Here is a 61,560-nt window from a genome sequence, read left to right as displayed (position 1 = left end):
TATTGCATTTTTCACAGTTTATTGATTGTAAATGCAAAATGAAATGGGTCATTGAAGAAGTTTATTGTTTTATTGCTCCAGGACAGCCATTCTCTGTCGTCCAATCAAACAACTTGGTTCCGTTATAACGTCGAACCCAGTGTGTGCACGCTCCGGCGAATCTACAAACGCGGCCTCACGAGGTGGTGGAAAGTCTTTGCAGTTGCACCTCGTGAAGAATCGGCGCTGTAATCACCACCCGCGGCAACAGCAAATAATAGCTAGAATAAAAGACACTTTAAAGTTTATGCTGATGTACTTCGCTGCAGTGCCAGGCAACTTCTGTGGGACAATAACTTACCCAGGGTCTGGTCCCACAGGACTGAGGCCAGCAGCAGGAGAGCAGCCAATCGTAGAGCCATCCTGTCTCACTTCTGTCTCTGTCTGTCTGTGTCTCTGAGTCTGTCTCTGAGTCTGTCTCTGTCTACAAATGTTTCCTGTAAACCACACGCCTCATGTCCCACATTTAGAGGAACTGGCAAAGAAGTCTGGATGGAAGAGTTCCGATCCCTGCTGTCCGTAAATAGTTATTGTGCAGGCATGTGTGTGTGTGTGTGTGTGTCTGTTATGTTAACACTAGAAAAAGAGTCAAGTGTGGCAGAACCCCAGAACAGACGGACACAAGAGGCAAAATAACAATAAAAGGATTTATTAAAATGGACAAAAATAATAAACCTACTCTAACGGGGCCTAAGTGGGGGGAATGTGTGGATGACAGAGAACTAGAAAATGTAAATGAGGTGGGACTGTACTCTATGTGTCTGGGTGTGAGTGTCTAGCGTGCAAAAACTAGTGTGGTGTAGATATGTAGATGAGTGAAGTGTTGAAATATGTACGTGTACTAACCAGTCCAGAGCAGAGAGGGGGAATAGTCGGCAGGCAGGCAGGGGGGGGTTAGGCAGGAGAGGATGTCGGCAGGCAGGCGGGGGATTAGGCAGGAGAAGTAGTCGGCAGGCAGGCAGGGGCATAGGCAGGAGGGGTGGTCGTTAGGCAGGCAGGGACATAGGCAGGAGACGTAGTCGGCAGGCAGGCAGGGGTCTAGGCAGGGGAGGCAGGTTCCTTTGGGGAGCGAGGGGTAAACAAAGAAAACAACTAGAGTTAGCAAAATAACAAACAAACAAAACTCGGAAGTGAAACTACTAGAACTAGAATAGACGAAAGGAGAGCCAAACAACTAACCACATGGGTCAAAATAATCAAGCGTCGGAGGAAGGTTTCTGGGGCTTCTTATAGGGCTGCCTCTTCCTGAGATGATAGCCACCTGCTGTGGAAGGTCCAGCTGTCTCCACTTGAGCCTGATGAGGCTCAACGAGCGCCAACGAGGCAGGAACGAGCGGAGCCGAAGAGGGATTCACAACAGTGTCTATGTATCTGTCCGTGTGTGTGTGTGTGTGTGTGTGTGTGTGTGTGTGTGTGTGAGTGAGTGTGTGTGTGTGTGTGTGTGAGTGTGAGTGTGAGTGTGTGTGTCTGTGTCTATGTTTCTGTCCCCGTCTGTGTGTGTGTGTGAGTGTGTGTGTCTGTGTCTATGTGTCTGTCCCCGTCTCTGTGTGTGTGTGTGTGTGTGTGTGTGTGTGTGTGTGTGTGTGTGTGTGTGTGTGTGTGTGTGTGTGGGTCCTTCCTCCATGGTGCCCCTAGTCTGTTGTTGCTTCATTTCCCAGATAAATGGTCTGGAACCCTCTTAAACGCAATGAAGCAGGAGAATACACTCCTGTGTGTGTGTGTGTGTGTGTGTGTGTGTGTGTGTGTGTGTGTGGTACAGTACATCACCCAGGCCTGTGCAGTCTGCGGTGTGATCTAAGGTGAGCCTATGAAGACAGATGAAGAGCTTAGTGTTTACTTTGATCCTGCATGGAGGAGCTAAATCTGTCTCCCCTTCCAACTCCGCTTATATACCGTCTATCTGTCCTATAATGTCCTATAAAATCAAATAATGACAAATACTTTGCTCAGGCCAGGTTTGAGTTCCAGGCCTATTATGCTCTGTGTGCAATAGCCTGAGACACAAGGTTACTTGGACACAGATTAGCCTAGTCCTGGGGGGTATTCCATCAACGTCGCTAGAGGAAAATCCAGGCAGATTTTTGATAAGTCTCGTGAAATTTCATCAAAATAAGCCTGGATTTTCCTTTAGCAACATTGATGGAATACCCCCTTGGACTAGAACGTGATTTCAATCCTGTCTGTTCTATTTTTCAGGTTTTCTGCTCGAAATGCCCACAGTGAATATAGAATATCTCCACAATCACAAGGGCCTTCATAATGATCTTGGTATCAAATGAAAGCTAACACCTGTGGAGTGACTGTAGAAGTGTCAGAATCAAAACATATGTTACTGTGTCAGAGTAAATAGAGCTAGAACATTATGAAAAATCTCAAATTCAGTCTCCGCCTAAAAAACAGCTTTTAGAGTGAATATCAGCTTGGAAACCTGACTGAATAAGCCCAAATCATCTAGGAATCAGTACTCCAGGGTCTGATGAGTACTTGTGCCAAAGTAGATGCTAGTAATGTGAGCCAGTGCAACTTTGTACCTGTTTTAGTACAGGTATGTTTAGGCGGACACCAAATTTGAATGTGTTTAGTGCCATTTGACCTTTCTCATGTATCAGACTATGAAATTAATTACATATCACTATACAAATTCCATCCAAATACAACTGTTTTTTCACTTGTTTTGAAAATTAACCCATTCACCTCTATACATTTACCCACGCAAAGAAAAACATACATAGAAAATGAAGTTTGACTCAGATTTATTGTCAAATTGAGAATATACACAATTACAATAAAAGCAAACTTTGGAATATGAAACTGAAAATATAATCAAACACACAATAAAACCAAACCTTGAAATCTGCCACTCAGTCATTTGCACTATATACTGTATATATACATATACACGTATATCTCTATAGTCCATCATGCCACAAAGCAAAACAGTTCCTTTTTGCTTGGTTGCACAGAGGGACCTGGCATTTCCTGCAGTATGCACCGTCTGCAATACCTCCTCATCTCACTACCGTCCTCTCCATAGTACGCTGGCATGCAGGTCAGTGGTGGTGGTGCTGCTGCTGCCTGCTGCCCCCTGGTGGTGCTGCTGCCCCTGATGCTTCAGTAAACTCAGCCATTTCTTTGACCAGCTGTAGCCTGAAGGACTTCTGGCTGTGTGGCCTCTTCATGGCAGGGTCCTTCCTCATCTGGAGCAGCTCCTTGTGGAGAAGGAAACTGTTCATCACCACGGCAACGAAAAATGTCTCCATTTCATGGTTTTGTGGTGGACGCTGTAGTAGCCAATCAGGGCATCTGATAAATCCACACCACCCATGCTCCTCCGATTGTAGGCGACTACAGCGTCTGGAACAGGTACAGCCTTACTGTGCCACACACCCGCCTCGTTCACCTTCCTCTGCACAGTCTGTCCACTGAAGGCTTCATACACAGTCTGTCCACTGAAGGCTTCATACACAGTCTGTCAGCTGAAGGCTTCATGCACGGTCTGTCCACTGAAGGCTTCATGCACGGTGGAGCACAGGGTGGCCTCACGGGTGTCCATCCATTTCACAAAAAGGAGTTTGACGCCACCATCCTCTCATCGATTGAGATGTCTTTGTGGGGCTGGGAATGTGCTTGGCAGGCAGTCACCCTTTCTGTGTACAGTCCAGGGGTTTTATTTTGAACAGCCGGTCATGTTCTGAAAGTGTTCTTCTTGCTGGCTGGCGTGAATCTGAAAGGGTTTGGTTTTGTGTCCCTTTCATCTCTGCTGTGCCACCTTTCTTCCTCCTCTTCCTCACTCACTCACTCTTGAAGTGGAAGGTGCACGTCGAACACGGCTCTTTGGAGGTGCTGATTTGCGTGGCGCTCTCTTCCTCTGGTGTGGTCTCTCTTCGGGTGAGTCTGAGTCCGATTCGTTGGATGGTGGCTGAGGAAGAGGCGCAGAATGCCTGCGAGCGGAGCGGCCTTGCTGTGGCGTGGGAGTGGGAGTGGGTGATGGCTGGGCGGTGGCAGGAAGGGGAGGAGCAGGAGGAACATCTTCCTCACTATTGAACCAAAAATAAATATATTCATTCCACACACACACAACTACAGTATATACACTTGACTATGACTCTCTTTACTGTATGATTCACTTGCCTAGTCAAATGTATTGATTGTAAGTCACTTTGGAATAAGGCATCTGCTAAATGCCAAAAATGTAAATGTAAATGTATAAACTCAGGGGAATAGGAATGTTTAAAGGGGTACACCTGTGGAATAGCTGTGAACTGAGAATGTGTAACTCATTCTGCAAATTATTTTTTGTTTTTCTATATATTATGATAAATAAATGCATGATTAGCCTACTATTGTGTATGGAACTTTTCTTTTTGCTTCTGTTTTTTCCCCAAATCTAACATGTAAAAAGAGTAGGTAGGCACTATAAGCTACTCGCTAAGTAAGATGTAATAAAAGTGATTCTGATTCTGATAGTAAGCATTGATAATGTTGATGTAATGTTATAATGATGTAATGTTAATGTTATTAATAAACACTATCACTTGGTGCCTTAATCATTGTATTAAACGTAGAGTATGTATTAGATGTGTGCCTATTGTGGGAACCCGCTCACTTGACCAGGGGGAAGTCCACACACAGAGCTAGAGAGGCCAGGAGACAGTGGTCACTTTTTTACATTTTTGGCATTTAGCAGACGCCTTATTCCAAAGCGACTTACAATCAATACATTTGAATACTAAGCATGTGAATCATCAGTCCACCATTCGTGGCAGGAAGAGTAATCTAGCTCAGGCCCGGGGCCATTGATAGAAGGAAAAACCTTCTCCTATCACCTTCTTCTAAAAACTTTTTTTTAAATGTACACTGGAGAAACAAAGAAACAGTACAAGGGGGGCAATAGAAGTTGTAGAACAAAAAGTCAAACTTTAATGGCAATGGTGAACTCACCCATCCGGCGTCGTGCCATGTCGTGTCCTCTCCTCCCGTCCTCTCCTCCCGTCCTCTCCTCCCGTCCTCTCCTCCTGTCCTCTCCTCCTGTCCTCTCCTCCTGTCCTCTCCTCTCCTCCTGTCCTCTCCTCCTCTCCTCCCGTCCTCTCCTCCCCTCCTCTCCTCCCCTCCTCCCGTCCTCTCCTCCCCTCCTCTCCTCCCCTCCTCCCGTCCTCTCCTCTCCTCCTGTCCTCTCCTCCTCTCCTCCCGTCCTCTCCTCCCGTCCTCCCGTCCTCTCCTCCTCTCCTCCCGTCCTCTCCTCCCCTCCTCTCCTCCCCTCCTCCCGTCCTCTCCTCCCCTCCTCTCCTCCCCTCCTCCCGTCCTCTCCTCCCGTCCTCTCCTCCTGTCCTCTCCTCCGCTGGCACAGCTGTTCCGCATCCGCTTAACGATCCCGCGCTCGCCGCTGTGGTGATTGGCGGATGCGGTTCAGCTGTGCGAGCGGATAGTAGCAATTACTATTACTCTGTCTAGGGGTGCTGTCCATCACTCTGTCTAGGGGTGCTGTCCATCACTCTGTCTAGGGGTGCTGTCCATCACTCTGTCTAGGGGTGCTGTCCATCACTCTGTCTAGGGGTGCTGTCCATCGTACTCTGTCTAGGGGTGCTGTCCATCGTACTCTGTCTAGGGGTGCTGTCTGTCCATCATACTCTGACCCCGGTTTAGGGGCGCTGGTGAACGGGTTGCCACACTATGTTAAACATTATCAGGTGGGTGAGGAGGTGCGCCACCAGGAGGAAGCAGCCAGGTGCGCCAAGGCAGTCTCCCAAGCCCAGCAAGGCCGCTGGATGAAGTGGGAGAGCGTGGAGAGGAGGAAAATCACGTGGAACGAGCTGTGGAGCATGGAGTCTAATAGGCTAAGTTTCATCATCAGAGCCACATATGATGTCCTGCCCTCTCCTACCAACCTACATCTCTGGTATGGAGAGGACCCAGCCTGTCTCCAGTGTGCAGCCCCAGCAACCCTCAAACACATCTTGGTGGGTTGCAAGACCAGTCTAACTCAAGGAAGATACACCTGGCGCCACAACCAAGTGCTAAAGTGCTTGGCTGCCGAACTTGAGCACAAGAGGGTAACCACCAACGCCATGCCTCTAAATGCCCAGACTACCTTTCCACGGAAAACAACCTTCATCCGGGAAGGGGAGAAACAGCGGACCAAGCCATCACCTCCAGACTCAGGCCCACTGAACGCAGCCCGGGATTGGGAAATGCGGGTAGACCTCAGCCAGAGGCTCACCTTCCCACCCGAAATTGCAGCGACCAACCTGCGCCCAGACCTAGTCCTCTGGTCCAAGTCCTGCCGGCGTGTCTTCATCGTAGAACTGACGGTCCCATGGGAGGAGGCCATCGATGAGGCATTCGAACGGAAGAGGCTGCGGTATGCCAACTTAGCAGTCGAAGCAGAGGGGCGGGGCTGGAACGTGAAGGTGTGGCCAGTGGAGGTGGGCTGCAGAGGCTTTGTAGCCAGCTCCACCACAAGGCTCCTGAGTGCAGTAGGGATCAGAGGACAGGCCCAACGGAAGGCAATCAGAGAACTGTCCACTGCAGCAGAACGGAGCAGTCACTGGCTGTGGCTGAAACGTAGGGACCCAACATGGGCTCCCAAATGACCACGTGGTGCCACCGTGCGACACACACCCAGGCCTGATCAGCCTGTGGTGGGCCAACCTCGGCAGAGGGTGTCTTGTGATAACTGGCCGAAACACCCAATGAGGTCGGGGACCACAACTGAAGATGTGTCGTACTGGTGGCACCAGGTGATCATTGCCAAATTCCACTCCACCCAAGAGGACATCTCCAACTCCACTCAATTGTTGTGCTGAATATTTAGGGATTTTAACAACCAGTCCTATTAAGAATCCATGCTGGACCAACTGTTATTAAAAAAATGTATGGTATATACTTAGTGGTGTTCTGTACTATTCATGTAATCTTAAAAAAAAAACATGTCTATTACTTGCTGTGGTAAATCAGAAATCAGAAATTTGGCAACTCCCGCCATTGTAAGTCATTGAATGTCAGTCAGTCACTGTCAGTGAAGCGTTGTTTGTTTGTCCCAGTTTTCAAAGGGGGCGTGGCTTAGCGATAGGTCCATTCCACATTTGTCAAATACATAAGTATGCCTTGATGTATAATGAGCATTATTTACAATGAGCGAGGACACAGGCAATTCTTTCAAAAACTTTATTGGGCACACAAGTTATACACAGCAATTGTGGGTGAAAACACTTTGTAAGATTCGCTAACGAATGTAATGTAATGTAATGAGTCAGCAGTTTTACAACGCCTAATGCCGACCAGGAAAATCCACACAGGTGAAGGGGTCAATACTGGGCCCACCGTCAGTCATATGAGCTAAAGAAGAGCATTTATTGCTTGTTTTAAATCATTCACAACCATTTTAATCCATCCTGAATAGCGACACTACGACCCCGACTACAGACAACACATAGCCCGTTGTGGCCGGGACACTTGCGCAGATCTGACAGGTTCAAGAAATATGGCGGCAGCTCTACCCTACCTATCCAAACCTGGGTGATTTAAGTGTCCAGGGACTATGGGGTGGCATCTAGACAGGGCCCTCCACACATGGAGCTCTGCTAGGGATTACAGAGACTAGGGGTTGCATCTAGACAGGGCCCTCCACACCTAGAGCCCTGCTAGGGATTACAGGGACTAGGGGGTGGCATCTAGACAGGGCCCTCCACACCTAGAGCCCTGCTAGGGACTAGGGGGTGGCATCTAGACAGGGCCCTCCACACCTAGAGCCCTGCTAGGGACTAGGGGGTGGCATCTAGACAGGGCCCTCCACACCTAGAGCCCTGCTAGGGATTACAGGGACTAGGGGTTGCATCTAGACAGGGCCTTTCACACATGAACCACCTCTGGGGATTTCTTAACCACTTGTACAGGAGAAAATGACCACAAAAGTGTAGGCTTTTCTAAAATAAATGTTGTCATCACCTCATTGATCAATCAATCAATCAATCAATCAATCAATCAATCAACACAGACAAAACAACAGCTTTCAAGACAAAATGGTTGAAGTAATTTGAATGAAATGGGATACATTTTATGTCTGTACATGTTTATGGTATGCTATGCTAACATTAGAACTCAAGTCACAAGTTCAAAAAAAATCAAAAAAACATTTAGGACAAACCTACACTCAACATGTCAGAAGTGTGCTTCCTGAAAGAGCAACCCTAAAGAGGAAACCAAGACCATAACAGAAAAGGAGACTAATTCTTTTTTTTCTTTTTTTTAAAGGGAAAACACACAAAAGACAAATCATTTGATATCTATGATACACAGTAGTACATATTTACACACAAAAAATACAATTTTAGAGCTGAGATCTTTATTACAAAAAATATTCTCTGTCCCTCATGCTAATAATCGTAGTTTCTTTTTGGTTTGTCCAAAAGAATTTTCTTGATCAGAAAAACTGAAGAAGAAGAAGAAACCCATCCTGATGCAGACATTGACATCACCAGAGACGGTTTCCTCCTTCGCTTTACAGGGAAACAACTTAAGGCAGCAGAGTGTGTTGACCCCTTTTGAGAGAAAGGACTTTGCAGAACACTTGGGGGTGGTGGGGGGGGTGGTGGGGGTGGGGGTGGGGGACAGGGGTTCCAGAGGTAAAGAACGGGGACTAGGGAGGGAAGCCATTGCTGGTCTGTTATAATCCCCTCAACGACCACAATTGCGTCAACAACTCCAAAAATTGCATAAGAGACAATAGTTTTCGGGTAGATGGCTCAGAGGCAGGGTAAAGATAGAGTAATAAGCGCATCAAAACAAACCAAAAGAGACATGCATCCAGGGGGTGTCATCGTCATCATGATCATCATCATCATCATCATCATCTAAATAAATAAGCAGGAGTGAGAACGCATTATGGTGAGGAAACTTGGGCAGAACCGCGAGAGGACGTTTTTCTCCGGGAAGAAAATCGGTTGATCCTATTTACATATTACGAAAAAAAAGGAAAAAAAAGGCTTTTTATTCCATAACACCCCCCCAACCCCCACCCCCCCCGCCCCCGCCCGCCCACTCTATGAGAAGAACACCGGTGCAAAAGTCTTTATTGAAGAGCGACATTAATTCATCTTCTGTTTGTTTAGAAGCTGAAAGGCAAAAGTAAAAGGAGCACAGTAAAACACCTGATCACACTGCTGTGTGGTTATGTACCAGCTATGTCAAATAAATAAATAATATCATATATATTTTACTTGTTTGAAATGTTTTAGTTTAGTAGTGGGAGACTGAACATAAAGCCGTGTCAGGGTCAGTCTAAATATGTGCTGTGTGCGAATGTCAGAGATGCACATTTCCACCTGAGAAGGGAGGATCTAGGCAGGTACTTACTCTGAGTGGTAGTGGTAAGAGAGAAGTCCTAGTCAAACGCCATCTCCTGACTCTTCCGTACACAGCGAGCCACCTTCCTCTTGAACTCTCCGCAGGGGTCCTCCCTCCACTCTTTCTGCACGACAACACACAACAGCCATATAACGGTCACGTCTCTTCACTACACTCGCTCCCCGCTGGTGGAATGAACTTCCCACGGCTGTCAGAACTGCAGAGTCTTAGTAGTAGAGACATCTACTACCCCCCAGCACTGTGTCTCCTGAGACACCTGCTTCCCCCTATACTGTGTCTCCTAAAATGTCTACTTCCCCACTTGTACTGTTTCTCCATTGTCCACATTAAAACTCTGGACCTCACAACACAAGGACCACCCACTGGGATTAACCCATCTACATCTACACTTACATGTTTGGCATTCAGCAGACGCCTTTATCCAAAGCGACTTACAACAAGTACATTTGTCTAAGTGAGTGAATCATCTATCCATCAGTCATCGCAAAAAAAGTTACCTATGCTAGAACCAGGGGCCATTGGCAGTCATAATGCTAGAAGAAGGAAGAATGTTCTTTTAAAAATATATATATATTTACAGTAGAGAAACTCTACAGGGGGGGTAGAGGGGATGGAAAGGTTTCAGGAGGGACAGTTAACCCTCACAACGAACACCTCTGCCCACCTTTGTGTCCCAATCCTCCACACTGTTCCCATCTCAGTTCCATTTCACTACACCTTACGTTAAGAAAACTATTGGCAAAAAAAGCCCCAGCTGATTGGAATAATTTACCAGTTAGTATTAGATCCATCACATCTTTTGGTAGTTTTAAGCTTGTTCTGTCTTCTTACTTTTTGACTGACTGTTCTTGTTACCTTTGAAGTTGTCACCATTTATACTTAATATATTATATTCAACTGTATTAAGTATATTGTAGAATGTAGTATAATATAGTATGTAGTATCCATCCACCTTCCTTTATTCTATTAGCCATTTTGGCCTTGTTATGGTTGTAATGTTTTCAATGTTTTCAATTAGTAATGTTGTTGTTTGTCTCTTGTCTGTCTGTATTTGGTCATAATTGTACTTTTATTATTTCTGCTGTTATGATTGTAATATTGTGTTAGGACCCTCTCTAAAACGAGATGACGCATCTCAAGGGGTTTATCCTAATAAAGACATTTACAACAAGTGGTTAGGGTTAGGGGGGGTGCAAACAGGGACGTAGCAGTGGCGTCTGGGGTCTTACCGCTGCGTCCACGTTGGCGGGTGAGTCGCCGTTGGGGTCGGCCAGCATGGAGATGACGCTGATCATGATGGTCTCCACGGTGTGGATGGGCAGCCAGCGCTCCTCTGGCTTCTCATAGCCAAACTTGTCCTCCCCAGGCTCGTGCAGGATAGAGATGCACACGTCTCCGTTCTTTGCAACTGGAAAGAGAAGATGGAGGGGGGAGGGTGAGGAGAGGAAGAGGACTCATCGTCACCTGAGCTGGCACACTGGTCATTTGTCATGGAATGTTTTGTGTTTATATATATATATTTATTTATTTATATATGCCATTTAGTTAACGCTTTTAACCAAAGCGACTTACATTGCAGGGTGTGTACATACATTTATGATCCCAGTGTGGAAACGAACCCACAACCTGAGCGTTGATAGTTCCGTGCTCTACCAACTGAACCACAAAGGCTACCTGTTTAATTGTAGATATGGACGGTTTAACAACAGGATGGTCAATCAGCAAAAAGAAAAAAGAAACTAGCATTGTTCAGGCTCCAGCCACATGGCGTTAAAACACACAATGGTCACTATTCACTTTGAAAACACTATACAACTGCCGTGGCGGCCAATCAAGTGTTACCCAAACAAAGGTCTACCGCAGGGTTACAATTTAGTTGGGTTGATGAGGAGACAGACAACAGTGTGTGTGTGTGTGTGTGTGTGTGTGTGTGTGTGTGTGTGTGTGTGTGTGTGTGTAAATCAAATCAAATTGTATTCGTATAGCGCATTTCTCACAAAATGTGACCCAATGCGTTACACAAAGAGCAAAGAAGATAAAGCAACAACTAAGATGGACATTCAAAAGGCGAGATTGAATAAATAGGTTTTGAGGTCTCGCTTCAATGTTTCCAGAGTTTTGGGCAATCTCAGGCTCTCAGGTAGGGTGTTGTGCCATAGTCTGGGAGCATACATATACATATATATATATATATATATATATATATATATATATATAGCAGGGGTCGTTCTCACCATTGGGGTGCCACAGCTCTGTAATGAACTTCATCTTCGGGGGTCTGTGAGGGTAGTCGTGGGGAAAGTTCAGGTACGCTTTGAAGAAACCTCCCTCGCTGCGGAAGGACACAAAGTGTGAAATTGAGCGTCAGACGAGAGGTGGCAAATCAATTACCTCACCGCAAAGCAAGTAAGGAGTGTGTATTAGAGACACTGACACAACAACAATGACAACAAGGCGAACAAAGTGAAATCACTCAGGACTTACAACAGTGTGTCCTGGGGTCCGATGACGACAACCTCCCACTGGTAGATGTCATCATCGTCTATAAGCCCAGCAGAGAAGCCTTCCACCGGGTTCTTGTTGAGCTCTATAATTACAGAGCAGCACTGGGGGTTATGACACGACTGACACTCTCGTCTCTATATAAGGCCCTGACAGATTAGCCAAGGCAAGTTCAAAGGCATATGACTAATATGCTAAATATAAAAAGAGCTCTGATCAATTGTCATTTCTCACACAATCTATAGCTAAAATCCTTCAATTCCGTCAATGTTAACCTAGTTAATTAATTAAGACTTGACAAGAAGATCAGCCTGCGGTGTGTCAGTGTGAACATGATCAGCTGCGACCAGACTTAGCTTGTGCTAGGTTAGGTTAGCATGCTACAACTTCTCTATGCATCACGCTGGCAGCTTGCGCTAGGTTAAGTTAGCATGCTACAGCTTCACTATGCATCACGCTGGCAGCTTGTGCTAGGTTAAGTTAGCATGGTACAACTTCACTATGCATCACGCTGGCAGCTTGTGCTAGGTTAGGTAAGCATGCTACAACGTCACTATGCATCACGCTGGCAGCTTGTGCTAGGTTCAGTTAGCATGCTACAACTTCACTATGTATCAGCGAATACGATTTGATCGTTTAAACTCGCGTTAAGCCAAATAACACAAAGACACCAGAACCGAGTACATAACAAAATGGACCACGATCGGTCCGGATTGGTAACTTTTAACATGTCATTTCTATCAGCGAACTAAACTTCCAGGCGTCTGAATTCCGACTCGAGTCAGTTAGCTTAGCTTAGCTTAGCTTACCTGCCAGTTGTTTCCGAAGCAGCAAGGATGATTGATCACTCATGTTTTATGTAATCTAGACAAGGGCAGAGGTCTAATGACAACAATCAGATATAACCACTAAAGTAAAAAAAAGAAAAACCCGGTAAATAAAGGGGAATATGGGAAGGAGATCTTCTAAGTTTGGACAACAAGGCTGTCAACAACTCCCAGTCTCAGTGTGCTAGCTCACTTAGCTTAGCTAAATCCCAAACGACTGCGCAGGCGCACTGCTTCAACCCCCCCAGGCTGGCCTCGGTCCCTTAGATCTGACAGCATTGGGTAGGCGTAAGCAACATGGACCCTTAGATCTGACAGCATTGGATAGGTGTAAGAAACATGGACCCCTTAGATCTGACAGCATTGGAAAGGTGTAAGCAGCATGGAGGAATCTCAAACCAGCCAATCATATTATGGCAAATTTGACCTATGCTGTTTTTTTCAGATCTACAGAAGCTACAGAACTTGGGACTCACCTCATCCCATTAGGTCCTGCCATGGATGTCAGCTGTATGCCCTGAATGGCAGATGATGAGTATTGTTGTGTGATCCTCATTCATTTAGATTGATGAGGATCATGCATGTTTACATTTCGTGATTAGGTGTCTTTGCTCAGCAAACTTTGTGGGCTTGCATAGTCTTATTTTGGTAGTGGAAAAGGTTAAAAGATGTTTAGATAAGATAGATAGAGAGAGAGAGAGAGAGAGAGAGAGAGAGAGAGAGAGAGAGAGAGAGAGAGAGAGAGAGAGAGAGAGAGAGAGAGAGAGAGAGAGAGAGAGAGAGAGAGAGAGAGAGAGAGAGAGAGAGAGAGAGAGAGAGAGAGAGAGAGAGAGAGAGAGAGAGAGAGAGAGAGAGAGAGAGAGAGAGAGAGAGAGAGAGAGAGAGAGAGAGAGAGATAGAGAGATAGAGAGATAGATAGATAGATAGATAGATAGATAGATAGATAGATAGATAGATAGATAGATAAATACATAAATAGATAGATAAATAGATTTGACACTTCTATTGAAAGCGGGGTTTCCCATTGTCTACCCCTGCTGCCTTCCACCTTCCATCTCCAAGGCTAGCTGGTCGTAAACCCCTATCTCTAAAGTCTGTGATATCATCTAAACCCAGAGCAAGGAGGTGCCTGCCCCAGGTGATACAGTCAAGGACAGGTTTTTATTAAGATTCATAACACCCATGAATTCAAGGTAACAATTGACATCTACCTCATTTTTATTTATTGAAGTATCACATCCAAATCTCTGGAGTAAAGAGCCGACATGTCAACACCGGCTTCACTCTCGATTGTGAGGTGCAGTAAGAAAGACACAAAGAAGGGCGACATACTTTCATGGTTGATTTAATGTATTAAGCACCAGCTTAACATGACAATTGAAACAGTGGGATAAACACCCCATATGTCCATGTTCATATGTCCATGGACATATGTCCATGTTCTTATTCAGTATAAAATCATCTTAGCCACACAAAAGCGGAGGCACAAAAAAGGGGGAGGACAAACATGACAACACACACAAAAAAAAAGAAATGCATCTTTTTTTCCGAATCCTAGAATTAGCTTCAATTCAGCCTCCCTGCTTTAGTAGAACAACTGCCGGTAGTCCTGAGTCATCTACTGTCCGGGGGCAGACAGGCTTTTGTTCATGAACTGTTTCTTGGTGAAACACACCCACCACTGAAAGAGAAAGGAGATCACATCGGAGTTAAACCCTAAGCTCAAATATCCACCCGCCTCCCACAGCCACACTGTCCGACCGCTAGCTTTTCGATAGCGTAGCTGGTTTAACATCGGGTATTTGAGGAGACTGTGACGACGTGTGTTGACGAGGTCAGAGGTCGCAAGTTTCGAGGCTCGGTCGGAGCAAGTCGAATTGCGGAGGCGACTGTTTGCAACAACGTGACGTCTGTTTCACCCTCGCATGAGATCTGACAGATAGGGAGGTGCATCAGTGTGTAACAGGAGGTTTGGTGTTAATGTTGCCAGGTAGGGGGGTGTATCAGTGTGTTACAGGAGGTTTGGTGTTAGAGTTGCCAGGTAGGGGGGTGTATCAGTGTGTTACAGGAGGTTTGGTGTTAGAGTTGCCAGGTAGGGTTAGTGTTGCCAGGTAGGGAGGTGTATCAGTATAGGAGGTTTGGTGTTAATGTTGCCAGGTAGGGTTCGTGTTGCCAGGTAGGGAGGTGTATCAGTGTGTTACAGGAGGTTTGGTGTTAGAGTTGCCAGGTAGGGAGGTGTATCAGTGTGTTACAGGAGGTTTGGTGTTAGAGTTGCCAGGTAGGGAGGTGTATCAGTGTGTTACAGGAGGTTTGGTGTTAGAGTTGCCAGGTAGGGAGGTGTATCAGTGTGTTACAGGAGGTTTGGTGTTAGAGTTGCCAGGTAGGGGGGTGTATCAGTGTGTTACAGGAGGTTTGGTGTTAGAGTTGCCAGGTAGGGAGGTGTATCAGTGTGTTACAGGAGGTTTGGTGTTAGAGTTGCCAGGTAGGGAGGTGTATCAGTATGTTAAAGGAGGTGTGGTGTTAGAGTTGCCAGGTAGGGGGGTGTATCAGTGTGTTACAGGAGGTTTGGTGTTAGAGTTGCCAGGTAGGGAGATGAGGTGTTGCCAGGTAGGGAGGTGTATCAGTGTGTTACAGCAGGTTTGGTGTTAGAGTTGCCAGGTAGGGGGGTGTATCAGTGTGTTACAGGAGGTTTGGTGTTGCCAGGTAGGGAGATGAGGTGTTGCCAGGTAGGGAGGTGTATCAGTGTGTTCCATGAGGTTTAGTGTTAGAGTTGCCAGGTAGGGAGGTGTATCAGTGTGTTACAGGAGGTTTGGTGTTAGAGTTGCCAGGTAGGGGGGTGTATCAGTGTGTTCCAGGAGGTTTGGTGTTAGAGTTGCCAGGTAGGGAGGTGTATCAGTGTGTTACAGGAGGTTTGGTGTTAGAGTTGCCAGGTAGGGAGATGAGGTGTTGCCAGGTAGGGAGGTGTATCAGTGTGTTCCAGGAGGTTTGGTGTTAGAGTTGCCAGGTAGGGAGGTGTATCAGTGTGTTACAGGAGGTTTGGTGTTAGAGTTGCCAGGTTGTTCCAGGCGTTGGTGTCTCACCTTGCTTGGCTTGTCTGTCTGGGGGTCAAACACGCGGTCACACAGCCTCAGACCCGTCTCCTGACGCACCTGCTGCAGGTAGGCCCTCATGGACTCTGACAGGGGAACAACAACATCATCATCAACAACAACAACAACAACAACATCATCATGAACAACAACATCATCATGAACATCAACATCGTCATCAACAACAACATCATCATGAACATCAACATCGTCATCATCATCATTATTATTATTATTATTAACAACAACATTATCAACAACAACATCGTCATCATCATCATTATTATTATTATTAACAACAACATCATCATGAACAACAACAACAACAACAACATCAACAACAACAACATCATCATCATCATCATCATCGTCGTCAACATCATCAGATACATTGTGGTCTTCTGTGGCATATGGCACTTTTCCACTACGTTGCAGACCTGGTGCTGACCTGGTGCTGACCCAGGTCAGCCCGCTTCGGTCCCCTTTTCCATTCGTCGGTCCAGGTCGCTTTAGTCCCAGGTCCCAGGTACCACATCCGAGCAGGGTCTTTTAATTTCCTATCCGGGTGTCTTTGCCAGGCTGCGTGTGACGTGTGACGCTGCACACCGTTGATTGGTCAATGGACAATCGTCATCCCATGTCCCATCCCATATTATTTCTTCACAACCGCCATCTTGAAAATACCACATTCACTAGGAAAATGTCACTACATTTTCTGTAATAGCTTATTAATAAAGATTCGGAAAATTATGCTGACCATCGTATTATCTTAGTTTAATGTCATTTCAATGATTCATATAACTTTTATTTACAACAAGCACAACACAAAAATCGCTATTATGCACCGTGTTTGTCCGTGAATAACACCGGCTGTGGAGGTGGTAAAAAAACACAATACTCCTTTGCTAACTTCACCATCTGTCTACGGTCATTTTGAGCCCTTAACCACCGCGCTGACACCCCGAGAAGTTATGCTTTTAACCGTAAACTCGATGAACCGGGAGTTCGCCCGCAGCCGTCCAGCCATTTTCACCATTCACTCATGAGTCAAATGCCGGTTTTAACAGGGAATTCGCTCCGCGCTATGTCCACGGTGATAGGAGTGGAGGATCGACTCCATTCAAAAACGTTTGAATTCCCTGGCTTCTCCTCTTTCCGGACACGTTTGAATTGTTATCCTAACCCCCGGTAAACCGAAGTTATTAACCCGCAAACGGCACCGTGTTTGTCTGTGAATAACACCGGCTGGGTCATGAGTCAAAATCCGGTAGATTCGCGTCTTGTCGGCGTTTCCCGATGATGATACTACAGTTCATAAAGCAGACAAGTGAAGGCAGTGGTTTTAAGGGTTCAAAAAACATGACTTTATTATGTGTACATAGCTTCCTCTCTCTCTTTCTCTTTCTCTCCAAAAAAATCACTGCTGTTGCTGTGTACACCCGGAAGCTTTTTGCCAGGCTGCGTGTGACGCGTAACTCCGCCTACTATCCTCTACTCCTCCTACTAGTCCGGGTCGGTTTGTGTATAATGGAAACCAGAACAGATCAAAAGTGACCCGACCTGACCCCGAAGTGATGCGTACCGCGCTAAAGCGGGACCCAGATGGAAAAGTGCCATTAGTTGGTAGAGACACTCGCTAGTCAAGCCAAAACATTGCAATGCAACTAACCAGGTAGTAGTGGTGTGGATTACTCACTGAATCTAATACATTGCAATATTTTTGGCTTGACTAGTGAGTGTGTCATTGATTTTCAACAACGTTTTCACCAGCTTGTGAGCTTAGAATTATAAGGTTCTATCTCCGTTTCGGGTCTTTCGGGAGATATTGAGCGTCTGTCTTTTGTTGTTTTGTGAGATGGAACCTTTGTATTTTATTAATTACTAACTAAAACATTTCAACATTTTAAAAATAACACCACACAGGCATTAATAAACACAATGGATCAGATTATGTAAAAAACTCAATTTGGACAAAAATGGAGATAGAACCTTATAATTCTAACGTCACGAGCTGCTGTCACACACATCCCAGGCCTGGTCCTTACCCTCCTCCTGCTTGCTGCTGGGCTTGGCGTACATGGCGTTGAGGGGGAAGCCGGGCTCTCCGGGGATGGGGAAGTTAGTGATGCCCAGGGTGTACATCTCCTTCTCCCCCTGGCCCCTGGAGCTGCACTGCAAACACAACCACCAGACATGCAGGGGTTAACTTAAGTTGACTCAAGATAAGTTTAGTAGCCATACAATACACTCTATGGAGGAGGGAGGGAGGGAGGGAGGGAGGCAGGGAGGGAGGGAGGCAAGGAGGGAGGGAGGGAGGCAGGGAGGGGAGGAGAGAGGCAGGGAGGGAGGGGAGGAGGGAGGGAGGGGAGGGAGGGAGGGGAGGGGGGGAGGGAGGGAGGGGAGGGAGGGAGGGAGGCAGGGGAGGAGGGAGGGAGGGAGGCATTTCTTAAGTATTCCAATCAGGCCCGTTATCACATTACTGAAGGAGCGCCAAACTCGGTCGCCTTTCAGTCATTGTTAACCGTGGAATCAGAGAACGTACGACGTTGGTGATGAATCAGATGCAGTTACCTTCTGTAGCTTCTTTAGGCATTCGGAGATGTACAGGGTGACGTAGATCAACGTCCTGTCTGCCTCGTTCTGAAAACACAAACAAGTACAGTAAGTTGGGATACACCAGGGCCCAGTTGTTCAAAACGTTTATTCTGGATCAGAATGATCCCGATTCTGTTCTCTGATCCAGGATCAGATCTATCAGGCTGATTTGGGGTCGTATAGAGGGAAATCAGCCAGCTCGATCTGATCCTGGATCAGAGAAAATAATCGGGATCATTCTGATACGGGTTAAAGGTTTTGAACAACTGGGCCCAAAACACCAAGGCAGCCTAAATGTCAGTATCAATGGGAGTAGTACTGGTACTATCTGCTGTCTGCTGTCTGGGAGCTCGCACGTATTGTTTCCAGATATGTCTACAGACGTCATCAGATGTGGTCCTCATCCTGTGGCTCAGTAGGTAGAGCACGGCGCTAACAACGCTTAGGTTGTGGGTTTGATTCCCGCTGGGACCATATATATGTAACTGAAATGTATGTATGCACTCACTGCAATGTAAGTCGCTTTGGATAAAAGCGTCAGCTGAATGGTGTGTGTTATGTGCAAGAGCAGAGTCTAGTTCCAGTCAGGGCAGACAGCTGTGAGAGGGAGAACTATGGGAAGACTGTGTGGCCGCGGGGCAAAACCCAGACAAGCAGGCTGAGGCATGTAGGAGAACCAGAGCCAAACCACCAGGAAGAGGTGGGAGGGGGAAGGAGGGGCTGCTCGGGGGCATTCCCTTCCCTGAAATATAGTCTACTTAACAGCACACACATCTAGGGCTACATAGGCAGTGTGGATGTGGTAGATAGATACCTCACAGCAGTTATGCCATGCATTCATTCCCCCTTTTCAATAAACATTGAATTGAATAAACCATATCGTGACAACATATCAAATAATCGAAACATTTTCCATACCTTGATTTCATAATTCTTAAAGAAGACGTTGGCTTTGAAGTAGTAGATGGCCTCGTCAATTATGTCCGTGTCTTTGGCTGGAACGACAAGTAAAGGAACAGAGTCGTATACAATCGGTCATTTTTTTAGAGGATGCTGGCAGGGCAAGTTCCCACAAATTAAGAGAGTGACGACTTCACAGGCTCATGGTAACACCAAATAAGGAAGCAAGGAAGTCAGACGCATTAACCACAGAGGGAGACAGAAATGGACTGAGGACAGAGAATCTGGCTGAAAAAATGCAGGTTAGATAATAGATATATAAATCTAGATATGAGATATCTCTGTCATCTTGTATGCCGTCATCTTGCAGTCTAGGACATTTAGTCAAATCTAGGATGGATGGATGGATGGGTGGGTGGTGGATGGATGGGTAGGGGTGGCTAGGCAAAACTACACTGGGTCTTTATGAAGGCATCCCCCCCCCCTAACATTCACACACACCCTCCAGCTTTGTGACTTACTCTCTTTCGATGCTGGACCCTTGAACTGGGTTCTGAGAGGCAGCATTGCCATGTTCCCCACCATCTTGGTGTCAGGGTCCATCAGGCCTGAGTGATATGCCTGCGGAGAGACAGAACAAGTTGAAGTTGCTTTCACACTGATGATGAACTGTTTTTTTTATCAGACACAATAGTCTTTTCGAACCTTTTTTGGACCAGATACACTAGGAAAAGACCCAGCTGATGGATCAGATGGCCTGTCAGCTGTCATGATCACAACATGAAGCTGCCAGCCAGCAGAAGTGTTAGCTTGTTAGCTAGCTGGCTGGCTAGGCGCGATGGGTTAAAACAGCTTAGACGCTCATTTTGTCAAACAAACGAGCACATTTTAACGTATTCATATTATAGAGGTGAATGCGTTGGGAGGTTGTGACAAAAAGTAGGTTTCACTTACCGGCATTTTGAGCGATAAATACCGATCTTTCAACCCAGCAAAAAGAAAAGATGTAAGCGTTGCAGGACGCTGCTTCCTGCTTCTGCTCGCCCCACCCAACAGAATGACCAGGAAATGGACAGATGTTGTACGTGGTGTTGTCCACCAGGTGGCGACATACAACCACAATTAGATGTTGTACGTAGTGTTGTCCACCAGGTAGCGACATACAACCACACTTAGATGTTGTACGTAGTGTTGTCCACCAGGTGGCGACATACAACCACAATTAGATGTTGTACGTAGTGTTGTCCACCAGGTAGCGACATACAAGCATTTTTCTTTTAACGTTTTTTTTTCTGAGTGGGGCAGTCCTACTCATATTTTTTATTTTATTGGACAGATACAGTGAAGACAGACAGGTAAGTAAGGAGAAGAAGGGAGAGAGGGCATGTCCTGGGCCGGATTCGAACCCATGCCGACATAGGCATACAGGTGCAACTCAACAAATTAGAATATCGTGCAAAAGTCTATTCATTTCAGTAATTCAACTTAAAGGGTTAAACTTAAATATTATATAGACTCATTGCATTGTACATATGCATGATTATACTTTTCAGAGGGCTGACATTTCTGTATTTAAAATCCTTTTCTTATTGATTTCATGTAATATAAAAAATATCTGAGATATTTAATTTGGGGTTTTCGTAAGCTGTAAGCCATAATCATCAAATTTATAACAAATAAAGGCTTTAAATATCTCACTTTGCATGTAATGAGTCTATATAATATCTAAGTTTAACCCTTTAAGTTGAATTACTGAAATAAATGAACTTTTGCACGATATTCAATTTTTTTGAGTTGCACCTGTATGTGTGCACTGTAGACCGTGGTGCTAGACCACTGGACCACCCCAGGCCATGGTGCTAGACCACTGGACCACCCCAGGCCATGGTGCTAGACCACTGGACCACCCCAGACCATGGTGCTAGACCACTGGACCACCCCAGGCCACTAACCGCAATTTTCAGAGCTGACAGCGTGACATTGTTTTACAATAGTTTTATTGACAAAATATTTGTATTTATTTTTATTGACAAAATACGTCTTTAACAGTCTACGATCAATTATGGCAATAGAGTTCTGGTGAAATTAAGTAAAACAAATATTCCGGTTGTCACTGAGTTCACATAACGGAAAAAATGATAAATAATGCATCTTAAAAACATCACAAATGGACAAATAATTTTTTCTAGGATCAGGAATAAATAACATTCAATGTCAAGGCATATTGATATTTGAAATCTGCACAGAGCGTTTCCCTTTGATTCTCAAATGTCCTTGTCAAAATGGGAGTTTCAGATTCTTTTTCTTTCGCCTCTTTTCCAGAGCAACGCTTCCTGTCATTCCTCAGTCATCCCTGGAAGAACTCGTCGTAGTTTGTGTTGCTAGGCTCCGCTTCCTCAACCTCCTGGAGAGAGAGAAGAACAAGGAAAGAGAGTGAGTGGGATGACTATATTATAATATTGAGTTGTGTGAGTGAAGGTCTCTAGTAGGCAGTTCAGTTTCAGTCCACAAGGGGGCAGCGCAGCTTTCACCTTTGGCTCCTTGAACTCCAGGTCTTCTCCGTACTGGATGGAGAAGTCGATGTGCTGCAGGACGATGTTGATGCCTTCCTCGTCGCTGCGGTCGAAGGGCAGGAACCTCACCATGCTGTAGTCATCGATCTGGAGGACAACAACAACATTTTCTATGTGATTTTTTCAGGAATTTTAGTGTTTTTACATTATTCACATGTTTGGCATTTAGCAGATGCTTTTATCCAAAACGACTGACAACAAATACATTTGTCTGAGTTAGTGAATCATTGGAGCACTTTGAGCTGCAACGTTTGCAGGAAAAGCGCTATACAAATAAAAAGTTATTATTATTATCTATCCCACAGTCATTCATTATAAGAAAAAGTAATCTATGCTATGACTGGGGGGTCATTGGCAGTTACAATGCTTTTTGGGGGGGAGGGGTTGTTTTATTTATAGTAGAGAAAACTGTACGGTAACGGGGGGGTAGTGGGGATGAGTGGGTCTTTAGGAGTGTTTTGAGAGGAAACATAACCATAGACTTTGTTTTCCATTGTTGTTGTGTTGGTAACGCTGTGGACCTCTGGAACACATTAGGAGGTTACCCGCACAGACCAGTAAAGACATGAGAGGTCAACAGTCTGGCTTGAGAGGTCAACAGTCTGGCTTGAGAGGTCAACAGGGTCTGAACAGAGCGTGATCTCACCAGCCCAACGATGGCTTCGGTCAGCTTCCTGAACTTCTTGCTCCTTTGGGAGCTGTTGTCCTGCATCAGCGAGTACATGTCTGGGTCCAGGTATCTGTATGGAGAGAGAGAGAGAGAGAGAGCAGGGTTCCTACAAGTTTCAACAAGTAGGGGCGCTTAGGTGGCGTAGCGGACTAAGCGCTGACCATGTAACCGCAGGGTTCCCGGTTCGATTCCTCTCTCTCACCCATCCTTCCTGTCAAATCTCTAGTGTCTCTGTCACAATAAAAATGAAAATATGAGTGGGACTGCCCCACTCAGAAAAAAATACTTTCAACAAGTCAAATTTAAGACCTTTTTAGAAGACCTCTTTGAATATATTTTTTTACCTATTCGCGACACCTGATAGCTTTTTGTCATCCTCGAGGTGATGAAATTAGGGATTTCACTGCCATACAGACAAAAAAGGAAGCGAATTGGCATTTTTTGGGTTCCAGCTTGATTAATTTCCGCGTAGATGTGGTCGGACTGATTTCCTTGCAGGATCTCATCTTTAAGACCTGGCACCTAATTTTTAGACCGAATAGGGACCTTTTTAGGCCTTATAAACTGGATTGCTGGATTTTAGACTTAAAGGCTTTTTAAGACCAGCGTGGGAACCCTGAGAGAGATGCGGCAAGATGCCTCAGCGCCCGCCAACACAGAACCGCTCAGCATGTTTGAGCTGGAGACGAGGCGGTCCAACACACAGGGACCACACGCATCCATCCCTAGGAACACATGCACTCAGACACACATGCAATTACGAGGGCGTGCGCACACGGATCACACACGGACCCACACACACGGCCACACACACACACACACAGACACACCACGGATACACACACACGGTTTCACACTCACACTCACACTCACACGGATTCACACACATGGACACACACACACGGACACACACACACGGACACACACACGGACACACACACATACACACACACAGACACGCACACACACACACACACACGGACACACACACGGACACACACACACAAATAGGAGGGATTATATCCCATCTGAAACATACTTTTCTATTTCCTTCTTGGCCCTGGGACTGAGGAGGTCAATCTTGGTCATGATGTTGACGGAGGGGATCTCCAGGGACACCATGGCACTCAGAGCCGCCATGACACCAGAGATGAACTGGGGAGGGAGAGACACGGAAAGAGAGCTCACCATCACTCAACTGGCACCTGACAATCCCTCAGGTGAGACTTAACCGTTATTACATTCAAATCAATTCAAATTAAGTTTTATTTGTATAGCGCAAGCAGGCAAAGGCACGCAAGCAGGCAAAGGTAAAAAACCTGTACACTGTGCATCCAGGAAAACTCCCTTGCAGCCCTCTACTCATAGAGCGACTACTACCAGTTTGCTTACCAGTGCACAGCAGCGGCCCCCAAACCCCCCCCCCCCCTACATTGTAATGAACTGGTATGGTATCATTATGTAATGGACCTATCGCTAAGCCACGCCCCAAAATAGACATTGTCCAATCATATCACAGCAAAAGTCACGACAGGCAGCAAACAACTCGCTGATATCTGATGGTGAAAAGCTTCTAGACTAAATATTCTTGTCATCTTTCAAAAAAAACACGTCTATTACTTGCTGTGGTAAATCAGAAATCATAAATTAGCCAACTCCCGCCATTGAAAGTCATTGAATGTCATTCAGTCACTGTCGGTCAGTCAGTCACTGTCAGTGAAGCGTTGTTTGTTTGTCCGAGTTTTCAAAGGGGGCGTGGCTTAGCGATAGGTCTATTGTGACAGTGAGTGAAGAGCCGGGTGTGACTGGGACCGAAGGGGGTGAACTGGAGATTGGTTGACAGAATCAGAAAACGGCGGCGGCGGCCATCTTGTCTGTTACCTTGAAGGTCTCCACCATGAACTGAGAGTCCACCAGGAAGACGCCACACACACGGAACTCCCACTGCTGGAGCTGGTCCACCAGCTGACGCATCACGGGGAGGTGTGTGTACAGCTCGATCTGACCTGCGCACGTCACACACACACACACACACACACACACACACACACACACACCATCATCATCATCATCATCATCCTCATTACAGTATGTAATCATTTCACTCACTAGGACCTTACAAAGACAGTCAAACAGAACCTTACCAAGACAGTCAAACAGAACTTTACAGTCAAACAGAACCTTACCAGGACAGTCAAACAGGATGTAGTCATCCTCCACATGACCCAAGCTCTCCTCCAGCCAGTCAAAGTTGTTGGCGAAGTACTCCATGCAGAAGACGAGACCTCCGTTAGGGCCGAAGCGCATGGAGTCATCCTCCATCACGTCATCCACCACGATCAGCTCTCTGATGTCTGAGGACGGGAAAACAGCCCGTCAGGATATTGACATAGAAGCACTTTTATTTTATTTTTTTCTGAGTGGGGCAGTCCCACTCATATTTTTTCATTTTATTGGACAGATACAGTGAAGACAGACAGGAAAGTAAGGAGAAGAAGGGAGAGAGAGAGGGCAGGTCAGCAGGGCATGGGCCGGATTCGAACCCATGCCGACATGGGCATATGTGTGCGCACTGTAGGCCGCGGTGCTGGACCACCCCAGGACACTTCTAATGAACAGACAGAACTGGGTCAGCTGGGTCATACAGGACAGGAGCAACACACAAATCATGATGGGCTTCAGGGAAACAGACAAAAATGAGTCTGACGATGTTCCCTGAACCCGGTCATGATTGCTGCGTTGCTGCTCCCGTGTGACCCGAGCTGATCACGTGTGTCTGGGGTTCCTCACCTGCCATGACGGGGTAATCGAAGTGTTCCGCTGCGGGATCCAGGTTGACCACCTGGACTGAACGGTTAATGGCGTCAAAATGTTTGATCATGGTAGAGCAGTAGGTACTCTGGTATGGGGGGTGGGTAGAGGAAGATACAAGTATTAGCTAGTAAACAAACAGAACCGGTTTGAATACAACTCACAAACCAAGCGTGGATGAGGTCTGTCTGTGCAAGTAATGACAACAAATAGGCTAAAGTGTGAAAAAGTCAAAAATCATATTGAGATAAGAGAAAGTCAAAAATGGACACTTGTGCTGGTCTTTAGCGTGCAAGCTACACTGTGTATAATAAGCCACATTGCATGTGTTAGATGTGCAGGCTAGTCTAGTATTACTACCAACCTTTCCGCTCCCCGCCGGGCCCATCACCAGCTGTGCGTAACGAGGCATCTTAACACTCCTGTCCCAGACGAGACGATCTTTAAACCACAGAGGGGTGAAACTCTCCTAAACTATCAGAAGTTGATCAGCCTGATTGAGAAGATTAGAGAGTCTCTCTGTGCTCCTCATCCCCCGTGTCGCAGCAGCTCTCCGCTAACAACATGCTTGGCAGGGTTGCCAGATGGGATGGACAATTTCCAGCCTAACCACTACAGTCTCAAAACCGCTAAATCCACCCAAAACCTAGATAGTCAGAAAACCGCTGATTACTATTGGGCCAGGTGCCCATCTCCTGCCCCCTAAACTGTATGTCTGTTGCCAATGATGTTTGTAAAATAAAAATAAAAATAAAAAACTGCACATTGTAGGCTATGTAGCTACTAGGGTGTGTGTTTTAACTTTATGCATTTTGTGACTTTCAGGCACTGACATGTTGATGCCGCCTAAATGCTGTTTAGTGTTTATCCAGACCAACTGGCTAAATGCTTATTTTTTTCGGGAAAAGTATGGCCATTCGGCGGTAACCAGCCCCATCTGGCAACCCTGGATGTTGTTTCGCGCACAACCGCAACTACGGATAGCGAATTGAGACAAACAGTTGTCGTTCCTAGAGAAACGCAGTTCTCCAAGGACTTCGATTGATGACTACTGAGGACCCTAGTCTGTGCTGAATGCGACAGGCAGCTTCCAGCGTGTATCTATCTCTGTATAGGCGGTTATAGTCAATGTTATAATTGGTATGCTTAGGTGTTTCTTGCTGTGTCACTGACTTGGGCCATGAAAAAGCATGTGACATTTGTTGGAAATGCCCAAGGCAACAGTGTTCCACCTGGGACGCAACAGGAGGGCGTGCGGGGCTCCTTGCTGTCAAGGTAAAGATGCATCACTCACCTGGACATATTTGAATTTAACGTTTTCTTGTTTGAATTTTTTGAATTTAACGTTTTTTTGTTTGTGCTCCTTATTTTGTTGCAATAACTTTTTTTCCCCACATAATCATGTTGAATAAATTAAAGTGTCTCTAGGTCTTGCTGTAATTAATTGTAAAGTGTAAATATCAACTGTAATTGATTCTAAAGTCATCGTCATGTAATCAAATCATTGAATGTGATTGAGGAGACAATGAAAATGACTTGTTTGATCAGTCAAATAAAAATGAACTGATTTGCATTGCAGGTCTGTACCTCAGTCAAATTGGGGTAAGTTCATACGCGTCAAGATATATAAAAAATGTTTTTGAAAAATTGCAACATTGCTTTCAATGTAGGTTCAGGTTGCAACCTGAGACTAGTTTCCTTAAACAGGGACAGTCAGGAGTGTCTGAATGTGGCCTTAATCAGAGGAAACACTACACCGTAGAGATTAGTCTGGAGACAAGAAGACAGATCTCCTGTGCTGTGTTCTCATTTAGGCTATAAGGGGCTGTTAACTTAACCTACAATCTGTCATGAAATGGCCCAATTTGGCGTTCAACTCATAAATAATCAATAGCCTGCTGAACTGCAAGTATTATGACATTCCCTTTGAGAGATGGTGATGGAAAAGTGATAATTGATAAGGTTGAGTACTGGTCCAGTACTGGTCAACCTCTAACTACAGTACTTGCCATACTGTACCTATCACTATCACTGTCATGTTTTATATCACTATTTGCACTCTGGTTAGATGCTAAACTGCATCTGAATCTAATCTCTTATCTAATCACCTCTTCCCTGGTCACCACCTGTTCAGCCTGTTGTGCTCTGGAGTGAGGTACAGGAGCATAAAGGCTAGAACAAACAGGCTGTCCAACAGTTTCTATCCATGGGCCATCAGAACACTGAACAATAGACATAAGACACAAGACATGTTCATAAATGTTTATCTCCAGGGGAAAAGTGCAATAGAAATGTGCAATAACTCTATTCTAAGTGCCTATTTATACATTTATATATTTTTACAGTATTATTATAGTATTATAACACCACTGACCTCATGTCCTTTAGCTTGCTTTTATAGTTGTTTTTATTTTCTTAAGATTGTTTGTTCCCTTGCAGCCCTCTTTATTTGCACTTGACACCACATACCTCATTGTCTCTTAGCTTGTTTTATAGCATTTTCGCTTTTTAATTGTCTAGTGTGTAATATTTGTGATATGTTATATGTGTATATGTTTGTGAATATGTGAATATGTTTTCTGTTTTTGCACCTTCAGAAGAACCACTACAATTTCATTGTATAAGCAACTGTACAAGGACAATAAAGTCTATTCTATTCTATTCTAATGAATACGTGAAGTCTGAATGGTGATTCCACGTCCTGTCTGCAGCAGTAGACAGAGTGAGCGTTGACAGCGGGAGGAGCCTCCGCAGAGCTGCCTCAGCAGGCCAGACGCAGACCAGACAGACCATCCACATCCCCAGGACCATGGCCAGGGGCCCCTTTCCTAAAGGTACTTCCAGGGGGAAAGATATTAATAATATTAATATTATTAATATTATTATTACTATTTTACTATTACTATTATTACTATTGTGAATACTATATTATTATTACTTATTAATATTATTACTATTATTACTATTATTATTAATTAATTACTCTAATATAATAATAATAATATCATCATGATCATCATTATTAATAATAATATAATATATATATATATATATATTATTATTATTATTATTTATCTAGCACATTTCATACATAGAACGCAGCTCAAATGCTGCACAATACAGCGCAAAAGAAAGAAAAAGGATCACATTCTTTTTTTTTTTACTTTGATAAAACAAATGGATCAATACAATAACAAATTAAAATCTATTTGCATGTTGCATTATGTTCTTGTTAAATCACACCCCCTCATCTCCCTGAGAGCCAAATCTGTTAGATATCAGATGTTCCCCCTCTGGTGCTATAGTGTGATGTCAGATCTAATCCTCCACCCTCTCCTGTGTCCCTGTTCCGTCCCCAGCACGCAGGGCTGACCCCAGGGCAGAGGAGCTACCTGTACACCGTGGCCGACACCTACAGCACGGAGCACATGCGTCAGCTGGTGTATCAGCATTACCTCAACATTCTATACAGGTGCACCAGCACAGGTATTAAAGCCCTCGGACACATAAATACACAAGCACATCATTCAAGGGGTATACTGTTTCACTGGCCCATATGCAGTATACTTCAATTAAGCAATATCACACAAGAGGGAGTGTGTTATCTTGTTATTTCATTATTCTTGTCCAATCAAATCACTCGGAACTATCTGTTGTATAATGCCTGATTTACTGTACATTAATAAGAGGTGTCCATGTGATTTTCATGCTATTTCTGTTTGAAGTCCTCAACTCTGACAAGGACAGTGATCTAGTGATGAGTCCTGAGGGTAGAGCAACACCAGAGGAGAGTAAGAAACAGTCCAACAGACCGAGGAGACAGAGACGCATCAGTGCAAAGCATTCTGGGAAAACCAGTCTACCAAAAATCCCCAGTCAGAAAATGAGGTACAGTGATATTGCTTTTAACTACACAGTGATGATAAAAAGTAAATAATAATAATAATATATATTTTTAAAGATGCTACAAGAGGAAAGAAATATCAGACTTGTTGTGTAACACTGTTCGTCTGTGCTGAATACTATAGGAATTCAACTGGTACCTCCCCATCAAAAGACAAGAAGCAAAGGACCAAAAAACACAGGAAAAAAGTTTCCCACCGCAAAAGAAGTACGTCTCAGAGCTCGGGGTTGTTCTCTGATGGGCCTTTGTTACTTCTCAGCTCATATCTGCACCTTTTGTTGTCAGGGTGTTTTATTATGACTATATTATATTGTATATTATATTGTATGGCTGATTTGTCTATTGAATATCACATACCGGTAATCAGCACTCGAGTTGAGGGGGGATGGCATCCCCCCTGATATAAAAATGGTAAAAATCATCCCCCTTCTAAAACTGCCATCCCCCCTTTCCATCCCTCATGTCATGTTATCAATGAACGTGGTATTACTGCTATTTCAATATTTAGTTTTGAGCATATTGAGTAAAATACTGTGGGCGAGGGAGGGGGCACGCACACATGCAATTACATTTTTAAGTCACTGACACTCAAGCCACTGACGCTGTGGGGATGCTAAAATTGTCCCCATATGATAAAATCCACCATCCCCCGATTTTCTTTTACAGCTTGAGTACTGCACATAATCATCATATAATCATATAATATTGCTGAATGTCTATTACGGCTGTATGCGATGTACACAATGTACATGAAATTGGAGAAAAATAATAATGAGATAAACCGTTTTGGTTCATGTTCAGCTCATATCTACACCTTCTGTTGCCAGGGTCCAAACCCCGGGAGGACGTCCTTGACTTGGAGATGACTGACGACTCTCTGAGCGAATGCATGAGCTCTCTGTCGATGGGGGAGAACCTGTACTGTATGACACCTCCCTAACGGCTGGAAATACTCATTTTCACATTTACATTTTTGGCATTTAGCAGACGCATTTATCCAAAGCGACTTACAACAAGTACATTTTGTCTAAGTAAGTGAATCATCTATCCACCAGTCATCGTAAGAGTAACAAAAAATCTAAAGTAATCTATGGGGGCCAGGGGCCATTGGCAGTTACAATGCTAGAACGACTCCTGGTCCCTTCTCACATCACTGTTAATTAGGAATAGTGACTTGTAATAGGTTATATTGGTCTGCTATACCTTTGCAAACTTTGTATCATTAACAACTGTGATTTATTGTTATGTAATAAGAACAAGTGAGTGAGAGTAAAATAGGATTTTATTGTGGGGAAAATTGGAAAAATGAGTGAAAGAAGAAGATCAACTAATAACATAGTAAAGGCCTGGAGCTACATGGACCGTAAAGAGACATTTACAAGACAATAAGTAAAATAAAAAAAAGAAAGTGGCACCAAATATTTCTTTAATGACATTTTTGCAAATACACGTGACATTATTGCATTCTCTACATACACCCGATGTTAGGTCGATCACAAGCGAATGCTGATGACATATAAACGATATTATACATTTCTTTATAGAGTTAAGTTAGCAAATAGTTATGGTACAGCATTAGCATTGTGGTGACATGTTGGAGCTGCAGGTAGAAAGGAATGAAATGATACACAGAGTGAATGACAGAACCCCTACCTCACCCCTCCCTCCCTCCCTCCCTCCCCTCTAGCACTGGACTGGATTTAGGATTTCTTATATTCGATTCTCTCCACTTTGACGTCGTCTCCGATGAGCTGATAGACGTACGTAACCACCGTGGAAGCTTGGATGTCCATCAATACAAACGACGGGATGATGTTGCTGAAAGGAAACGTCGCGTTATCAAGGTTATATCTCACAATCACGAGTCACGCAACCTATTACACACTAAGGCAGCAGGACACTATGGACCGTTAAATGCCTGAAACGTAGAGGGTAAATATCAAACGAACGACTCCATCTCACCTCCCTCCCTTACCTACTTCCCTCCCTCACCTCCCTTACCTACCTCCCTCCCTCCCTCCCTCCCTTACCTACCTACCTCCCTTCCTCCCTTCCCTACCTCCCTCCCTCCCTCACCTACCTCCCTCCCTCACCTACCTCCCTCCCTTCCTACCTCCCTCCCTCCCTCCCTTCCTCCCTCCCTCCCTCCCTACCTCCCTTCCTCCCTCCCTACCTCCCTTACCTACTTCCCTCCCTCACCTCCCTCCCTTACCTACCTACCTCCCTCCCTCCCTCCCTTACCTACCTACCTCCCTTCCTCCCTTCCCTACCTCCCTCCCTCACCTACCTCCCTCCCTTCCTACCTCCCTCACCTCCCTCCCTCCCTCACCTCCCTCACCTCCCTACCTCCCTACCTCCCTCCCTACCTCACCTCCCTCCCTCCCTCCCTCCCTTCCTACCTCCCTCCCTCCCTCCCTCCCTTCCTCCCTCCCTCCCTCCCTCCCTCCCCCCCTCCCTCCCTACCTCTCCAGGGGGTTATAGGCCCCGGTGGCCGAGCCGGGGTTGATGTAGAACTTGTTCTCGTTCTCGAAGGCCTCAAACTTGTGCGTGTGTCCGGAGATGAGGATGTCCACGTCCAGCTGCCTCTGCAGCAGCGCCAGGCTGGCCATGTCCCCCCAGGGGATCACCTGGTGGCCGTGGATCAGGCCGATCTTAAACTGCCCCACCGTCACCACCTTCTGCTCCGGGTAGTTTAGGTTCTGGAGGACAGAGAGCAGGGTACCGGTATATACAGGAATCTTCAATACCTTTCTAAGACTTTTTAAAGACCTTGTCAATATTTTTCCAGACCTCACCGCCACTTCGAGCTGTAACCGTTTACATCAGTGACACCTTTAACTTAACAGTTTTAGTTTGCAATAGACTAGACCACTATCGTACAACAGAATTTCTGGTTCATCTTTGTTTTTTAATAAAACTAATAAATTCACGAACTTTGACTAAAAGTTTTTAGGACTCTTGAAAACTCTTTGGACAGAGTCTAATTCAGAAAAATACCTACAAAATTCAAGACCTCATAAAATCGTGATAAGACTTTTTAATACTTAATATTAAGGCTACTTCATTCATTGCACCTTTGCACTAGTACTGTAAATGATTGCTGCTACATACACATGACATTGTATTACTATTGTTATTACTAGTAGTAGTAGTAGTAGTCATTACTGCTGCTAGTTGCACAACACCCTTTTGCACTACTACTGTCACTGTTTTATTATTACTATATTATATAGTATTGCTGATGTGTTGATTTGATTTGATTAAAAATAATGTCATAGTTTTGACTGTCATCACGCCCAATGGACCTTCCAATAACCCCTAGGCCTGTTTCTCCTTTTACAGCCACATTTCAGTCGTATTTACGTCTAAGGAGGACTAGTATTTAGTACTGCTAGAATGCATTCAAAGGCCCAGCCAGGAAGCAGAGCTCACTAACTTCCTGGAGGAATAAGAAGGTTAGCCGTTAGCCCCAGATGGTTGTTGGTATTGGTCGACGCTTGGTTGTCACAAGGCCTCAATGGTGAAATAATGACCTGTGTCTAAATCACTTGGTCTGGCATATCAAAAGATGAAATATAGGTAGCGAAGAGACATGTAATAATTCTATAATAAAGAGAGTAGCAAGGTGGATAATGACCTCGTCAAAGTCTCCTCTGACGATGTGGACGTCCCCGGCCAGGGTCTTCAGGTAGTCATAGCTCTCCTTGGTGCAGAGGTTGCCCGTGCAGAGGATGTGCTGGATCTTTCCTGGCACCAGCAGCTTCTTGAACTTGGCCGGGAGGGTGTTGCATCGGTGGGGAATGTGCAGGTCACCTAACACCAGGACCAACTGACAGTTGGACAGTTCACAGAGGCTTGGGTTAGCGATGAATAAAGGATAGGAGCTTGTCTGAGACAGGGTGAACAGTCTAATTGAACCGGCGACGTCCTTGTCGCTAAACACGACTCAGCTGATTGATTGTGGACCGGAACAATGGACCGCTAATTACAGAATTACGTAGACATAGCATATCCTGTAATCTAACCAACATTCAACAACATGCTTCTCTTCTATGTTATAGCCTGAGTTTAAGTTAAACTGGTACATATAGGAGAACAGTGGAGGAGGTGAGAGAACCAAGACTAGACTAGACGTTATCATAGACAACCATAGGAAAATAATCATGTCTATGAGCTATGAAATAATACAACGGTTTTTTTACAAGTCTAAAATTAGAACAATATAAGGGAGATATAGCCTAAATCGATTGGGACACTCAATAACAGGAGACACTAGAAGGGTTAGCCTAATTCACCATCAAACCACCAACACACAGGGTCAGAGTATCCACAACTACAGATCACAAACCAAGACTCATTCAGTAACTAATTTGAACATAACGTGTGCAGTGTCTTTGTGTGCATGTGCGTGTGTGTGTGTGTGTGTGTGTGTGTGTGTGTGTGTGTGTGTGAGAGAGAGAGAGAGAGAGAGAGCTAGTAAATAATGCAGTAAAGAGATACCTTAATTCCTCACAAGTGTGCCAAGCAGACAAACGCACCCTCACTGTGAATCTGCTAGCCCTGAGAGTGCGGTGTTACTATGCCAGCCAACCCTCCCCTATCAGAGTGCAAGACAGGCCTCCACAAGCAGGGGCGAGGAGAACAGGCAGAGGACAGGGTCCAACACGGAGAGCGGGGGGAACTTACCCGGTGACCAGCCTGAACACAACGCAGTGGTTGATTGGAGACGGGAGGGGGGGGGGAAGGAGGGTGGAGGGTGGAGGGAGGGGAGTAGGAGTGTGGGGGTGAGGGAGGTCGGAAGCAGGATGTGTGTGTGAAGAGATCAGGATGAGGAGGCGTGATAAAAAATTGTGGGGGGGGGAGAGGGAGGGGGAGGGAGGGAGGGGGTACAAAAAGAAAAAGAAAGAAAAAAAACAGATGGGACAAGAAAGGAAAACTGAAATTAGAAATTAAAAAAGTGGATGGATTTAGTAATTAGGCATTCCAAACACATAAGAAAACGGTTAGGTGACACAATGACAGGCTTTTAAAAGGGGTGCTGGCTGGGTTAGTTAGTGATCGACACTGTAGGCGTGAGAAGGTGAATCATCATGCCGGTACCGGGTTCGACAGGTGGCAGGACGGTGCCAGGGGCTCAGGTAAGGTCTGGTCTGGTCTGGTAAACATCAACTATGGTGGGGTTATCTATCTCTCCTGTCATGCAACTTGAAGCTACGGTCCCCCCCCCCCCCCCTTTATCACACAGACAGACAGACAGACAACAAAAAAGGCATTGATGATAATGACACAAATAATAACCAGGGGACTGACACTAGGACACCGTGCAGGTGGAGAGGGGAGAGCAGAGCTGCAGCTTGTTGCTTTTTCTTAGTTGTATTGATCCTGATCATGATTCTGGTAGAGGTCTGAACACTCATACAGCTGTCATTAGATAGATAGAGACAGACAGACAGATAGACAGAGACAGACAGACAGATAGACAAAGACAGACAGACAGACAGATAGATAGAGACAGACAGACAGACAGACAGATAGACAGACAGACATTCTACAGCTGTCATGTGACCCATCATCCATCTCGGGCTTAGCTCAACCTAACAGCCTGTACAAAACTACAAACCTACAGGCTTAAAAGAGAGATTTCTCCCTAACAAGGCAGCTTAGCCTCACCACCAACATGCAAGCGAACTTCCCAACACACCCACTTCATAAAGAGAACGCTACAAAACGGAGGATTTCACGGTGTTTTTGGGTTGCTTACCATCTTCTATTTTGCTGTATCTTGCCTGGCTCCAGGAAGTAGCTACTACGCAACGACGCACGGAAACGTAATTCACGTAGGTCACGGCCGTAGCGTGACGCACGTAGTCACAGCGTAGCGTAACGCCCGCACAGCCAATGAACGTCGAGTGATTTCTACGGGTTCCGATGTAGGACAGAAGGAGCGACGCGCTTTCGTTCGATAGGGACTCTTCGCGTCTTCTTCACCTGTTCTGTCGTTTCTTTGTCGACCCAGCCAGGACACAGACAGACCACTTTCACTTTGAGTTTATGCTGCTTGCCTTATCTCTTAAACATGTACCTCGTTCTCAAGCCTCATCTTGTTCATAAGGGTTGTTCATAGCTGTTAGTTAGCACGCAAGCCTACCGTTTCTGCTCAAAGTTAACGGACATACCAGAAACTTGAAGTCACAGTTTCTAAAACATCAAATCATCATGTGAATAATGACAGTATAATAATCATGGTTGATATTCTGGGGGTGTTTCTAGGAAAAGGTTTATTGAAGTACAGCACAATTCATCAAAAAAGCAGAACAGGGAAAATGAAATGATGGGCAGAAGAAAAGTAGAGACGGAGGAAGTGAAAGTGCATGTTCAAGATGAACACAGATGTTGCACATCTACGCAGACGCAGTAGAATACGTGAACAGCAACATATCAGTTTGTTACAACAATCCCATGATATCTGTATCTGTGTATCCAAAACACACACACACACAATGTGAGTCCAGAGGTCTTGGTGGTGTGTGGGTCTCTACTTCAGGGAGAAGTGCAGGGGCAGGAGCCCCCCGGACCCCTGCAGGAGCTCGGTGGCGGGGTCGAACTCCAGAGGCACAGTCCTGGCCTTCACTGCAGGCTTCAGGTCGCGCTCCATCAGCTGAGCACAGACAGACATGGATAGACACACGTCAGTGACACAGGGGATACATGCACACACAAACACAGACACAGTGACACACACACACACACACACACACACAGGCAGACGCAGTGACACACACACACACACAGACAGTGACACAGTGACGCACGCACACATGCCATTTATGGTGACAGACACACACACACACACACACACACACACACACTTTATGATGACAGACACGGAAACAAAAACTCACACACACACACACAGAGACAGATGCAGTGACACACACAGACAGTGACACACACACTAACAGTGATGCACACACACACAATTTATGGTGACAGACACACAAAAACACACACACACACACACACTTTATGATGACAGACACGCAAACAAAAACTCACACACAAACACACACACACACATATATATATATATATATATATGAGTCAATAGGACAGAAGAGTGGGGGGGGGGGCTTCACCTCATAGGTCGATAGCTCCAGCAGGTCGCTGATGTCCACCTCCTGCTGTGACAGGGGCTTGTTAATCGGCATGGCAGCCTTGACCACGTCAGGGTGGTAATGCTTCTGCAGGGTCTATCACCAGGAGGACAGGATGGGAAATAAAGTTTGTTTTTTAAATGTATACTTCCTGTAAAGCGCATTGTACGATTGCATCTGTCTATCAAGTGTGCTATATCGATAAAGTTTGATTTCATTTGAAAGTAGCATGTGAGTGAGTGAGATTGTCTTGTGTGGATCCCTATGGATGACTGATGTCTGGTCTATCCGGAAGGTTCTACACACCTGGAGCTCCCATAGGCTGCTCTCCAGGGCGTGGCAGAGGGCGGGGTCCCGCTCCTCCATCAGGTACGGGTCCTCACAGGGTTCTGTTGGAACAGAACCAACAGCGGTTAAACATCTGTCTCTGTTAACACACATGCAATTACACCAGGGGGGTATTCCATCAACGTCACTAGAAAGGAAAATCCAGGTTTCGTGAGACTTGTCAAAATAAGCCTGTATTTTATGATAAATCTCGTGATGAGACATCAGAATAAGCCTAGATTTTCCTTGAGCGATGTTGATGGAATACCCCCCAGCTATGACACCAGCACGGTGTGTGACACTGATAGATCAGTATTGAATCCATCGTAAAGCACTTTGCATGAGGAAGCAGAACAATTCTGGCATCTGTTATCACCAACATCGTTATCATTTACATTTACATTTTTGGCATTTAGCAGACGCCTTTATTCAAAGCGACTAACACAATTTGTCTAAGTAAAGTGAATCATCTATCTGTCATCAAAAACCCTGACAGGCTGACTGGATCCCGTTCTAATATAATAATAATGATGAGATAGACATGTATGGTTTAGCCAGTTCAGTGTAGGGGGGGGTGAGATAGACATGTATGGTTTAGCCAGTTTAGTGTAAGATAGATGTGGTGAGACACGGGGGGGTGTAGAGGGGGTGAGATAAGGAGGGGCTCCTCACCGTCTACAGCGCTGGGCCGGTGGATCAGGACCCGGAGGGAGGGGTGTCGGCGGATCAGGTTGCAGATGAAGGGCAGTAACATGAGCAGGACAGCAGGGGGCGCTGTGAGGGCCAGCCGGGCCAGGCGCTTGGCAAACGCAGCCACCAAGTAGACAGGCAGGTGACTGAGGGGAGAGGGGGGGGGGAGGGAAGGGGAGAGGGGGAGGGAAGGGGAGAGGGGGAGGGAGAGGGGGAGGGAAGGGGAGAGGGGGAGGGAGGGGGAGGGAGGGGGAGAGAGAGAGTGGGTGAGAGAGTGTGTGAAAGAGAGAGAGAGAGAGTGTGTGAGAGAGAGAGTATGTGAGAGAGAGTGTGTGTGTGTGTGTGAGAGAGAGAGAGTATGTGTGTGAGAGAGAGTATGTGTGAGAGAGAGTGTGTGTGAGAGAGAGTGTGAGAGAGAGAGAGAGTGAGAGAGAGAGAGAGAGAGAGAGAGAGAGAGAGAGAGAGAGAGAGAGAGAGAGAAAGTGTGAGAGAGGGAGAGGGAGAGACGGTTACTTCTCTACAGCAAGACAAACGTTCAAACAAAATGGCTGTCATCGACAGAGGGCCGAGAGAAAATGGAGGAGAGGTCTCACGTGGAGGAGAGGAAGAGGTTGGCCAGGTGGAAGAACCGGGCTCTGTACTTGACATGGAAGACAGACGGCTCCAGCAGATTGTACAGGTTCTTGTAGAAGTCTGGGTAATCTCTGTAGACAGACAGACAGACAGACAACTTTGTCAGAGGGGGAAGAATGACATCACACCGTAGACAAGCAGCTTCATCCTGAATATGCAGAGTGGACCAGGAGGATGTTACTATGGTTGACCAGGTGACATACTCACAGGTTGTGTTGGTGGATGAGCACGAACAGGCCGTTGAGGGCCAGCAGACTGATCGCCCCTCCTGTACACACACACACACACACACACACACACACACACACACACACACACACACAAACACAGGCTTGTTAGGTGACCTACCCTATCCAACAACACATTGCAACGCATTCACACAAACCGTCTCTGCAGACCACTAGGAAGGCAGCAGGGAACCACAGGCCCAACGACTCACCAACTTCATAGGCTGCAGACAGGAAGTCGATCATCAGTGTGGGCTTGCTCATGTGGGGCAGGATGGAGTCGTGGAGGATCACCAGCACCCTCTTGTACATGCTGCTTGGCAACTACAGGGGACGACAGACCGACAGACAGACATACAGACAGACAGATAGAGACAGATAGAGACAGACAGAGAGAGACAGACAGACAGACAGATACATACAGACAGAGACAGACAGACATACAGAGACAGACAGATAGAGACAGACAGACAGACAGAGACAGACACAGACAGACAGAGAGACAGACAGACAGAGACAGACAGACAGACAGACAGAAACAGAGACAGACAGACATGAGAGGGGAACTGGACAAGTGTAAGCCACTGTAACCTGTGTTCATGGCTGTGTGGATAGAAACGCTTGCCAGGAAAAGGTTACTCTGGGCTTGCAGAGACCCCAATGAATGAACACAGTCCCAAGGTGGTGTACATGGTACACAGGTAGGTGGTGAACATGGTACACAGGTAGGTGGTGTACCCATTATACAGGTCAGTGGTGTACAGGTACACAGGGAGGTGGTGTACAGGTATACAGATGTACAAGGTGGTGTACACGATATACAGGGGACAGTGTACCTTGTACTTCAGGAAGCCGAGCCACATCCTCTCAAAGGCACGCTTGTGTTCCTGGAGGCAGAGGAGAGGAGGAGGGCTTTTAATTAAAACCTTTTCTCAGTTCAGACTCCTCACCTGTGTGATAAACTCGGCTGCGTTGTGAGATTATATACTTACTTTCAGTTTGGCTGCTTTCCAGTCCTCATGTTTAGCTGTAATGAAATTAAATAGCTTGAATTGAAAAAAGGTTTGCATATAAGTGTACTGGACAAAATGCTGAAGCAAGGAGTAACCATGCAGCCAACCATTTTCACCCATGAGCCCTTGTGACAACCAAGCATCGACCAATAGCAACAAGCAGCTGGGACTAACCTTCCTGTTTCACCAGGAAGTTGGTGAGCTCTGCTTCCTGGCTGGGCATGTTGATGTTGGAGATCAGGGTGAACACGTTGTTCTGGTAGACGGGCATCACTGCCTGAGGAAAAGCACAACAAGCTTAACACACAAACCAATCACATGGCCATCCATGAGACGGGTGAAGGCAGGATTTTCCTTTAGCGACGTTGATGGAATACCCCCCAGACCTGGCGGAGGCGGAGCTTACCTCTTTGTTTTTGTCCAGGACCTTTGGCACGTTCTCCCGTACGGAGCTCATGACGTAGAAGCGCACGTCCTCCATCTCCAGGAACTCCTGGAACCGGGATATGAGGAGCGCCGTGTCTTCTGTCTGGGAGAGAAGCTTCTCCACCAACGCCTGACGATCACAGAGCAACAGATCAATACAGACAGCAGTAGTCAATCTGACATTTCAGCAGACGCTTTTATCCAAAGCGACTTACAATTAGAGATTACAGGGACAGTCTCCCTGGAGTAACATAGGGCTAAGTGCCTTACTCAAGGGCACACTGGTGGTGGTGTTCCCAGGTCTTACTCAAGGGCACACTAGTGGTGGTGTTCCCAGGTGGGATTTGAACTCACGACCTTCCGATCACCTCATCAACTCACTATCCACTAGGCGGCCACTACCACTATCCCTCACCACCACTACCGTATTTTCCGGACTATAAGTCGCGGTTTTTTTCATAGTTTGGCTGGTCCTGCGACTTATAGTCAGGTGCGACTTATATATCAATATATATATATAATTTCATACTGACTGACATGAACCAAGGAGTAAACATTACCGTCTACATTGTCAGCGTCTTGGAGCCTCGGAAAAGCGCTATATAAATTCAATGTATTATTATTATTACAGCCAACAGAGGGCGCTCTGGGCCGCTCTGGGCTTGTGACAACTATATGCTGCTCCGAAACCCCTGAAGAAGTTATCTAAAACATTAGCTTGTTGAAGCTAAGCAAACGGTAGCTTGGTGAACTTGCTTACTGGTAACTTGCTTGTTGGACTCGCTGGCTTGTTATGTTAATTCAGCCTATTCAGCCTCCCAGGTATGTTCTTTATGCTATTGTTTTGCTGAATAACTGTTAATGTGTTACGTTAACATACCGGACTTATATTCAGCCTGTTGTTCTGTGTGCTATTGTGTAGTTGAATAAACTTGCCTTTCCAGATTAAATGTCTGTTCTTGGTCTTGGATTTTGTGAAATATATTTCTAAATAAATGCGACTTATAGTCCAGTGCGACTTATATGTGTTTTTTTCCTCTTAATGTCACATTTTTTGACTGATGCGATTTATACTCCGAGCGACTTATAGTCCGGAAAATACGGGTACTCCAATCTTAATCTCACACAGGTCCAGATTCACACCTGCTAGTTTGATACAGACACACACACACAGAGTTCATGAACAATTTACCACAAACTCCTCAAACTGCCTCAAAAGTAACAAGGTGCCTATGACTGAGGTATGCGTCCAGTCTCACCTGTATGAGCTCCCTGGGGAAGCTGTAGTGCTCACTCCAGTCCAAGTCCTGCAGGGGGAACTTCCCTTCCACGGAGGCAAACGCCATCAGCGCACACACGGCGCTCTCCTGCAGCACACGAAACACAGCGTCAGCAACCCAAACCCACTCAGCATCCTACCAACACCTTCACAAAGACTGGCTGACCAGCAGTAACAGCGACTCATACATAACCCGTTTGATCATATCCCATTTCTCCCCTGTTTCTTCTAAAGTATGGACTTCTCATCTCTCTGAGACGGACCGATGCGATGCTTACACCAAACCTGTTCTTACAGTGTTGCAGCCACCAGTGACACAGAAATCACAACACATGGGACAATTGCAAAGACCTAACAAAGTACCCAATCGCAAAGTATATGCTTTTTGTACTTTGTTAAGTATGCACTTGTCCTTTGTGTTCCTCTCAGGGATCAATAAAGTATCTATCCTTTTTTTTCTAGTTTTTTTAATATATATATATATATATTGGTGCATTTCTGCATTGTTGGGATAGAGGCAGTAGCGATTAACAAGAAAGAAGAGAGAGAGGAGGGACGACATGCAGGATATGTCCACGGCCGGAATCGAACTGGCGACCCTGCTATCGAGAAGAAGAGAAGGAGAAGGAGAAGGATGTAGCAATAGATAACGCATTAAGAGCAGGATACAGAATCCTTTCCCCTGTAGATGATGATGATGATGATGGCGTCTGTTGTTGAGGGAGAGCGACCTTTGACCTCACCTTGACCTGGAAGGACTCGTGGCTGACGTGCTCCAGCAGCAGCTCCACACAGCTGTTGTAGCGGTGGCGCACGAACATGCTGTACCTCTCCTCACCGCTGCGCTCTCCTGCCGCATGTCAACACAGAGCAGACGCCCGTCACTGACACAACCTCACTGACACAACCTCACTGACACAACCTCACTTGACACAACCTCAGACACAGCCTCACTGACACAACCTCACTGACACAACCTCACTGACACAGCCTCACTTCACACAACCTCACTGACACAACCTCACTGACACAACCTCACTTGACAGCCTCACTGACACAGCCTCACTGACACAGCCTCACTGACACAACCTCACTGACTCAGCCCGAAACATAACAAGACCTGCAACTACTACATCACACACCCATGAAGGGTATCAGATTTGATATGATTCATCATTATCAGTTGTATTATTGTTTCTGTTCATATTTGATCTATTATCCTTGTTACATCCTCTTGTTGTTGCTGATGATGATGATTGATGTTGTAGAGCTGCGATGCCTCGGGTATTTCGTTGCATTGTGTACACACTGTCTTGTATTCAATGTAACGACAAATAAAGGACACTTGGTGTGACCTAAGATCTTGCCACTGACTATGCTCAAGCAATCTTTCAATTCGTGTCTAAGGCCACTCACTACCAGAAGCCTAGATGTGCTTGGTGCCTTTCCAGCAATCCGGCTCTCATACTCATGTAAAAAGCTACAGATGAGAGTTTAAACTCAGGAGCACAGCTTGTGCCACCCATCCCTTCATCTGAGTGTGCACAGTTGCCTTGCTCAGGGCTCACCGGTCGACATGTCCTCCTCCCTGGGCAGCTGTCCCACATACAGGTCGCCCCTCTCCAACAACGTGCAGAACATTTTGCTGCATGAGTTGATGGCACTGACAACGACCTTCTCTTTCTCCGACTGAAGGTAGAAAACGGAGAAAAAGCCATTGGTTGGGTTAATTCATCCCGGGATTCGACTCTTAATCGTCCACATTGATGTAACTGGGGATGTTTATATAAAGTTCCTTACCTGAAGATACTCGAGGACGTCGAATATATCGTTGGCATTTTTTCTACTCTGAATAATAAGCTCTATTTTACTGTCGATGTCGATTTTGGGTGTTTTTCTACGATCTTCTGATGAGCTGTCCGCACTCACGTTGCGCTTCTTGGTCGTCGCCATGTTGAATGTAGTTCAACACAAACAAGGAGAGTGACCGGGGAGTGACACGACGTTATTCCGCCCCCTAGCGGTGGGTGGTGCTGAGGACCTTCACTTCAGTGTAAAAAATAAATGTAGTAAGACCATGATGCTTCCCATTATTTACATGATCATATATCTATATCTCTTTCTTAAGGGTGAGCTGAGTGCAGTGTAGTGGCCCAATGATTACAGTAATGGGTGATTCCATGTTTCCCATCAGTGCTCAACAGCTTATTATGAACAATATACTGTAGCATCAAAGTAAGGAAGGAAATTGTCAATGTTACACGTGAGTGTGTGTGTGCATGTATCTGTAGGCCTACTGGATGTGAGATTTAATGTGTGTGTGTGTGTGTTGTGTGTGTGTGTTGTGTGTTGTGTTGTGTTGTTGTTGTTGTTACGGTAGAGGAAAGGAGAGCTCCGGTGAACTGACAGTTTTGTATGTGGAAGTTTGCAATTAAAATATGTATTTATGGGATGAATCATGAAAACATCTCTTCTTGCCAGGCAAGTTAAGACAGACAATAGCTTTCTTTAGTTATGCATGTTATTCTGGACATATTGAACTGTAATCTTATAGAATGTGACATACGTATGTGTACCAGTTGTTAGAAAGGACTGACAGTAGTTGGTTAAGAAGAACAAATGTTTTATTCCATTATTGAGCAAATAAGTGGCATTAGTGATCATATATTTTCCATAGCAAAAAAAAAAAAAAAAAAAAAGCTTTGTCGTTCTTGGGAGGGACAGAAGAATATAAAGGTTTGTCCTCCATTGTCTTCTTGTCCTGGGAGTCTTAATCTGACCCATTTCCCTCCTCGTCATCGTCCTGGAAACGGAGAAAAGACAGGATGAGTCATCACAACAGAGCACCTGACCCAATACCTACTAGAACTAATACAACATGTACCACTTCTTTTTTGTTTTCTTTTTTTTTGTTGATTTTATCCCTTTTTCACCCAATTTGGTATCCAATTGAACCCAACCTAGCATCCAATTATCCCCTGCCTATTGCGTAGGATCCGCCGCACGACCCCGTGGCTGGCAGCCCCAGAGGAGATCGCCAGGCAGACTAGCTGACTGGCTCCTCGAGCCCAGCACCGTTATTCCGGCACCCCGGGGGCGCTGTTGCGCGACGGATCCTTGTCTGGAAATAGTCCTATACCGCCCTCTGGAGCGGCCGCTCAATATGCCGCTCCCTGTGTGCCTCGGCCATATCCGGGTCTGGCGAGACCGGGATTCGATCCCAGTCCCCGTTGGGCAGCTTGCACTAGTGGCTAGTGCTTAGACCGCTACGCCACCGCGGGGCTTATACTGTACCACTTCTAACTGAACTGAAACAACTAGCTCAGACGCAACACATATAGTAATAATAATAATAATAATAAGCTTTATTTACATATCACCTTTCATGCATAAGAATGCAGCTCAAAGTGCTGTACAATACAGCGCAAAAGAACAGGTCAGAAACGAAAAACAACAGCTAAGACATCAGCAATACAGCGCAAAAGAAAGAAAAAGGAACAGATTCAAAACATACATGATCTGGTCAAGTCAAGACTAACATTCGGTGGTCCACTGCTGCCTTTAACAGTTTGTGACGTTAGAATTATACGGTTCTATCTCCATTTTTGTCAAAATTGAGTTTTTTTACATAATCTGATCCATTAGGTGTGTATTAATGCCTGAGTGGTGTTATTTTTTAAATGTTGAAATTTTTTAGTTAGTAATTCATAAAATACAAAGGTTCCATCTCACAAAACATAATGGAATGTAAAAACTTTGACGCTCAATATCCCTAAATGGAGATAGAACCTTATAATTGGCAAAACAAGCTCACGAGTTGTTTCATGAGATGGAATATCGTGGCTTGAATCCACATACACCCCATCCTCCCCATGAGATTCTCACCGGCCCCACGAAATATCCAAAAGGCTAATTACTGTCATCCAAATTAACTTAATCCCCATCATTACCGGAAGCCACAGTGGAGAACACAGTGGTGGTTGAGCTAATCGCCCTCTGGTTTACATGGATCACACTGTGTGGAAATACTGAGTGCTATGCTTGGAATTTCCCCACCATGGGCTTCGGATAATGAGGGGTATTAAGTTAATTTGTACGGATATTAAAGCATCTTTCAGACAATCTGGAAATCTCTGACTTGAAAATTAAACATTTTTCAAAGTGGTGAAACAGGTATGGGCAGTGTTGAATTAAGACTGAAACAGGTATGGGCAGTGTTGAATTAAGACTGAAACAGGTATGGGCAGTGCTGAATTAAGACTGAAACAGGTATGGGCAGTGCTGAATTAAGACTGAAACAGGTATGGGCAGTGCTGAATTAAGACTGAAACAGGTACGGGCAGTGCTGAATTAAGACTGAAACAGGTATGGGCAGTGCTGAATTAAGACTGAAACAGGTATGGGCAGTGCTGAATTAAGACTGAAACAGGTAAGGGCAGTGCTGAATTAAGACTGAAACAGGTAAGGGCAGTGTTGAATTAAGACTGAAACAGGTAAGGGCAGTGTTGAATTAAGACTTAAACAGTTAACGGCAGTGTTGAATTAAGACTGAAACAGGTATGGGCGGTGTTGATTTAATACTGAAACAGGTACGGGCAGTGTTGATTTCATACTGAAACAGGTATGGGCAGTGTTGAATTAATACTGAAACAGGTAAAGGCAGTGTTGGATTAAGACTATGTTATACGTTAAGTTATAAGTCAACACCACGACATCATCATGATATAGAGTGTCACGTCAGAGCTATGAAACAACAAGCTATGTATTAGTCATCACCACCACCGTTACCATTTAGCAGACGCTTCTAATCCAAAGCGATTTACAATTAGAGATTACAGGGGTCTCCCTGAGGTAACTTGGCTAAGTGCCTTACTCACGGGCACACTAGTGGTGGTGTTGTTGTTGGTGGTGGTGTTCGGTGTTCCTCAGGTGGAATTTGAACTCATGACCTTCCGGAACTTGAACTCATGACCTACCTTTGAACTCATGACCTTCCGAAACTTGAACTCATGATGAACCTACCTTTGAACTCGTGACCTGCGCCCCCGAGGCCGAGGCGTCAAAGTCGTGTATGGGCAGCGTGGCCATCCAGCTGGCCATGGAGCCCTCCCGGCACTCCGTCTCCACGATGCTGGGGTAGATGTGCTGCTCCTTGAAGGCCTGGATGGCCTCCTCCTCCTGGGTCCACTCCAGCTTCTCGTGGAGGCCGTCCCCGCCGAAGCGCTTGTTGTAGCGGTCGAAGTGCACCCGCTCCAGCACCAGGCCCAGCCCGGGCGCCTTGGGCACGTCCACCTTCCCCTCCCCCCAGCTGCGCTCCAGCACCGCCTCCTCGGCGTAGCCCTTCACCACGGCGATCACCAGGCCGATCATCTTCCGGATCTGGTGCATCATGAAGCTCTGGCCGCGTACCGTCACCACGGCGAACTCGGCGTCGCTGCTGTCGTCGCCGGAAACGCCGCGGATGAACGGAGCGCCGCACGACATCTCTGTGATGTAGCGCCGGGCGCTGGGGTCCCGCGCGGCCTTCTGGGAGGTGAAGTTGTGGAAGTTGTGGGTGCCCTTGTAACAGGCGAACAGGCGGTTGGCCCGCTGCAGAGTCTCTGGCGCCAGGCGGAAGGCCGCCGAGGCCTGGGGGTCGTGGTCCTTGGGGGCGAAGGCCACGGTGGGCAGCATGTAGCAGTAGGTGCGGGCGTCGCAGCTGTTCTTGGAGTTGAAGCCCCCCGTGACTCGCTTGAGACCTGGGGGGGGGGGTAACAGACCGGGATAAAGCATTTCTTTAGGTAACGTTACGTTTAAAAATATATATATATATGTTTTTTAGGGCATTTCTGCTTTATTGGGGACGGTAGAGAGACGGTAGAGACTGAGAGGACGGATGGGTGAGAGAGAGGAGGGGTGACATGCAGGATAGGTCGATGGCCGTAATCGAACCAGGGACCTTGCGATAATACGGCTTGCCCCTTACTGGCTTACTGATAGGGCTTTCACACCGGCAGTTCCGAACGCCGGTTCGCGTTCGCGTTCGGAAACCTCCGAACATTGGCGCCGTCTGGCGAACGATACACTGGTATGAACGCGGGCTCGTTCGCCAGACAGCGCCAACGTTCGGAGGTTTCCGAACGCGAATCAGCGTTCGGAACTGCCGATGTGAAAGCCCTATGAGTGTACAACACTTACGCACCGGGTAGGTCTCTGTTGTCTATGGCTGTGCTTTAACACTTGTCTTTGAGCTCTATCTCAAGCGCATACCAAGTAAGCTCTAGATGGAGCGCAAGAACACATTTTGGAACACAGCCTCACCCAGGATTCTGATCTCTGCCGGGAGGTGGGAGTTGATCTTGTCCATCACGTCCTCGATCAGCCAGAGCTTTAGCGACACCACCTGACCGGCTGCAGAGACACCCTGGTGGGAACAAAAACGGAGCCGGTCACAAAGCAACATGACCACCGTGTGTGTCAGAGGGAGCAACACCAGGGTTCGACAGTAACGCTTGCCCGGAGCAAGTAAGAAATTCGCCGGGTTTGTTTGCGTGAGCCCGACGACGCTGCTGGATATCCTGGATATGTTTACCTGTGTGCAGGAAGAACAACAGACGGCGCAGGCGCCAGACCAGACTAGATGATCGTGGAGTGAAGATATTATCGTACGCGATGCGATGGGTGATCGATCGGCAGGTGCATATGCTTTAATAATATCTTCACTCCACGATCATCTAGTCTGGTCTGGCGCCTGCGCCGTCTGTTGTTCTTCCTGCTCGCGCAAACAAACCCGGCGAATGTTTTACTTGCTCCGGGCAAGCGTTACTGTCGAACCCTGAACATGACCAACGTGTGTCAGTGGCCACACGCGGCGTACAGCTGACTGCTGGAGACGGCTGCCAGCCCCGTGTGACGACACACGTTTACATTTTACATTTACAATGTTGACATTTGGCAGACGCCTTTATCCAAAGCGACTTACGTCACACAAGTACATTTGTCTAAAGTAAGTGAATCATCTATACATCATACAGTCATCATAAGAAAAACAAATCTATGCTACAACCAGGGGCCATTGGCAGCTATTATATATTATTATTATATATATTATTTACAGTAGAGAAACTGTACGGGGAGGGGGGGGGGGTAGTGGGGGATGAAGAGGTCTTTAGGAGGGACAGTAGTCAAGATGTAGCCTCAAGAGACCTTCAGGTCTTCAGTCTACGGCGGAAGCTAGGTCGTGTAGCGACGCACCACACAAACCTCCCCCATACCTTGTCTGTTCCTACCGTGTCTGTTCCTACCTTGTCTGTTCCTACCTTGTCTGTTCCTACCTTGTCTGTTCCTACCTTGTCTGTTCCTACCTTGTCTGTTCATACCTTGTCTGTTCATACCTTGTCTGTTCTGGCACATCTCTGGAAGGACATCTTCTTCATGTCGTCCCCGTGGTTCTCAGGGATGCACTCGGCCTTGACCAGCGCCTTGACCAGCTCGTCCTCGATGGTCTTGAACTGGGCCGACCCGGGGTTTCTCTGAACCTCACGGGAAACAAAAGCGGATTGCAAATTCGGAGGAGGAGTACTCTGAGGATGTGTGTGTGTGTGTCTGGGGGGGGGGTGGCAAGCTATTCAAGCCTCCATCACTAGGAGCCGACTGGAGAGAGAGAGGGGGGGGGGGGGGAGAGAGAGAGAGGGGGGAGGAGAGAGAGGGGGAGGAGGGGGGTAGAGAGGGAGAAGAGAGAGAGAGGGGGGAGAAGGGGGTAGAGAGGAGGGAGAGAGAGAGAAGTGAAGAAAGAGAGGGGGGGGGGCAGAGAGAGAGAGAGAGAGGGGGGGGGGGGGGCAGAGAGAGAGAGAGAGGGGGGGGCAGAGAGAGGAAAGAGAGAGAGAGAAAGAGGCGGGGGGGGGCAGAGACCAACCTGCATGCCGTAGTATCCCTTGCCTGAGTAAGCCATGAGTAGGATCACTTTCCTCTTCTGGAGTTTCCTCTCGTCTCCTCCGGTCGGCTCCACCACGTCGTTGTCCGTTTTCAGTTTCTTCCTGACGTTCTCGCGCACGTTCTCGCCCGAGTCTCCGTTCTCCCCGTTCCCCTCTCCTTCCGACCGCTTCAGGGGTTTGGTCTGAGCGTTAACAACCGACGACGCTTCGCTCATGATCACACGTGACCCGCCCTCACACTGGTAACGCCAACCTGATGGAACACAGTTAAAACACCAGACACTGAGGTGAATCCCCAGGGCTGCGTTTCATCCAGGAGAGTGTCTCTGTCTCTCTCTCTCCCAACCCCCCCCCCCCCGCCCCGCCCTGCTGACGGTGTCCAACTCCCCCCTTCACACCATCATCATCATCAAAAGAGGACTGGTGCTGAAAATCCCCCATCAGATGACCTTGGTTCCACCCCGCTTCCTTCCTAAACACTTGTGGAGATCTGAGAGAAGGCTTACTTACTTACTCGATTAGGTGTGACTGTGTCAGCAATTCCACTCCAAGTCTATGGAGGCAAGCTGTTGAAATGAACCAGACAGTTGACTAATCTGTTCTACACAGAGGGGCTTGTCTAGACTAGGGGGGGCATGGAGGGGTACATTACATTTCCACAAAACCTTTCTCCTATCGTCAGATCTGAGAGGAGAGAGAGAGAGAGAGAGAGAGAGAGAGAGAGAGAGAGAGAGAGAGAGAGAGAGAGAGAGAGAGCAAGAGAACACTTTTGCTGGAACGAAATGATCATTCATAGTCCACAGTCCAGTACAGTGATATAACAACTTCACACAGATCTGATGGATCTGGGATGTATTAAGATAAGACAGATAAGACACATTACCAGCCAGCTGGTTTCTCTCGAGGCTTACCGTTGCTTCTTTCGATAGTCAATACTCGTGGTCTCGCTAAGGCACTCAATAACGGTCTAATTCTCAGCATATCTTGTCAAACTGATCGTTATCAGCGTGTTTATCTGCGTCAGACACGAGACGTGACATGAAACAGCTAAACATCACACATCATTGACTGGCTAGCTGGCTAACTAGCCAGTGAAAACAGTGCTAAGCTATAAATTCAAATTCAAATTCCTTTCCAGGAGACTCACAAATTATCCACAAAAAGTCGTCAGTTTGCACGGTTTAGCACTGACATGTATGGACGTGTAGTTATATTGTAATTTGGAGACAGAACAGTGAAGAAGCCAAGGGAGAAAAAACTATAAGCTGTATCCAACAGCAACACACATGGGTGTGATCAACTTTGACCTCGCTGTTATCGCGAGACTAAGGGGAAACGTTGTTGTCAGTCTTATGCAGTTCTATATTTATCCACTAGAGGGCAGCATGTCATTACAAACAAATACAAAGAATTGGGCCCTAAATCAGCATAAAGCAGTGTACATTTAGGCCGACCGTTTTAATTTCCCGTTTGCGATCAAATAAAATCACCAAACACCAACATTAAATACCAGGTCAACATTAAATACCATGTCAACAAGCGTACAGGTGAATTGATCCAGATATCAGATGAGAGGACACTGTATGAACATAGATGTTTGCAAAAAAACGGTTTGTTATGTCCAATGAAGTATAAGTCCTGTCTGCAAGAATGCATACATGAGGCAATACAATACAACTACATGTACATCGTTAGATCAGAGACTGTGGATTGTTCTGCCATCTCTGGTTAGATGTCCCTATCATCACAGAGCACATCTTCTATTCTGTACTTTTCCAGATTCTTTCTCCCACTTTCTCTTAGCACCTTATAAGGTAAGAGGTCTGGCACCGTGCCCAGAGAACAAACATATGCCTCACCATGGGAAGACAACTGGGGGGGATTCCATCAATGTTGCTAAAAAGAAATCCAGGCTTATTCTGATAAATCTCGAGACTTCAGAATAAGCCTGGATTTTCCTTTAGCCACGTTGATGGAACACCCCCCAGGAGCCGCCACCTCCCCCCTCTGAACACAAACAAACAAACAATGTTTAATTTGCCATGAATCAACTGGCAACCTGCTAACTTCTGCACCCCGCCCTGCACCCCACACCCCCAAGACAACATAAATTAATAATAAAAGTAATTTAGCTTGGTAACTAAGAACATTTTAGAGGGTGATAGATATAGCACCTGTTAACAATATGGCAAACAATCAACCTTATATTCTAAATATAAATGAAAATGTAAAAGATAATTGTGTATAGATAAATCATACTATAAATAAATAGCTTGGGAACTAAGAACATTTTAGAGGGTGATGATAGATATAGAATCTGTTAACAATACGGCAAACAATCAACCTTATATTCTAAATATAAATGAAAATGTCAAAAATGATTATAGTATTATCATACTATAAATGTGATTAAATAGCTTGCTAAGCTTCCGTGCCTAATGTGTTCAGGTATCTGCTCCAGTGTGAGTAGCTAGCTACCGTCACTAGTGCAGTCTGGGGCCTCAGGTGATTAGTATTCATACAACATCAACCCAGCGGTCTGTGTGTTCTCTGTGCGTCATATGCGTCAAACCTCTGCTGATCCACTATTCCCAAAAAAATCCACTGTTCAAAAGAAAACTGCCTTTGACACACGACACGTCTCCATAGCAACCCCCCCCCCCCACCACCACCCCCCTCCTCCCTCCCCTCCTCCCACCATCAGCAGAACCGACTGTCCACGTCTTATCTCGTAGGAGCGTGTTGGAAGAACAGTCGCCGGACTCTGTTATTCTGTTATCTTTCTCCCAGCAGGAGTCTTAATATCAGACCCAAGCAGTGTGTCGCCCCCCCACCCCCCGGACTTCCTGGTTGTCGTCGGGGCCAGTGTGTTTGAGGGGGACAGGAGACAGTGGGACACCTTAAACACACAGTGTCTGAAAATAATCACTTTCCCCTGCAGAGACCTGGCAAGCATCAAGAGACAGCGGCTATCTACGGTTCTGCAGTATAATCCACACACACACGCGCACACGCGCACACACACACACACACACACACACACACACACACACACACACACACCCCTCCCAGCAGGCCAGTCTGTCGGGCCTCTGCTGGGAGACTGGACTACCACGTGAGTCCTCCTGACTCATGGTATCAAAGGTATCATTCTCTCTCATTTACATTCACATTTGCATTTCTGGCATTTAGCAGACGCCTTTATCCAAAGCGACTTACAACAAATACATTCGTCTAAGCAAGTCGTAATTCATCTATCCATCAGTCTTCATAAGAAAAAGCATCTATGCTAGGACCAGGGGCCATTGGCAGTGACAAATGTATTTGGGCACTCTCTCACTGAAATACTGGTGTGGCCGATTCAAATGTAAATAACCCTAACCCTAACCCTAAAATTGAATTGTAATGGTCATTTACACAATATACGTATATAGGATACCATGTAATGAAAGGCTTTAAGGTAAGCAATGCATGTCCAGTACAGTACAAGTATAATAAGGAAAATGTGAATAAATGCATCTCATCTCTTATTTCATTCATGATGTGCCCGAAGGAGAATGTTCCTCACTATTTTTAGCTGCGACAACAGATGCTAATGTTTGTCAAGCGATAAGGGGACAGATAACGGACGGTGAGATCAGGTGTGTTGATTCTACTTCGGTCTCCATCACGGCCTGGGACTCTTCTGCCACAGCTGTGGGATGTGTGACTGTAAGTCCTCTGATAGTGGATAGCGAGGCTGAGGTACTACTTTACTACTTTTTTGCCATGGAGCAGTGTAATAAGCAACTGTCTTTCAGTGAGGCTGAGAGTAGTTCCACTACATGTAGTTAAACTCAAATTAACTGCATTTTGCATTAACTCGGTGGTAGGTCAACAAATCCTAGTTTTTTTTATTTTTTATAAGTAGTTAACTACTTTTTGTCATGTCGTGACGTTAGAATTATAAGTTTCTATCTCAATTTTTGTCAAAATTTAGTTTTTTACATAATCTGATCTATTAGGTGTTTATTAATGCCTGTGTGGTGTTATTTTTTTAAATGTTGACATTTTTGAGTTAGTAATTAATAAAATACAAAGGTTCCATCTCACAAAACATAATGGAATGTAAAAACTTTGACGCTCAATATCTCTGAACTGCCCTAAACGGAGGTAGAACCTTAGAATTCTATGCTCACGATGTAGCAGTGTGATAAGCAACTTTTTTCAGCGAGGCTGAGAGTAGTTCCACTACATGTAGTTAAACTCAAATTAACTGTATTTTTGCATTAACTTGATGGTAGGTCAACTTAATTCAAATCCTAGTTGTTGTTTTTTTAAGTACTACTTTGTTTGCCATGTAACAATGTAATAAGCAAAAGAAAAACAAACAAACATTTTAATTAAACTAAATATTAAACTAATATTTCTTGTCTCACTGCCCAATTTGCTGCACCTCACAATTATCCGGGGGTGGTGGTAGCCCATAGGTTATATTGTTATATCTATTATTAGAGAGGCCGGCTAGCAATCGGAAGGTCCCTGGTTCGATCCCCGCCTCAAGAGGGAGCTGCATGTGCCCTTGAGCAAAAGGCACTTAACCCCTCTTTAACCCTACTTGCTGAGCCTAGAGCAAGAAATACTGAATTCCAACATTTGACTCAGAAGTTGGTTGCACAGCAAATAAAACGTTCTTTTCTAAACATTCTTTATTATTTGTTTCCCTCCTGGTGTTTTCAGAGCATTTCATTCACACGCTTTCTGTCACATGCACTTCAGCGACTGTAGTGTAGTGAACTACTCTTTTACAGTAGCTTTAGTTTAACAAACTATATTCCTCTCAAGAAAATGTAGTTCAACTTCTTTCTTTACAAAGTAGCTAACCTAATTTAGCTAACCTAGTTAAATACATTGACAGAGTAGCTTCCCCAACACTGCGTTTCCCCCACAAAGTGTCCCTCGACACGTACGTACGCCTGAGTACTGAGTAGTATTCTTCTGCCACAGTAAACGGTTATGTTTTGAGTTGACAGGTGAAGCTTCATACAGCCACATGTCAGTGCATGTCAGTAATGGTGTTATTAAAGAACTTCCCAAATGCAGGTACCTTTGGGTATCAGTGGGATATGGGGTGAGGCTAGTGGATAGTGAGTTGGATATGTGCAGGACACTGTATGAACATAGATGTTTGCAAAAATATGTTTGTTATGTCCAATGAAGTATATAAGTCCTGTCTGCAAGAATGCATACATGAGGCAATACAATACAATGACATGTACATAGTTAGATCAGAGACTGTGGGTTGTTCTGCCATCTCTGGTTAGATGTCCCTATCACCACAGAGCGCATCTTCTATTTTGTACTTTTCCAGATTCTTGTTGGATAGGTGATCATAAGGTCGTGAGTTCAAATCCCACCTGGGAACACCACCACTAGTGTGCCCTAGAGTAAGGCACTTAGCCCTCAGTTACTCCAGGAACACTGCCCCAGTAATCTCTAATTGTAAGTCGAGTCTGGGAGAGAAAAAACTAAAGACTTCACTCCTCCCCGTCACAGTAACCTGATCCTCTGATGAATCCTTTGAGAACCATTTTGTTGTGGCATATCAGTTACATGTGATCCCAACAGAGTACACAATAGCAACTGCCACTTCAGAGAAGAGACTGTTACCTGTGGTAAAAGGGCAGGCCACCCTAGCTTGGGTTTCCCCTGCCCAGTAGGTTTCCAGCCCCCTTCCCTGCCCTCGTCACTCAGCTGTGACAACCTATTCCACCAATCAGTGCTTTAGAACGCGCCAGCTGCACTTAGCATCAGATTCTACCTTCATTGTCCAGAGAGAAGACGCAACTTTTTGTTGCCACACAAACACTAACCTTTCACCCTTTGTTGTAAAGGATTTGGAGATGGTGTGTGTGTGTGTGTGTGTGTGTGTGTGTGTGTGTGAGTGTGTGTGTGCGTGCGTGATTATGTAAAGTAAAGGAAGTGAAGTTGGTGACAGCATCTATCTCAGTTCCTACCAAACCCCCCTGCAGCATGTCAGTCCCTATAGAAGGGTAGCAGAGCCAACCGTTGTGTACAACCTGTTCAACAACAGTAGGCCTATTGTAATCAATAGGGGCGGCTGTGGCGCAGGAGGTAATAATAATAATAATAATAATAATAATAACTTTATTTCTATAGTACTTTTCCTGCGAATGTTGCAGCTAAAAGTGCACTCCAGGTAGTGCTGCTATCTAATGATCGTACGGTCGTCAGATCGGCGGTTCGAACCCCGGCCAGCCACATGTCGAGGTGTCCTTGGGCAAGACACTGAACCCCTAATTGCTCCCAATGAGCGGAGGAGCCTTGCATGGTAACTTGCCGCCATCGGTGTGTGAATGTGTGTGTGAATGTGTGTGTGAATGGGTGATTTAATCATGCCTGCATACACACTCTGAGATATGCCTCCCTCCACAAAAAGTAGACATGCGCCTACCTAACCTTTGATCTTCTAGGGCTAAGATACCACCGAAAAATCATTAAAATTTGATGCTGCGCGTGCAGATCCGTTGTCTGTCTCTGTGCAGCCTGTATCAGTCCCACTCGATCACCATGACGACCGCCTCACACTCCTGTAACAAACCGCCACGCACGATCTTTGACCTATTGTCCAAAACTCAGCATTCCACAGAAATACGCAAATGGAAAAAATAACAAACAAAACCAGGCTAGCGGTCGGACTCGTCTCAACCAGACAGGCTGAGGGGATGGGGGTTGTGATAGTGTTATTGATTTGTATCTTGCTGACCGGAGGAGAGCGGTGAGGATCGATACTATATAGCTGTCAGCGGTGTACTAAACCAAAGGGTATAGGCCAGGGTATGCTGAATTTAACATCAGGACAGGGTATCAGTTATGAAGTGTGTGGAGGGGGGAGGGGGTGGCAGGGTACTACCACTTCCGGCGCCTATGGTATATAGCCTCTTAAAAGGTGGCAAACTGCCTTTACTTTGACTCCTCCTCCGGCTGGTTCAATAGACATAGAATGTATGTAGATGGACACAGAGTGTATGTAGATAGACACAGAATGTATGTAGATAGACATAGAATGTATGTAGATAGACACAGAATGTGTATGTAAATAGACATAGAATGTATGTAGATAGACATAGGATGTATGTAGATAGACATAGAATGTATGTAGATAGACATAGAATGTATGTAGATAGACACAGAATGTATGTAGATAGACATAGAATGTATGTAAATAGACATGGAATGTATGTAGATAGACATAGGATGTATGTAGATAGACATAGAATGTACTGTATGTAGATAGACACAGAACGTATGTAGATAGACATAGAATGTATGTAGATAGACATACAATGTAATAAATGCATAGAAATAGATCTAATCTATTTATGTCTAGTTTTCATTTTATTTTATTTAAATGTTTCTATTGTATTATTCAATTGTCACTTTATTTTGTTGTTGTTGCTTGGGGTGTGAGCTACTGTAACACCTTAATTTCCCCTCAGGGATCAATAAAGTAACTATCTATCTATCTATCTATCTATCTATCTGTCTATCTATCTATCTATCTATCTATCTATCTGAACCTTTTCAGTATAATGCCGTCATTTCATCATAACATGTAACATGAACCAGGAAAAAGCTTATTTGTTCCAGCACTGAGAGACATGAGGTCATAGCCACAGGTCTTGAATACCTGAGAATTCCTGAATATTTCCTTGAATACCTGACAAGCACACCGAACAGGTGGTGAAAAAGGCACAGAAGGCACACACTCTTTCACCTCAGGCGGCTGAAGAAGTTTGGCATGGGGTCAAAGATCCTGCGGGCCTTCTACAGTACAGAGGCACAACCGAGAGCATTCTGACTGGGTGCATCATCACTGCCTGGCACGGCGACTGCACTGCCCTCAACCGCAGAGCGCTGCAGAGGGTGGTGCGGACAGCCGAGCGCGCCATCAGTGGATGTGAGCTTCCCTCCATCCAGGACATGTACAACAAACGGTGTGTCAGCAAAGCCTGGAGGATCGTCAAAGATCCCAGCCACCCCAACCACAGTCTGTTAGACCCCAGCCACCCCAACCACAGTCTGTTCGAACTTTACTGATGCCAGCCAAAAGACGAAGCCTCTTCTGGAGCCTCAGGGCCAAAACTCAGAGGCTAACTAACAGCTACTAACCAACAGCTACTAACCAACAGCTACTAACCAACAGCTACTAACCAACAGCTACTTCCCCCCAGGCGATCAGGCTCATGAACAAGCCTACAGTAGACAATTGACTATTATCCCCAAGCACACCTCATGTATACAGACTACCTAACCTTAACCACACAGTCCCTTTACTCAATACTACCTCGGGCACCTCTGCCAACGAGTGCAACGAGTGCATTGAGTGCTTCGAGTGCTTGTACTATTTCTTTTTCTTTTTTTACTATTTGTAGGCCTACTGCTAATTGTATCCTGTCTTATTTCTCTCCCACAACTTGTCACTTGTCCAATTGTCTCACACTTATGTCTTGTAACTATTGTCACTTTATTTATCTTATTTGACGTATTATTCCCTATTGCCGTATTGTCTTTGTGCTGTAATGTCAGGAACCGAAGCCTAAGAGTGTTACTCTCTTACACTTGTTCAGATTCAGATTCAGATAACGTTTATTGCTATTATGCATACACACATAGGAATTTGCTTTGGCGTTACAGGAAGTGCGTTTATACGTTTTTCACGTGTATACATGAACAAAAACAAATGCAAAAACCAGGACAACACAGGACAGACAACAGTGCATTGGATAGTGCTACTACATATAAAGTGCAGTGCAGAGTTTTTACAGTGAGTAGTAGTAGTGTAATGTGATGTAACAATAAACTTGACATTTCAGTGTCTGAGATTCAGTATCAGAGATGCTCCGGGCTCATCTCACAGAGCCCCTCATTGAAGAGAGACCACACTCTTAAAATAGCTCTAGTTAGTAGTTAGTACCAAAAAAGGTTTCTTCATGTGGGTGCCCCTACAGGGGGAAAACGAAGAACCCGTTTTTGTTTGTTATAAGAGTGTAGTTGTACACCCATGCCCTTCACCAAGATAGGCAACTACAGCCTAAGGGCATTCATGGTACTACACACACTCTGCTATTTTATTCCTGTTCAAATAAAACAGCAACATTATTCAGATCAGGGGCCACCTATGCTTGCCTCATACATTTCGTCCTGTATCAAAAACGTTACATGATGAAAACCCGAGATTTTTAGGGTTTGGGGGTTATATCTCTCTCTCTCTCCCTCTGTGAAGAGAACCTTTGAAGACTGTCGGATCCCAGGACGAGATAGAAGGATCGGGAAAGAAAGAAAGAAAGAAGGGGGATATCCGGAGTCTCTCCAGCCAATGAGCGCTTTCCACATGCGGACACTGAGCGCAGGGAGCAGGGAAGAGGAGGGGGGAGACAGACGCGTCTGGTGCTGATGAGGACAGGAGTGATTCCACAGCGGCACGGCAGAAGAAATAAGACTGTGGACATCCGAGGAGAACACTTTACTTTCTATAGGCCTACCTACCTTCTGTATATAACAACAGACACTTGTATCGTTAACCAAAACGAGGAGGAACACGTCTTCTTGAAGCTTATTTCTCTGTCAAAATGTGCCGTTTTTTTATGGTAGTAGTATGAATCATCCGTGTTAGCGGTATTATAGGAGGCTTTTTTTTTCTTTTTCTTTTTTTACAAGCCGGCTTGTAGTTTTGACAGCTAAAAGACTACTACTCCGAATAAACGTTTTATTTTTTATTTTTTACAAAGTACACGTTGTGTGAGTAAAACGTTGTGTTTAGTGCGTGACATTTTTGTCCAACAATCTTCTCAGTCGGTCGGTCTAAGGTGGTCGTTTACGGTAAAGTGGTAGTTAAGGTTCCAGGATCAGAGAAGGTATTACGGTAAAGTGGTAGTGAGGTTCCAGGCGCAGAGAAGGTTGACGAGGCAGAGCAGCTACAGAAGGTCCAGCCATGGACAGCGCTCACACCAAGACCGTGGAGGAGGTCTACACAGACTTTAACGTCAACGAAAGCACCGGTCTGGGCTTAGACCAGGTGAAGAGGCAGCGGGAGAGATGGGGACCGAACGGTGAGTTCTTTAACCGTGTTTCGGTTCGGACGTTATCCGTGAGAGAAATGTGATATTCCCCGTAGTCACGTTAGCTAGCATACCGTGCTAATAGGCTAGCGTGTTTAGCTAGCAACCGGCGAGGCTGCTGACGTCACGAGAGGGTGGTGGCGTTCGAAAATACGCTCTGGAAATCTGATCGGCGCTCGCGCGACGCCTCTCGTCCAATCGAACGACTCGGGTCCCCTTTGTGACGTTGGACCCAGTGTGCGCTCCGGCGCTCTCAGAGCGAATTTACGAACGCAGCCGCCTTCAGCAACCGGCGAGGTTGCTGACGTCACGACACGCAGTGTGTCGAAACACTGTACTTTATCCCCAAAGCACGCATGCATTACACACTGCCTGTCTACATAAGATGTCAGCACGTTTATCCCGACTATGTGTACTTTCAGAGGTTTCTCTGAGGCAAATGTTGCCTACAAACACGCAGTGTGTGTCGAAACAAAGACTGTATTTTATTAGATTAGATTGTCATTGCAGAGTACATTGCAAGTACCATCCAACCAGAAGTGCAAATAGTGATATAAGGGCATGTTATCAATAGAACAAGAATGGTAGTGATAGGTAATATACAGTATAGGTATGCGTCCCTAAGCACAGGTATTAGAAATTGCCTGTCTACATAGATGTCAGCAGGTTTAGATGTCATACACCTACTGTATGTACTACTGAGGTTTCTCTGAGGCAAATGTTGCCTACAAACTAGTGTCATATCTAAAGTTTATAGTAAATTAGGCTAGTTATTTCATCCGTTTGCTACTTTGACTGTTCAATTTCCAACACGAGCTGCCAGCTACAGATAGCCTGTTCCGCATGACTTCCAGCAACAGCGTCAAGAAGACAAAACCGAATCATCACGTTTCACGTATTGAGTAAAAAAAAAAAAAACTCAAAAGAACCATTGTTTTGTGTCCCCGGATAACCTAACCTGTCTTATTTTCCTCCCTAAATATCTGGTGTGGTGTGTCCCCTGGATGAACCCCAGAGCTGCCTGCAGAGGAGGGTAAGAGAACAATAGTATACAATGTTTTGTGTAATCGTGATGTGATATGATGATAATGATGATGATATATCCCCTTAACGCAAATTGATTTGAATTGCAATCAAACCTTGCCTGCTGTTATGTATCCGCAGGGAAGTCACTATGGGAACTGGTGGTGGAGCAGTTTGAAGATCTGCTCGTGAGGATTCTGTTACTGGCTGCCTGCATTTCCTTTGTGAGTATATTATATCCAAACGTTGACGACGTACGATATATATATATATAGGCGTCACGGCTGCGAGCTCTGTGTACGTTCAGAATAATGTGATGAAACGTAATTGGAGCGAAAAATAAATCCTCCTCACCGTTGAAAATGCAAGCCCCTGGGTTTCCATTGATGTCTGCTCCCTCAGCCTCATTAAAATGGATTTATTTTTAGTTGCGTATCGTCTGTAGCCCGCAGTACTGGAGTGAGTGAAGGGTAGGAAACCATAGATTTTTAGCAGCAGTGCGTTTTGTAGGTATACATACATACATGTGTATTGAGACTGATGCTAATATTGCAGAAAATGTTACCCTAACACTTTCCACAAAACGGTCCCGGAGTCTTATTATACCTGTGTTTTTAACTCATTTAGTGCCGAGGGTGAATAAAGTTGCCCGATTTGTCAACGTTAGTGTGACTTTATTCACCCAGAATGCATCAATTATGATGCTTCATTTCGTAGCCCAGTCAAAGTGTTGATGCTAGGTAAATACCTCATAAAACACTTGGAACTCTAAGGTGGTGAGTGTTTCGGAGTTCTTTGGCATTTAGTGTGTTTATGCAGTTAATCTATTAACAACATTGTAATGACATGCTGTTACTATGCAATTACCCAAACAAATCATATATAGATACACATATATACACCTGACTTACTGCAACAGGGGAAGACTGAGTGTGTTTGGGTTGCACATTTATGCAAATGCCTGTTGTAGTGATATCAATACAAGGTTGTGGTTTTGATTTTGCATTGCAGCTCTCTGATGGCAGACAGGCCATCTCATAATTTAATTTAGGGGATGAATGAATATCACTCTCACTTGTCTGTGCCATGGAATGTGTGTGTGTGTGTGTGTGTGTGTGTGTGTCTCTCTCTCTCTCTGTGTGTGTGTGTGTGTGTGTGTGTCTCTCTCTCTGTGTGTGTGTGTGTGTGTGTGTGTGTGTGTTAACGAGAGGGAGAGAGATTGAGTGAGTGAGGGACAGCTGAGAAAGCTGTCTGCGATGTTGAGAACAGCACTAACGGCAGATCGAGTTTCTGGCTGTGAGCTGGTCACAGATCAGCCGTTTTTTCAGACGCCGGTCGGCGGTCCAGACATCCTTCAGCTTCCTTCGTTCCTCGCTGCTCCCCAATTATCCCTCATCAACTTCCTGCTGTCCCCCACCTGCCCCCTGCCCCCCCTCTCCCATCCCGCCCGCCAAGCCCTGCCGCAGCACCAGTTAATCCCC

At 45.6% G+C, this 61,560-nt stretch overlaps 7 protein-coding genes across 9 annotated transcripts in view; 1 reads left to right on the top strand and 6 right to left on the bottom strand.

Moving 5' to 3' along the window:
• Positions 1–1,034: 1,034 nt before the first annotated feature.
• Positions 1,035–12,911, bottom strand: ube2g1b (ubiquitin-conjugating enzyme E2G 1b). Of its 2 annotated transcripts, none has more exons than XM_080530329.1 (6): positions 12,714–12,911; positions 11,887–11,989; positions 11,637–11,734; positions 10,632–10,810; positions 9,391–9,505; positions 1,035–1,098 (listed from the first exon to the last, which is right to left on the bottom strand). In XM_080530329.1, the coding sequence occupies exons 1-5, from the start codon at positions 12,754–12,756 to the stop codon at positions 9,419–9,421; spliced, it is 510 nt and encodes a 169-aa protein (XP_080386455.1). In that variant the 5' UTR covers positions 12,757–12,911; the 3' UTR covers positions 1,035–1,098; positions 9,391–9,418. The 2 variants fall into 2 exon arrangements, with proteins under 2 accessions (XP_080386455.1, XP_080386454.1); XM_080530328.1 differs by lacking the exon at positions 1,035–1,098 and adding an exon at positions 7,213–9,149.
• A 1,157-nt stretch (positions 12,912–14,068) lies between these two features.
• arpc3 (actin related protein 2/3 complex, subunit 3) lies at positions 14,069–20,359 on the bottom strand. Its single transcript, XM_080529009.1, has 7 exons — positions 20,270–20,359; positions 19,837–19,936; positions 19,334–19,410; positions 18,392–18,460; positions 17,866–17,992; positions 15,812–15,906; positions 14,069–14,412 (listed from the first exon to the last, which is right to left on the bottom strand). The coding sequence occupies exons 1-7, from the start codon at positions 20,273–20,275 to the stop codon at positions 14,350–14,352; spliced, it is 537 nt and encodes a 178-aa protein (XP_080385135.1). The 5' UTR covers positions 20,276–20,359; the 3' UTR covers positions 14,069–14,349.
• A 990-nt stretch (positions 20,360–21,349) lies between these two features.
• gpn3 (GPN-loop GTPase 3) lies at positions 21,350–25,913 on the bottom strand. The gene is made up of 8 exons (XM_080530139.1): positions 25,734–25,913; positions 25,349–25,457; positions 24,745–24,912; positions 24,440–24,564; positions 23,598–23,713; positions 22,535–22,628; positions 21,847–21,975; positions 21,350–21,719 (listed from the first exon to the last, which is right to left on the bottom strand). Exons 1-8 carry the CDS (start codon positions 25,779–25,781, stop codon positions 21,663–21,665), a joined length of 846 nt encoding a protein of 281 aa, XP_080386265.1. The 5' UTR covers positions 25,782–25,913; the 3' UTR covers positions 21,350–21,662.
• Positions 25,914–30,960: 5,047 nt separating this feature from the next.
• On the bottom strand, positions 30,961–35,081 carry vps29 (VPS29 retromer complex component). The gene is made up of 4 exons (XM_080528662.1): positions 35,035–35,081; positions 32,911–33,102; positions 31,737–31,972; positions 30,961–31,091 (listed from the first exon to the last, which is right to left on the bottom strand). Exons 1-4 carry the CDS (start codon positions 35,035–35,037, stop codon positions 30,974–30,976), a joined length of 549 nt encoding a protein of 182 aa, XP_080384788.1. The 5' UTR covers positions 35,038–35,081; the 3' UTR covers positions 30,961–30,973.
• Positions 35,082–35,541: 460 nt separating this feature from the next.
• On the bottom strand, positions 35,542–42,708 carry noc4l (nucleolar complex associated 4 homolog). Its single transcript, XM_080530403.1, has 14 exons — positions 42,591–42,708; positions 41,766–41,872; positions 41,003–41,110; positions 39,724–39,873; positions 39,492–39,594; positions 39,297–39,331; positions 39,141–39,191; positions 38,517–38,628; positions 38,285–38,345; positions 38,038–38,148; positions 37,427–37,590; positions 36,734–36,816; positions 36,410–36,523; positions 35,542–35,931 (listed from the first exon to the last, which is right to left on the bottom strand). The coding sequence occupies exons 1-14, from the start codon at positions 42,661–42,663 to the stop codon at positions 35,809–35,811; spliced, it is 1,395 nt and encodes a 464-aa protein (XP_080386529.1). The 5' UTR covers positions 42,664–42,708; the 3' UTR covers positions 35,542–35,808.
• Positions 42,709–43,725: 1,017 nt separating this feature from the next.
• pus1 (pseudouridine synthase 1) lies at positions 43,726–49,161 on the bottom strand. 2 transcript variants are annotated; one of them, XM_080528181.1, is made up of 5 exons: positions 48,917–49,161; positions 48,396–48,539; positions 47,323–47,425; positions 46,045–46,760; positions 43,726–43,825 (listed from the first exon to the last, which is right to left on the bottom strand). In XM_080528181.1, the coding sequence occupies exons 1-5, from the start codon at positions 49,148–49,150 to the stop codon at positions 43,793–43,795; spliced, it is 1,230 nt and encodes a 409-aa protein (XP_080384307.1). In that variant the 5' UTR covers positions 49,151–49,161; the 3' UTR covers positions 43,726–43,792. The 2 variants fall into 2 exon arrangements, with proteins under 2 accessions (XP_080384307.1, XP_080384308.1); XM_080528182.1 differs by having other exon boundaries at positions 48,396–48,533.
• A 9,647-nt stretch (positions 49,162–58,808) lies between these two features.
• atp2a2b (ATPase sarcoplasmic/endoplasmic reticulum Ca2+ transporting 2b) overlaps positions 58,809–61,560 on the top strand; it is a 46,260-nt gene continuing 43,508 nt past the window's right edge. Inside the window, exons 1-3 of the mRNA XM_080527899.1 lie at positions 58,809–59,047; positions 60,072–60,089; positions 60,221–60,303. Coding sequence (XP_080384025.1) covers positions 58,930–59,047; positions 60,072–60,089; positions 60,221–60,303 — 219 coding nt within the window. The 5' untranslated portion in view covers positions 58,809–58,929. The remainder of the gene's footprint in view (positions 59,048–60,071; positions 60,090–60,220; positions 60,304–61,560) is intronic.

Source organism: Nansenia antarctica (genome assembly GCF_963989245.1).
Source record: "Nansenia antarctica genome assembly, chromosome: 4".
Classification (NCBI taxonomy): Eukaryota; Metazoa; Chordata; class Actinopteri; order Argentiniformes; family Microstomatidae; genus Nansenia; species Nansenia antarctica.
The sequence above is the reverse complement of the archived record's forward strand: the minus strand, read 5'-3'. Positions and strand labels throughout refer to the sequence as shown.

Excerpts from the sequence above, each read along its gene's own strand:
- ube2g1b (XM_080530329.1), bottom strand. The coding sequence starts at position 12,756 with ATGAGTGATCAATCATCCTTGCTGCTTCGGAAACAACTGGCAG. Across the intron at positions 11,990-12,713 it reads GCTTCGGAAACAACTGGCAG|AGCTCAACAAGAACCCGGTG; the intron begins GTAAGCTAAGCT and ends CTGTAATTATAG. Across the intron at positions 9,506-10,631 it reads CCGCCAACGTGGACGCAGCG|AAAGAGTGGAGGGAGGACCC; the intron begins GTAAGACCCCAG and ends GTTGTCGTGCAG.
- arpc3 (XM_080529009.1), bottom strand. Across the intron at positions 19,411-19,836 it reads GGGTCCAGCATCGAAAGAGA|CCAAAGACACGGACATAATT; the intron begins GTAAGTCACAAA and ends TTGTCGTTCCAG. Across the intron at positions 18,461-19,333 it reads TTAAGAATTATGAAATCAAG|AACGAGGCAGACAGGACGTT; the intron begins GTATGGAAAATG and ends TTGTGTTTTCAG.
- gpn3 (XM_080530139.1), bottom strand. The coding sequence starts at position 25,781 with ATGCCTCGTTACGCACAGCTGGTGATGGGCCCGGCGGGGAGCGGAAAG. Across the intron at positions 25,458-25,733 it reads GCCCGGCGGGGAGCGGAAAG|AGTACCTACTGCTCTACCAT; the intron begins GTTGGTAGTAAT and ends CCCCCATACCAG. Across the intron at positions 23,714-24,439 it reads TCATGGTGGAGACCTTCAAG|TTCATCTCTGGTGTCATGGC; the intron begins GTAACAGACAAG and ends CTCCCTCCCCAG.
- vps29 (XM_080528662.1), bottom strand. Across the intron at positions 31,973-32,910 it reads TCAGAGGAGACTTTGACGAG|AACCTAAACTACCCGGAGCA; the intron begins GTCATTATCCAC and ends TCTGTCCTCCAG. Across the intron at positions 31,092-31,736 it reads GCCTATAACCCCCTGGAGAG|CAACATCATCCCGTCGTTTG; the intron begins GTAGGGAGGGAG and ends GTTTCCTTTCAG.
- noc4l (XM_080530403.1), bottom strand. The coding sequence starts at position 42,663 with ATGTTCTGCACGTTGTTGGAGAGGGGCGACCTGTATGTGGGACAGCTG. Across the intron at positions 37,591-38,037 it reads AACCTCTTCCTCTCCTCCAC|TCACCTGCCTGTCTACTTGG; the intron begins GTGAGACCTCTC and ends CTCTCCCCTCAG. Across the intron at positions 36,524-36,733 it reads GCAGCCTATGGGAGCTCCAG|ACCCTGCAGAAGCATTACCA; the intron begins GTGTGTAGAACC and ends TCCTGGTGATAG.
- pus1 (XM_080528181.1), bottom strand. The coding sequence starts at position 49,150 with ATGAGCGAAGCGTCGTCGGTTGTTAACGCTCAGACCAAACCCCTGAAG. Across the intron at positions 48,540-48,916 it reads AGGGATACTACGGCATGCAG|GTTCAGAGAAACCCCGGGTC; the intron begins GTTGGTCTCTGC and ends GTTTCCCGTGAG. Across the intron at positions 46,761-47,322 it reads GGCAGAGATCAGAATCCTGG|GTCTCAAGCGAGTCACGGGG; the intron begins GTGAGGCTGTGT and ends CCCCCCCCCCAG.